The sequence below is a fragment of the Phaseolus vulgaris genome, chromosome 10, assembly GCF_051622355.1.
Source record: "Phaseolus vulgaris cultivar YP4 chromosome 10, ASM5162235v1, whole genome shotgun sequence".
NCBI classification, from domain to species: Eukaryota; Viridiplantae; Streptophyta; class Magnoliopsida; order Fabales; family Fabaceae; genus Phaseolus; species Phaseolus vulgaris.
In genome coordinates, this window is record NC_143507.1 from 2,293,627 (window position 1) to 2,355,749 (window position 62,123).

The window sequence follows — 62,123 nt, forward strand, 5'->3', positions numbered from 1 at the left end:
CAGGTCAGACGGATGAGTAATCGCCCACGAAAAAGATCAAACAGTTTGACACACAAGCGAACCTTCCTTTCAGCCGTGGCCGTGATGAATAAAAAATTTATTGCCGATCTTGTGGGACGAATCTGGGGCTCAAATCTAATCCAAAACTCAGTAGACACAGTGACGAACGTCTGGTAAGAATTGCAGACCAGAATGCCCAGGGAGTAAGGCGTAGTAAGTCCAAGACCGAGAGTGAACAAAACTGGTTTTCAGAAAACAAAACGTCCTGGCTTTTCTCCCCCATATCTTCTTTTTGTGATTTGTTTATGGACGTGTCTCCTTACCTGGGTGCAAACAACACATGAAAGTACTCGTGTGAATATTTTCAGCGCAATACGGACCCAAAATACAATTTCGGAGAGTAGGGCGAAATTTCACAAGTTTTGGTAGAGGATAGCCTTGGTTTGCACAAAATTTCTGAAAAATTCTCCCGAAATGGTTTGTTCCTGAAATTCCACGTAAGAATCTCCACTGAATTTGGGACAAAACGCGACAAATTTCAGGTCAAACGGATGAGTATTCGCCCACGAAAAAGATCATACAGTTTCACACACAAGCGAACCTTCCTTTCAGCCGTGGCAGTGATGAATAAAAAATTTATTGCCGCTCTTGTGGGACGAATCTGGGGCTCAAATATCAGCCAAAACTCAGTAGACACAGTGACGAACGTCTGGTAAAAATTTCAGACCAGAATTCCCAGGGAGTAAGGCGTAGTAAGTCCAAGACCGAGAGTGAACAAAACTGGTTTTCCGAAAACAAAACGTCCTGGCTTTTCTCTCCGTATCTTCTTTTTGTGATTTTTTTATGGACGTGCCTCCTTCCCTTGGTGCAAGCAACACATGAAAGTACTCGTGTGAATATTTTCAGCGCAATACGGACCCAGAATACAATTTCGGAGAGTGGGGCGAAATTTCACAAGTTTTGGTAGAGGATAGCCTTGGTTTGCACAAAATTTCTGAAAAATTCTCCCGAAATGGATTTTTCCTGAAATTTCACGTAAGAATCTCCACTGAATTTGGGACAAAACGCGACAAATTTCAGGTCAAACGGATGAGTATTCGCCCACGAAAAAGATCATACAGTTTCACACACAAGCGAACTTTCCTTTCAGCCGTGGCAGTGATGAATAAAAAATTTATTGCCGCTCTTGTGGGACGAATCTGGGGCTCAAATCTCAGCCAAAACTCAGTAGACACAGTGACGAACGTCTGGTAAAAATTTCAGACCAGAATGCCCAGGGAGTAAGGCGTAGTAAGTCCAAGACCGAGAGTGAACAAAACTGGTTTTCCGAAAACAAAACGTCCTGGCTTTTCTCCCCCGTATCTTCTTTTTGTGATTTGTTTATGGACGTGCCTCCTTACCTTGGTGCAAGCAACACATGAAAGTAGTCGTGTGAATATTTTCAGCGCAATACGGACCCAGAATACAATTTCAGAGAGTAGGGCGGAATTTCACAAGTTTTGGTAGAGGATAGCCTTGGTTTGCACAAAATTTCTGAAAAATTTTCCCGAAATGGATTTTTCCTGAAATTCCACGTAAGAATCTCCACTGAATTTGGGACAAAACGCCACAAATTTCAGGTGAAACGGATGAGTATTCGCCCACGAAAAAGATCAAACAGTTTGACACACAAGCGAACCTTCCTTTTAGCCGTGGCAGTGATGAATAAAAAATTTATTGCCAATCTTGTGGGACGAATCTGGGGCTTAAATCTAAGCCAAAACTCAGTAAACACAGTGACGAACGTCTGGTAAAAATTTCAGACCAGAATGCCCAGGGAGTAAGGCGTAGTAAGTCCCAGACCGAGAGTGAACAAAACTGGTTTTCCGAAAACAAAACGTCTTGGCTTTTCTCCTCTGTATCTTCTTTTTGTTATTTGTTTATGGGCGTGCCTCCTTACCTGGGTGCAAACAACACATGAAAGTACTTCTGTGAATATTTTTTGAATTTTTCAATGCAGTATGGACCCAAAATGAAATTGCAAAAAGTAAGGTGAAATTTAACAAATTTTGGTAGAGGATAGCCTTGGTTTGCACAAATTTTCTGAAAAGTTCTCTCAAAATAATTTTTTGTTGAAATTTCACGTAAGAATCTCGACTGAATTTGGGACAAAACGCGCAAAATTTTAGGTCAAATGGATGAGTATTCACCTACGACAGAAATCAAACATTTTCACACACAAACGAACCTTCCTTTCAGCCCTGACAGTGATGAATAAAACATTTATTGCAAATCTTGTGGTTCGAATTTGGGGCTCAGATCTCAGCCAAAACTCAATACACACAATGAAAAATGACTGGTAAAAATTTTACACCAAAAGACCCAAGGAATAAGGTGTAATAAGTCCCAGACCGAGAGTGAACAAAACTAGGTTTCTAAAAACAACACATCCTGACTTTTCTTCCCTATATCTCCTTTTTGTGATTTTTTTATGGATGTGCCTCCTTAGCTGGGTGCAAACAACATATGAAAATACTTGTGTGAATATTTTTGGAATTTTTCAATGCAGTATGGACCCATAATGAAATTGCAGAAAGTAAGGCAAAATTTCACAAATTTTGGTAGAGAATAGCCTTGGTTTGCACAATTTTTCTAAAAAACTTTCCCGGAATAATTTTTTCCGAAAATTCCACGTAAGAATCTCGATAGAGACAAAACGGATGAGTATTCACCTAGGAAAAAAAACAGTTTCGCACACAAACGAATCTTCCTTTCAACCTTGACAGTGATGAATAAAACATTTATTGCAAATCTTGTGGGACGAATTTGGGTCTCAAATCTTAGCCAAAACTCAATACACACAATGACGAATGTATGGTAAAAATTTCACAACAAAAGACCTAAGTATAAGACATAGTAAGTCCCAAGTATTTATGAAAAGACTCTTAGATATAAATTTGCGTCTAATCGTATAAAAAAAAACGTGTTTATCCCTTTAACATGTCTACCATTAAACTGTGGCTACATCCACATAACTATGGAAAACACACTCAGAAATTGCATAATAGTTTTGTCCATGAGGTTGTGATAACTCTCACATAAGTATAAAATATGTGTTTATAGAGAAAATGTCCTTCTAATTAATAGAAATTTAAGTTTTACCTTGATAAATAATTTATAAGAAAACAAACATTCTTTGATTGATATATGATGGAAATGCTTTACTAATACCTCTTATTTGACACCAAATGTTTTTAAGTAGAATTTCATCTTATTTTACTGAAGTGGAACACTTAAAGGTTTGTAAAACGAGTTGTGATCCCATAAAGAAAAATATCTTTCAATGAAATATGAGTGAGTAAAATGAGATTCACATGTGAATAACACTTCAACACTTCAATTAACAAAGAATAATAAGAGCATAAATTAATGTAGAAGAACAAATATAGTTTAAAGATAATCTCAATGATGGAAATGTTAATATACAAATTCTACAAACTCTCTTTTCTAGGATAAAGGATACTAGCAACCATAAAATAATCATCTTATAAAAAGAGTTGTTATGATTAATATTATTAAAAATAAATAAGAAGGTAACCAAGTGATTGAGCTTTATCTTTTGTATGGTTAACAACTTACTTAAAAGTAATTATATTATCAAATGACTCATTTACAAGTAAATTACCAGTGGCTCCATCAAGGAACTTATTTTTTATCACCAATGATTTTCAAGTGATTAAATCATATAATCTATTTTCAAATTATGACTCAATTATTACTTGAGTGATTGAGTAATACAATTCATTTTGGAGTAGTTGTTAGTCAATTTTTAATAGTTGTGTCATAATTTATTTGAGTTTTTACTCATTTTCGAATAATTATGACTCATTTAATATTGACTGTGTTATATAATTACTTTCTGAGTAAATTTTTTTAATATTTGTACCATATAATTTATTTTCATATTTTAATCCATTAGTAAGTATTTGTCATTCATTTTTATTTTATTTTTATGCAGGTATTTCTTATAATTCATTTTCAAATAATTGCATCAGGTTACTTCTACAAAAGCAGATAACTATGCATTATCATCAAGGTATTATCGTTTATACCCACAAAAATTAAAACTCGCCAAATAAAGATGCTAAAGAAAATTTGCTTTTGGATTAAAAGAAATGTGGTCCCAATCATCACAACATATCTGAAGACTGCAAAATTCATGGACAAAGCAATTCGTATTAACATGAATTCTAAGGAGAATATCCCAATATATACTAAGCAACCGAAACCAATGCAGGTAATTTTCTAGATAAATAATGCTAGAGCAGCACTAGACTAAGACGCTCACAGACTTAACCCATTACAAATTTGACACTAACTTTTCACATGCAGATTCAGCAAATAGCACCAACCTCAAGCTGCAGCAACAGCCTCAGGAGTTGCAACAGGCACAACCTTGGGTGGATTAGAACCTGTACTAGCTCCATCAGCAGGTCCAGTTTTCGGGTCCCTTTTGGTTTCTGAAGATGGTGGAGGTTTGGGCTTCATATGTGGAGGCAGATTATGCTTGAGCTTCAACAATATTTGGCGCATTCTTGAAAGATCAGTTGGCTTCCCTGGTTTTGGACCCTGGATCACAACAATGGAAGGCTTCTTCTCTTTGTCCTTTTTCCCTCTCTTCTCTATTGCAGGCACTTCATGTGGAATTAGTTCACCAATTGCCTTCCAATAGTTTTTGTCAGCTTCACCATGGAAGTTCTCCCGACCCGCCAAAAATAGCTGCGATAATACATGATTAATATATCAGCACACCAGCTTAGATGATCACAAAATAAATTTTCAAATATAGTTATTGCTTTATATAATGGTAAATTGGTATATATTGGTATATTAGGAAAAGAAGGAAAACACCAGATCAGCATGAAAAATGGTACTTAGACTTATCAGGTTTAATACATTATCAACTCTCTGAAATATATGCTTTACTACAAAAGATATTTGCATTTATATTCTCCTTGACTGAAGAACACAATAATATTCCTCATACATGGAACTATCACATATTTCTCATTATTAATAAACATTAAGTTGCTTATGCTATAATTTAACACAATCAATACATGTTTAAGAAAAAATCTTCTTCTTTTGACTTCAAAATCTTTTCCCTTCAGATTGCTCCTAGTTCAGTCTACACAGTCAAATTTCAACTTTCAAATTAATATGGACTAGCTTTGACATTTAATTCTTCCACTTGAATAATCCTTCGTGGCCCATTCTCTTAAATCAAGACTAAAACTTCTTCACTTCCCCTTGTCAAAAGTGTACGTTTTCTAATATTGATAGTGCAGAGCTAGGTGGCCTATTCAATTATCACAGTGGTTGTCCTTGAAATTTTCATAGGACTCAATCACAGAAGTGAACTTCAGCTTGATCGAATTTCCGAAGCAAAAATAAGCACCTATAGAACAAATATGCAGCACAAAATTTACCTTTTCTCTTTCCCTGTTAGAAGCCTTATTGTTCTCAACATTAACCTCACGCTTTCTGTAGAACTCAACTTTGTACTCTCCCGCTTCTTCTATTATCTGCGACCGCATCTCTTTCTCTTTCTTCTCCTTCTCCTCCAATTGAATCGCGTTCTTCCTGCATCATCATCGTCATTATCATAATCACAACCTGAAAAGCAAAGAAGTAAATAGTGAACTCAACGCTCCTACCTTCGCCACTCTCTCAAAGCAAACCCTTCCTCCACCGCCATATCTGTCGGAGGCGGCAAGATCGGGCCATCGGAATTTCCGAAACCTCCGTCAACACCATCTCTGTCAAGCTCCGGCGAGAACGTGACGAATCCCCCGGCAGCAGAGTAGATCGGCGTCGGAGACATAGTATCCGGCGCCGTCTGAGCAGAGAAGTCATCTCCATCGTTGGGTGACGCGCCACCAAAAATCGGAGACGAGCTGCCGTCGAAATTGGAGAACGAGTTGCCGGTGAACGCGCCGTCCTCATCGAGCGTCTGGCCGGAGCTCCCAAAAGATGATGACATGGCAATTTATCGGCGATGTTCTGGTTTCGGTATCCGGCGACGGCGAGGTGGCGTGAGGAATTAGAACACGGTGTTTTAAGTGTGGAGGAACTGAAGAGACGTTTTGACTTTCTGTTGGATGACAGGGTTAATTTGGAGTAAAAATAGTTGGAAAGAAATAAATAAGCGTTCTAGTAGTGACGTGTTGGAAGTATTGTGGAGCTGAAAACATAAAATAATATTTATACCACGTGTCCAAAATTTCAGTGTTTTCTTTGCATTGTATGGTTTTTCGTTCTTTTTCTTTTCAAATTTTGAAATTATTTCAATATTTATGGATGGAGTTTCTCTATAACTACTAAAACAAGAAAAATAAAAGAAATTGTAATTTTGTTCTTCACAAAACCGAAATTACTTTTGTAAGACCTCACACTCTAGAACTTCTACCTCTAAATACATTTTGGCTTTCACTATAATGCTTTTAGCACAATTTTCTTTGGTATGTCTTGAGCCATAATTACGAATGGAGGTGTATGTAAAGACACTCCAACAGTTTAAGTTACTTTTACAATAAATAGGGTTATGAAGACGTAATTAATGAATAGTTTATGTACTGAGATCACCGTATATTTATATTACTTTTATCATATCTTACAAATGTAACATTCTAGGTGAACTCGTATGTATTATAGGTTTTCATAATGATATAATTTCTACTTTCGCTTAATAGGTTTATTTTAGAGGATGATGATAATTAGGTTGTTAAATTGATATTGTTCTTAATAAATTTCATAAAGTGATCTCTCAAGCTTAGATTTTTCTCTTATGAGAAAGATTTCTTTAAGAGAATGAGGAGAAGATTAAAACAAGATGAAAGCATTTAAGTAATGTAATTTTCATTCTTTTAAAAGGTGAGTGTATAAGGGGTCTTATTTATAGATGCCCTGCTCTTCATATCCTAGGGAAGTAGCCCTTAAAAACAAGGAAAAATACAGTTGCAAAAGTAAGAAAATTCATAGCCCTTACATGCCAAACAAGCCCTTGCAAAATTGGCCTAAAATGAACTATTTTAGCGTGATTTGATAGTTTAATGACCTGTGACTAATTTAAATTTATTTACAAACTTTCATCAATATTATATTCAACTTCAATAAATATTAATGGTGGAATTCTTGCAGATTAATAAAAAAACTGTGTGGAGAGAATCTTAATCCAAAATTTACTCATCCCTGACACTGCTTCCAAACATGTCACAATATACACCTAAAGTTATGACTCCCTCTGTCGTACGCTGCCAACTTCACACAAATCACGACACACTATTTAAATTTACAAAGCACTTTTTATTTGTTTTGTATTGTCTATTCCCTTTTTATAGTCTTATTATAATTTCTTTACTAAAATCGCATTAAAATTAAGTTCAAATTATGATAAATGCATTGGTAAACTATTTCCACCAGTAATTAATTAATCAGATCTAAAAAACCTTCATATTTGATTTTAGTAATACTCCTACTAGCTAGTACTACACAGATCACAGAAGTGGCCAAAATTGAAAGAATACTACAATCTAAAGTGTATATGACAGCATTGTATACACACAACAATCATCATCACATGAACAATCATCATCACATCACATGACATCATGAGTCCCCATCCATCTTTGACCCTCCAAGGAATCCTAGTTCTGCTAGAAACTTCTTTACCCTTTCTTTGCCCCATTTTATGTGATTTTGCAAGGGAGTGCCATCATCGGCTTCATACTTTGGCCTCTCTTCTCTATCTGTATCTGGGGACAAATCGTGTTCATCTAGCTCTGGCACATCAGTTTCTTGCTCCATACTCAACTGAACAATTACAGTTTAAGCATATGAAATGTAAGATTAAAGCGAACTGAACAATTGGAAACTTGTATTATAATATTGTGAATATAATCATAATCTTATGGAAATGCTAGAGGATATGCTTGATTAGTCTAGATCTAACCGGTTCAAGAATTCCATAGTCTGAATAAATTTGGTTATTATGGCTTTCTCTTTATTCAAACATCCAAAAACTCTTTCAAAGAGAATAGCTTGGCTCTTCCATTTTTACCATATATTGTGAGAACACTCTGTCAATTGTTAAGATTGCTTTAATTAATGATGATAATTAAATGGAAAACATTATTTGGCCATAAATGCATTCATTGTGTATATGAGAAAGAAGAAAGAAGCTGATGCCCCATGGTGAAGGATAGAATTCACTTTATTGATAAAAGATTGATGATGATACAAAAAGAATAGGACAATTCCGTTTATTATCTAATCACATATCCACAAGGACTACAATTCCCAAGCTCCAAACTACTTGTTCTTCAAAAGAAACAGAATCATGCAATCCTCTGCCAAAGGTAGTTGTGGACAACTAAAGTACGGAAAAGTTTAAGGTAATCACACTCATCAAGCATTTACCTCGGGAGGATTCTGATCCTCATCACTTTCAGAAGCTTCAACTGAAATGTCCATGCTAGTCTTTTCTTCAACTTCACCTTGGCTTGCCTCGTTAGTTGGCTCAGTTGGTGGTTGCATTAAGCCAGGTACAAGAACAAGACCATTTTGAAAATCAAGTAAGCTGCTTTCCTGATTCTTGAGTGATTCAGCACTTCCATTGTTTCCAAGATCATGTACTGTACTGTTAGCTGATTCTTCACTCCCTTGACGAATCTTCTTTTCATTCCATTTTCTTCTTATATGCCTTATGACATCCTCGGAGGAAATTATATTCTCTGCAACAATAACCAAAGGACCATTCCAGGAAGAACTACTATTATTAGTGACTGGTTCAGCAAATGGTGTCTCTTGACTTTGGGTAGCTTTAACAGCCTTTATTTCAGATGCATTGGAATCCACTTCTGAGTCAATTTGGGGTTCCTTATCTGGTTCAGCAAGGGGAGCATCCTCTGATATTTTCTGAAGATCTGCATTCTCCCAATCTTCAGAAACAGTTATTCTCTCCATAGTTTCACAAATGTGGATGAATCTATCTGGTCCTGGCTGCCAAAAATTATCACCTTCTTTTCCTTTCAATATGAACTTGTACTGGATTGAGTTTCCAACAGGTATATCCTGATTACACAAGGGAAAGCATAAACAACATTTCTTGAGTTCTCTTTCAGAAAATATTTTCAAATTTTGATCAGATTTTACTCACCATCTCAACACTCCATACATCTCCTTCAGACCATGTCATCGGTAATGCTTCTAAAGGATTCCATGAACCAAACATAGGATCACCTCCAACTAAAAGAAACTGTTCTCCGAAGTCACAATTCTTTTGAAACTTAAATGTTACATGAACAAACTTCGATTCATCTGCAAGCAAAACAAATTACAATGTTTGGATTTTGAATTCCACAGGATATAGTACACAAATGTAAAAGGCCATTAGAACGTACTTGTTTGTTCAGTTTTTTCAGCTTCAGGTTCTGCATTTTCCGAGTCCACCTGCAACATTTCATCCAGGTCAAGACAGTCTAATAAAATATGTTCTCAATTTATTTAATGTATGTCCAACAACCAGACAACATTTCTTAACAAATTTCCCCACATAAAGAAGCCTAAAGTTTGGAAACAAAATTAGATGCAGTTCTTTTGATATTATTAGTATTGTTCTCTAATTGGAATTGTAGTTTTGGCTTGGTAATCTTATGGTAATTTTTAACGGAAACGTTTATTACCCTTCAAATCGGATAGGAAATTGTACTAAAAGTACCTAAGAAACTACTTGTTCTTAGTTTGGCTCATATGCTCTTTGAATTACATTCATTCACGGGAAAAAAAAAATCTACACACAGTAAAGAGGCTTCACCAGTAACAACAGAGAAATAGAGAAAACTTTAAACGGGAACTAATCAGAAAAGAATCTTCATTCATGCACAGGTACAAAGACAGTGAATCTTTAAAAACTAAATGCAATTAAAGCAAAAGGTGGGTTAGGTGGGAAATGGTAAAGAAAATAGGAAACAAAAACAGAATCGATGTTGAAGCGTCAAACATTGCAATAAACAATCATTCCTAAAAAAAAGGCACAAAAAAAAAAGTGACAATGGAAGCAGAACCAAGAAGTATAGAAGTAAAAAAGAAATGGTCAGCAGCAAGTTTTGGATCTGCACATACTCATAGAAAAGGAAGAATACTTAAAGATTATAAAAAGAAACCAAAAGGTGGGATAAAACTAGACAAACTCAACCTTTTAGTTTGTGAACTACATGTTAAAGAATATTCAAGAAAAGAAAACAGCAAGAAAAGAAAAAGAAGCAAGAAAGGAGAAAGAAGCAAGAAAAGAAAAAGAAGCATATTTTGGGGAACCCAATAGAATCTCCCCCACCCCAAAGGAACCATGTTCCCAAAAAACAAGAGCCATGAACACGATAACTCAAAGAAAGAAAACCAAAGCTGCAAAGGAATCACAGAAGGAAAAAAGACCTGGTCTTTCGATGGCACTGCATGAACTGGAAAAATAGCCTTGACCGGAACAAGTTTGAGGAGGCATGCGTTGCAACCCTTGTTGCCGTTCCTCGAACGCGGAGAGAAGAAGAATTCGGGTCTATCAGAAACCCGAATGGCAACTCTGGGAGAGAAAGATCCTAGAGAGTGGAGGATGGACTCAGAACAAGAACTGGTGAGAGACTTCATCATGACTTGAAGAGTAGTGAACTTTGGTGTGCCACGCAACACAAGAGAACGAGTTCTTTGATCGCTTTTGGTGGAAAGAGGCTGAAAATCCAGAATCTATCTAATGCTGGCGGTGAGTGTGAGTTCGTGAGAGAGGGGTGGGGTCCTTTTATACAGTGGTGGGGTTCAAAACTAACTTTCATTTCTCTTTAGTTTGTTATTTTTATTTTACAGTGCTTCTGAATCATGCATGCAAGAAAACAAAAAGAAAATGGATCCACGTGTACGCCTCAGGTGCAAAGGAAGTACCCTCCCTGGTAATTTTCCTTCACGTTTTTTTTTACAGTTTATTAGTTCTGTTTAAAAAAAAAGTAATGTGATCTTTTTTCTTCTTTTAAAAGATAAAAGATAAGTACCAGAATGAAAATGAAAAATAAGTTTAAATATGCTTTATCTTTTTAATTTCGGATAAGATTGACGTTCTTTTCTCTTTAAATCTAAAATTAATTATTTTAATGGCTGTGATTTAAATAAAATTGTGTAGTCTCTATGTTTAATGGTCTTTTACTTTGAGGGAAGAATAAAGATAGTGTAACTACCTGCAAGAAATATGAAGACACGCAATATAAAATCAAATCAAATTAAATTAAGTATATCACAATATAATTTAGATATTTATATAATAATAAATGATGAAATTATATATTTCACAATCAAATATATTTTTTATTTATTTTGAATATTTATTGAGTACCTCAGTTTAAATTAAAAAAAAATTATATGAATATATATCAATTAAAAATAGAGTACTCATTTATATATTTATAATTTTCTATATAACCGAGTTGAGCATCTTGTCATCTGTGACGAACTTGATAATCTCCTATTTAACATAATTTAATTAAAAAGATGAACTATATAATTTAAATATTTATATAATAATAATTGATGAAATCATATATTTCATAATCAAATGTATTTTTGATTTATTTTAAATAAATCTCACTGTAAATCAAAATAGTTGTATGAATATATCAATCAAACATGGAATACTTAATTATATTCTTATAACTTATATACTTTTACTGACTTGAACATCTTGTCGTCTTTGGCAAATTTGACAATCTTATATTGGAGTCATAACTTGGTTTGCAAGACAGACCACCTTCATCCACGTTGAGATGATAATATTTTTTTTTGCTAAGAACATTTAATGTAAGTCATGGATTGGGTAAAACTTTTCCTAGAGCACTAGTTGTATAGTATTAACTAAAAGCAAAATTGTCACCTCTTCATCAACTATCCTTGAGAATAATCCACTAGCGAACACAACCTTGACGCTACAGATTGAGGTTCTTCTTCCAAAAAATGAGGAAAAACTTCAGAATGTTATAGATGGAATGCAGAGCAAGTTTGATAAGCACTTGGAGTTTTTGAAGGAGCAACATCGGGTCGAACTAAGTCCACATCGGAACGAGTTATAGGTTATACATGAGAAACTCACCATGCAAGAACAAGATCGAAAAATTCATTGATTCGAACAGAATGCACAAGATTGAGTCTAATAGGTTGCAGAGTCTCAACTGATCCCTACCTCTTAGGATGCACACCTTAGGACTCTTGACACCCTCCACACACCTATAGAGGCACGAACACAATTGCAGCTCAGATAGACGATGCCAACCTAATGATTCTATGTAGAGGCCCTCTTTAAATGGGAATTGGAGGATATGATCAATAATAAATTTTCAAGGAGATTCCAACTCCTTTGTTCAATGAGGCGATGAAAGCAAATCTTGCAAGCCTCCATCTCTTCACACCAGAGAGTATCTTCTTGACGCCTTTCTCCTTTACGGTTTCCTTCCTTTGGTTCCTCCTAATGATCTCAATCATCTAGGGTTATGCCTCATGCCTTGTATTTAACCTTATTGGGCTTGGGCTAAGTGACATCTTTATTCATAATATATTTATATGTTTTATCTCTTCTTAAATTCCTGAAATTAACATAAAGATGGGAATAAATCATTCTTATTCATCCCATAATCCAAAAATATATAAAAAGGTTAAAATTCCTAAATTAGAGGTTGAATTATAATTATTTTATCACTTAAAGTCTATAAATGCCTATCTTTTTTTTATGAAATATTACTGAATTATGGCACTTATTGTGAACCTGGAGAGGTCATAATGCTTCTCTTCCCTCTAACAACTTCATTTCAAGCCTAAGAACTTTGTGCTTGAAGGGTTTAGGGTTTGAGCCCTAAGAACTCTGTGCTTGAAAGGTCTTCAAGTGCTCATAGTAGTTTTCCTACACATTCATTAAGAGATTGATATTTTAGGAAATTACATTAAAAATATAAATAAATTTTAAAAAATTTAGAGCAATAACTTACATAAGTTTCATGAACATGAGTATCAACCCAAGCACCCTTCTTGTGTGTGAGTGGCCATAAAGAGTTCATCAAATTTAGGAGGACAACGATATTTACACTCCTAATAATGATGTACAATTAGAGACACTATATATTGTAAAAGTAAAATGAATTACATGTAAGAAAGTGACGAGTACTTACCAGGGTCACTGCAATATTTGAATGTGATTTCCAACCTATGTAGAAGACTTGAAGAACCTGTTGCTATGTTTGTGTGTGTCGTTTAGTAGTTTTTTACTTGTTAATTCACACCTCATATTGATCCAAACTCACTTACCTCTTTATCTCTTTTAAAATAAATGTTTTCTAAAAAGCTGAGAAATTTTATTATGTTGTTTTCCAAATCAACCCGTTGAAAAAGTTGTTACTCAAAGGTAATGTGGCTAAAGCAAGGTTTTCAACATATTGAATTGTTGAAACAACTAGTTTTTTTACACTTACTGGTTTTCAAAAGGTTTTGAAAAAGCTTTTCTTTATTTTGTCGTTTCTGTCAAACTGAAACAACCAGTTATTTTGATAAAACAACAAGTTGTTTTATTTGAAATCCTTAAGAGAAAAATAATTTCAATCAGTTGTTTTGTGAAACAATCTGTTGTTTTTCTAACATAATTTTGTTAAGAGTTCCAAACTGTTTTTAAATGTTTCCAACTGATTTTGATTTACAATCTAACAGTTTTTACCACTTCATTGAATCTATATAAAGACTATTTTATGATCTTTTTAAGAACCTAAGAAAGAAAGTTTGCTAAAAACATTTTCAAGAGAATCAAAAGCTTTTGGATCATCACTTGTGTGTGAAATATGAAGTGGGTTGTTTATACTTACGTACTACTTCTTTGTAAAGCCCAGGTGTATTCAATTTCCTTCTTTTGAATACTGTAAATCTATGTAAATCAGTTTCAGAAAGGGTTTATGGAAACTAAGGTGTTGCCAAGGAGTGTTGTGTGTTCTTGAGGGGTTTAAGATCAACATTTTTGGTGTGGTTTTGGCTAAGAAGTGTTGTGTGTTCTTGAGGGTTTCAAGATCAACATTCTTAGTGTGTTTTATAATCTAGTTTTGATTGCATAGTGAATTATCAGTGTGGTTAGTTGAGGACTGGATGCAACTCTTGGTTAAGAGTGAACCAGTATAAATATCTTTGTGTGAATCTCTATTATCTTATACACTGATTTAATATTTGTTCTTTGTTTGCTAGTATAAACAACATGTTGTTTCGAGAAAACAACTGATTGATTTTTTATAAAGAACTACAAAACTGAAATTTTATCCAGTTGAACAGAAAACCAATTGGTTGATTTTTCAGAACTTTTCACTCTACTTCCAATCTTTGCGAAAATTTTGTGAAAACAATTCACCTCTCTCTTGTTTTGGCCACACATTCTAACACAAAGCACTACAAAACATCATGTAAATGGTGACAATTATTGTCAAAATTGGAGGCCTTAAACAAAAAGGGGGTGAATTGTTTTTGAAAGACTTTCGCTAGCATTGAATGTAGAGTGAAAAGCTATGAATAATCAATCAATTTAAAAAACTTTTCAACCAATAGAAAAATGTTTTAAGTTTGATTCCAGAAAATAAATCAGTTGTTTTCACGAAACAACTGATTGTTTATACCAGTAGATTTGAAAAACAATGTTAAAACAGTTTAATGAGTGTAGAGATAGAGAGATTCACACAAGATGTTTATACTGGTTCACTCTTAACCAAGAGCTAAATCTAGTCCTCAACTAACCACTGAAAATTCACTATGTAATCAAACCTAGATTACAAAACACACATCAAAAGTGATGATCTTGAACCCCTTAAGAACACACACCAATTTTGGAAAACCATATAGTTCCCAGAAACTCTTTCTGAAACTACACCACACCATAACACACAAAAATACAATGTTCAAGGAAGAAGGGAATATAATACACTTGGATAAATCAAAGTTTAAAGTTAAGAAGTACAAAACCCAATCCTTTTCTACACTTGAGAAGATCTAAAAGCTCTTTGAAATCTTGAAAACTATTTTTGATTAATCTCTCTTTCTTAGTTTGTCATAGGAGCGTAAAACAACCTTTTTATACTTCAATCAAATGGATAAAGCAGTTAAATCAAAAACCAGAAGTTGTTGGAAACATTTAAAACAGATTGGAACCACTTAACAAAATTCTGTTAAGGTTTTCAGAAAAAACAACCAGTTGATTTTTTGAAACAACCAGTTGAATCTGTTTGACAACAAATCCAAAACAAAGCTAGGCTTTTCCAAGCCATTTTAAAAACCACTAAGTGTCAAACAACCAGTTGATTCGACAATTCAACAGGTTAAAGTTTCACACCCTTTTAGAAAAAACATCTTTTAAAAAAGATTAAGATTTAATTAACCTTGGATCATCTTAAAGAGTGAATTAACATTTCAAAGACTACTAGACAACACACACACAACCAACAGCAAGTTCTTCAAGCTTTCCACTTGGATTTGGAGACATTAAAGCACTTTGGTCAACAATCTCCCCCTATTGACAAATCACTAGTTTGCTTGTGTTGTAGTGTTTAATTTGATAGATCCTACAAAACTGAATTTGTGCATATACAAATCATACATAGCAGCAGGATAAACCAAATTTAAAAAAACATACACAAATATGCACATGTGTATGCAGAAAACCAGAAAAACAATGCCAAAACCAGTGAGTGGCAATAGAACTAGGCAGCAAAATCAATGGTGTATCAAAGCATGATAACAGTAGTTCTAAACAAATTTAAACACACCATATGGAGTAGCAGAATCACAACACATAAACTGTTAGAATTAGAGGCCTTAAACAAGAGGGAGGTGAATTGTTTTTGAAATATTTTCGCAAGTATTGAAGGTATAGTGGAAAGCTATGAAGAATTAATCAATTGAAAATCTGTTTAGCCAAATAGAAAACTGCTTTTAGTTTGATTCCAGAAAATTAACCAATTGTTTTCACGAAACAACCGGTTATTTATACCAGTAGATTTAATGAGTGTAGGGATAGAGAGATTCACACAAGATGTTTATACTGGTCCAATCTTAACTAAGAGCTACATCTAGTCCTCAGCTAACCACTAAGAATTCACTATGTAATCAAACCTAGATTACAAACCACAAATCAAAAGTGATGATCTTGAACCCTTCAAGAATACACACCACTTTTAGCAAACCACACAGTTTAGAAACACCTTCTGAAACTGCACCACACCAGAACACACAGAAATACAATGTTAAAGGAAGAAGGGAATAGAATACACATGGGTAAATCAAAGCTTAAAGTTCATAATTACAAGACCCAATCCTAGACTATTTCACACTTGAGATGATCCAAAAGCTCTTTGAAATATTGAAAACTGTTTTTTGATTAATCTCACTTTCTTAGTTAATGCATAGGAGCGTAAAACAACCTTTTTATACTCCAATCAAGTGATTAAATTTTTGGAAATAAGCATCCACGTCCAGTCAAAAGATTATCATATGGAGCTTGACATACCCTTCCTTTCAAGAAATCTACAACAAAGTGAAGCGGTATGAATCATGCTTCCTCTAGTGGGACTTCACCTGTTGAAGCGAAGATGAAGCAGATGGCAATTGAGCTTACAACTGCAAGGTGCTAAATGCATACTCTTCTAGCCAACATTGCTTATAGACCAGACATGCTGGAACATTTTTGGTACAGGCATATATTAACGAGGTATAAATTAGTATACTTATAATTTTATTATAATATTATTTTCATTTATTTTTAAAAAAATTAAAATTAACTTTAAATATATTTTTATTTATTTCAGGCACATGATGTTGAAAGTGGTGTTTCATCACCAAACCAAAATATTATAGGATATAGAGGAGGCAACAAAACAAATTAGAACGTGTCTTATAATGTGTACATATGGAACAATTGATATTTTGACAATTTAAAATTATCATTTTGATTCACTTATAGTTTCAAATACTTTAACATAATATATCAACTTTGATCACTCAATGAATTAATGAAGCCATCTTTTAATTACAAATTTGTGTTTATATTATTCAATTATTAGTATTTATCAAGTTAAATTATATTATGAAATTAATTTTTGTTATGAAGTTTAATTATGTTATGAATATGAAGTTTTAATTATAATATGAAGTTTAATTATATTATAAAATCAAAATTCCATAAAATATTAAATATTACTAAATTAAAATAAAATATTTAATATTCGAATTACGACAGTTGTAACTAATATAAAATCATTCATCATTTAATATATAAGCATATACATTGGCACTTATAACCATCATTATTTAGGCTGAAATTATTTTATCCTATTAAAAAATTACGACATTTATAATTTAGATAAATTACACACTTAAAATTATCACTTTATACAAGGTATTATATGACGTGTGCTATAATGGTTCGCAATAGACTGTCACATTATACTTTGTGGTGGTCAGATCCGTGACGGTAGGTGGAACCATCGCACACGTATAAACTTTATACAAAAGTAATCGTCACTGGGTTGGTCTTTAATAGTGTCCACATTTTTCGTCACTAATTTTAGTTCACTATTCAATAGTTTCCTAATCATGTTTCTTATTTCTAAATACACCCATTACATTTTTACATTAAAAACAGTCCATTTGCAAAATTACATTTTTTTTTCAATTCTATACATACCCAAAATATTTTGTATTTCATTTTAATAATATTATAAATTTTGTCAAATTTTCTTTCTTCACTCATTTCTACTTACTTTTAAATGCATATTATTTTCTTCACTCAATTATTATTTTCCTATTTTTTTCATTTCTTTCTTAACATTTTCAAGTATTTCCTTTAAATAATTTTAATATTAAAATTTCTTATTTAACTATATTATAAATTAATGCTACCTCAATTCACTTTTAACACTTTAACTACCTAAATAAGTTACATTTGATTAACTTAACTTTATCAACAATAAAAAATTAAATTTCATCTTCTAAACAAATTATTTAAAAAAATAATAATTTAATATTATAAATTCAAAAAATTTAAAACAATTTAAAAAGTAGATATAAATATATCTAGGACACACAAAAAAAAAACATTTAGGTACATTTGCAAAATAATTCTTAGTGAGTAATAGTGAGACAAAAGTGTATTGAAATAACTAGCCAAATATGTGTCGAAATATAACCTTAATGTTTGGTCTGTTACCTTGAATAAAATAGCATAAATATACTGGATGGGCATTACATTTGCTCATTCTGTTGACAACTCACATTTTTACTCATATTTCTAATACAACCACTTTATATTCTCTAATATTATTATTTTAATATTTTTTTTCATATCATTTAATTATAAATTTATCTTTTATTATATATATTTATATTTAAACCCATTAGATAACTCTGAAATTTGTCAAAGCATCATTTTGCTTCTTTATTTTCAACTTCAAGTTTCGATTTCATTGACCTAACTAATTATAGTTACATTACAACACAGCTGAAGGGTTCAATGAAGGTTTGTCCTCAACTTCTGGTGTGACAATGACCACCTTGTAATGGTAGCGTTTAACACAGAAGAAGATGTAGAGAAGATTCATTGCAGCAAATCCTGCTATGAGGAAGTAATAGTAGTCCAATCTCCCAGCGTTGATGTCATCGTTGAGCCAATCAATTCCACCATGCTTTCGAGTCACTTGGTGCACCACGTTCACCACCAACGTGCCAACGTAAATTGAAAATGCCAGCACAAGATACTGCAACGAATTTCCAATGCTTTTCATTTTCTCTGGTGACTGGGTGCTGTAGAACTGAATGTGTCCAACAAGGGTAAACATCTCGCACAATCCCAACAACACAAACTGTGGTACCAGCCACATTGCATTCATGGGGGCCACCCCATCACCTGCACCATGTGAGTTTGCCACACCCTTTCTTCGCCCCTCCACCAACCCAGCACTCACCATTGTGAGAACTGAGAATATATCACCGATCACTATCTTCTGAAGGCTCGTGAGACCCTCCTCTTTTTTGGTTACTTTTGCCAATGCTGGCTGCAGAAAGAGCTCGAAGCATGGGAGGAAGATGCAAATGGTGATTAGGGACACCGCGCTGTAGGATGCAGGTGGAAGTTTGAAGTGTGCTCCAATGTGACGGTCCATTTTCAAGGCCTGCGATACTGGAAAGGTGCCTTGTTGCACTATGGGAATAAAGCAAAGAATACCAGAAGCCCAGATTGGAAGCATTTTTATCAAACACTTCACTTCTTCCACTTGCTGAATGCTGCAAAGCCTCCATGGATTTTTCACACTACCTCCTTCGTTAAGTTCATCGTCTCGTATTAGGGCTGCTTTGTTTAAACACCTGAGCATAAATCAAACAGCTTCTTCTTTACAGATAGTTTATGTGTACAGTTTACATTCAACTAATAACAGATTTTTTTTATTTTTTTTTATAAAAATTTTCAGATTAAACATTACTATTCAACTTTACATTTCACTTATAGAATTAACAATAGTCTGCAATCACATAAAAAATATATTATTAGAAAAATACAAAAAATATGGAAAATTAAACCAAAACTCATGTTAACAAAAATGATATATAAGTAAATTATTCCTAAATTTTTTTTAAAACAGAGTAAATAGAAACCTATTATACCAATGAAATGATTGTATATGAATAAATATTAAATTAGACAACTTATCAGAAAGTGTTAACCGTGTACTCATCCTTAATTTTTGTGTTTTGTTTCTCTATTATAAAAGGAAGGATTTGATTCCAATGAATGAGCAGTTGAGTTTAAAAGATAAAGTAAGAAATTTGATGAGAAAATCAATGTTTAAGATGAGATGCAATAAATTGTAAAAATTCAAGGATACCAGAAAAACATTGTTCTTACCTAAGTTGATTGGTCAAGGGCATCTTGAGTGGTGTTTTTTCATCCGCTGGGGGATCATAGTAAAGACCATCCTCTTCTTTTAGTGGAATTTTGAGGTGATGCTTCTTATAAGCTGCAACAAACACCTGTGCAATACCAGAAAACAAGCTTCCTTCTGCTGGAATGTAGACATAAACACTAGCTCCAACAAAAAATATGATAATTGAAAATGACATGAGAAGACTCAGTAGTCCATAACCCAAGATCCAGCTTTTGTTGAGGAGGTAAACTATTGCTGTGAGACCGATCAACTGCACCACTGTCAGTGAAGTGTAGTACCAATTGAAGAAGCTGTTCACTCCTTTCCTTCCTTCAGAGCAAGTTGTGTCAAACTGATCCATGGCAAAGGGAATAGTGCATGGTCCAATCCCCCCTGTGCCCAGAGCCAGCCACCCAAGGCCTAAAAACAAGAACCCAAGTTGGGAACTTGTTGGAGGAACACAGTGCTCATGAGTTGAACTGCAACTTGGAGGATGAAGTTTTGGCACCCAAGCTGTTAGTGTTAGCATCACCATTCCCTACCAATCACCACCAAAGCCAACACAGAGAATCATACAAGGTAAAAAAAAAAATACTAACAAACATAAAAACGTGTGTTCTTTACTCCAATAGTTAAGCTTTTTTTAAAATTTCTACATAGAGTGAGTGTGTTTGAATCTGTATTATGTATAAAGATTGAGTGACTATTGAAATGGTTTTGGTTATTATGTATATTGCTGATAAGAAAAACACGTTATTGTTGTTTATCTAAACACTTTTAACGTGTTTTATGTCAATTACCTTAGGATAAGAACTAGTCTATATTTGAAATTTGTTGGATTTCATTCTTGATTAAAGTCAAAAGGAAGTTTATAATTAGAGACAAAATTTATTTACTACATTTAGAAAATAAGGCGACTGAAAGCATTTTTTAGAAAATATAAGGATTAAATTTAATTTTGAATGAATCTTGAATGATTTCAAATTCACTTTATCCGAACAACTATGGTGAAATCCCCTGTGATCTGCATCACTTTGTTCTACTTTGATTTCGCTACAGTGTTAATGTCAATAGAAAATTTCTGATTTATGTTTGTACCAACAAGTTTATACCTAATATGCATCCAATGAAGAGATTAAAATTAAATTGACATAAGGTTAAGGTTATTATGTGTTACCAGAAGTGTTCCAAATGATGAAATAGCAATGGTTTTGAATTTTCCAAGATAGGCATCAGCAACACAGCCCCCAATAATTGGTATTAAATTGCTAGCTCCTGCCCATGCACCAAGAACATTTGCAGCAGCAACCTGACCCAAGTTGAAGAATTGCATCAAATACACCATGAAATTTGCCATCATTCCTACTGTTGCAATTTTCTCAACTATTTGAGTCCCTGCAAATCACACCATAAAAAAGCTTGTTAGCCCAATTTCATCATAGCAAAATGGCAAATTTCAATGGCATGCATGCACATTTTTTGACCTAAGATGTAAGAAATGGCCCTCCACCCTGGTTTGGTTTCCATTGCTCTTGAATTTGAGGAATCTGAACGTCTTCTGTGAGTGAGTTTGTTCTTGATTTCTCCACTTCCTCAAGCAACTGGACCACAATCTTATTCTCTCTATCTTCATTAATTTCTACTTAAATATGCTTTGTCTGTGTATCAATAAATGTTTTTTTAATTATGGACAACCCATCAAAATTCTTTATGAAAATATATTTAATGTTTTTATGGACAATCAATCAAAATTTAGTTTTGAATTTATTGTTGAAGTGATTACTAAATAAGTAAAATCTTCTTAAAATGTAAGTGATTCAATGGCAGAAGGTATACTTTTATTATTATTATTATTATTATTATTATTAGTAGTGTATTTTGATTCAATTTAAAGAATTTTCAACTTTGGTTATAATATTTCTCCAAATATAATAATGATGTCCCTAAGATTAGGGTTTCCCAAAAGTGTTCAGGCAGAACTTCAGCAAAGAAAAGACTCCAAACACTGAAAAGAGCATTATAGGGAAAGACGCACGTTAAAGTCCACACTCACATAATTAAAGGGGATGGGTTAATTCACTTTAAAAACAATTTTAAAATAGTTGTTTTTTTATTTAATTTTATTAATTTTCCACTATTTATTTTCCATTTTTTGTATGGACATTGTTATGATGAATTTCCAAACACACTCTTGATGTTTCTCTGGTTTTGGTGATCTATCTAGTGCTCCTTAAAGTTATTAATATCCGTTGGATCTAAAGGACAACACTGGAAATATAGTCTTTTAATTTTAAAAAAGAAAAAAAGAAGGGAAAATGTATTTTCACATAATAATCCTAAATGATTTGAGTTGATACACTAATGATAAATTTGATTTATTTGATTTATGTTTATCTCCTATATGGAACATTTATTATTAGAACTACAAATTAAATAACAACACAAAAAAATAATTAATCATTATATTAATTTAAAAACTAAAAAAAAAAATATATCTAAAGTTATTTTTATTATTAATAAAAAAATTATAAAATGATTTTTAAATTGGTATCTAAATTAACTATAAAGATTTTAACTACTAATATTTTATATTTTAAATTAATCTTTAAATGATTAATAGAGACTAATTTATAATATAAAGTAGTTGGTAGTTAAAACCTTAGTAATGGTTAAAAGTAGAAACTAATTTTAGATAATAAATTTTTTTAATTTATAACATGGTCTTTAATTTAGTTAATATAGTAACTAAATATTTTGATCTCCAACATTAATTTTTATTTAATAATTTTCTTATAGTATAGGCTAAAATAATTATTTTCATACTTATGTCAAGTAAATTAGATCATGAATGAAGTGTAATGTGACTTCTTACCTAATAATAGATATACTTGATCCAATATTTTTAATTAGAAGTTTAAAACAAATTGCATCTATAATTCAAGATGATATATATAGTAAAAGATTGTAAAAAAACCTTAATAATACAATAATTTAAATTAATAAGTAAAAAATAATTTATGATTAAATAAATATTAAATTTTAGATTAATTTATTACTAAAAACTCATTAAATAGAAATCAATTTTAGAAATATAAAATAATTAGTTCTTATATTGACTAAATTAGATATTATATAGAGATTAAAAAAATTATTGATATCTAAATTAGTTTCTATTATTGATAAATAGTTTCTAAATTGGTATTTAATTAGTTACGCAAGGTTTTAGCTATCAATTATTTAAATTTTAAAACTTGATAGTTAAAACCTTGGTAGCTAATTAGATACTAATTTAGAAACTATTTATCAATATACATATCAATTTAGATACCAATTATTTTTTGTCTAAATTGATTTTTATTTAATTATTTTCTCCTAGTGATTAGTTTAGATAAAATGAATTATTCAAAAAAAACATGTAAATTTTTCTAAAAAATAAATAGAAATATTTATATTTTTAATAAGAATTTATTACATTTTCAAAAAAAATGAAATTATAATTACATAATAATAGTTTTTAAAAGAAATAAACAAATTATATATATAGAAAACTTATATAGTTATGTTATTTTATGCATTTAAATTTATTAAGCACTTTTAAGTTAGTAAAATGGCTTATAATCTTAGAATTTAGAGCATTACACCATTTCATAGATAGTAACATTTTCACAATTACACTTATTTAAAATGTCATAATATATAAATTTTAATTACTATTGTAACATTTTATTTACATAAATGTCAGTATAAACAAAATAAACAAATTTTAATTATTGTAGTAACAATTTTTACGTAAATCTCACTATAAACTAAATAAACAGTAATATTTTTAAAATAAATGTTACAATAAATAAATTTAAACTAATGTCATCTTTTAAATATTATCTAAATATAACGTTGTTAAAATTATTTTGTTTTGAAAAATTATTTTTACCCTTCCAAAATGAGTCATAGAAGTCATCATTATGAGTATGTTTGAGAGATGTTTTCTTAAAAAGTTGTGATTCAACCTTGATGGCTACGTGAACCAATTTTTCTAAAAGATGTATACTCATAAAGTCCTACAACATTTTGAATTTCTCTTAATCCACTCACAAATCTAGCAATATTTGACTCTTCAGTTTCATGCATATTAATCTTTGTCAAAGTTACTTCTAAATCTTTGAAGTATTCATCTACACTCCTAGGTCCTTGTTGAAGTTGTTGGAACTTCAACAAAAGTTCATTCCTATAGTGAGGAGGAACAAACCGCACGTGCATGCATTCTTTTAAATCATACCAAGAGACTATGATTGACTTCTTATTCAAACCAATGTCCATTGCAACTTGATGTCACCACTACATGACATAATCTACAAATTCTAGGGAAGTTAAACTTAACTTTTTGGTCCTCTTCGACCTCATACACATTAAATATTTATTCTACTTTAACTTCCCAACCTAAATATACATTTCGATCACTATCCCACTAAAACTATGTAACTTTACAATAGGAAAAAAAAGGCTTTAGTGGTGGGTGTTGATGGCACCTTTCTTCAAAGTTATGCACTCTCCAACTTGGGGGGCATGATACATTCCAAGTAGCCAAGAAGATGACTAAGGACTCAAGAGACAATTCACACTATGAGCACTCATCTCAACAATCAAGTCAAGACCCCAACAAAGATCAGACGGACCTCACCAGAAGAAGAACTAGGCATAGACCAGAACACCAAATGCTCTTTCTTCTAGTCTTTTTAAAAGACAAAAACATGGTTGTAAATAAATTAGGCTCACTTTAGGGGTCCAAATAGCAAAATAGGTTAGAGTAGGTTCACATAGCATAAAAGAGAATGTACTTAGCGAAATGGGCTTGTACCAAGCCCACTTTTTCAAGACAAGGCACCTAGAATTAGGGTTTTTTAACCTACCTTCTAGAAGTTATGCCTAAAGGTGCGGTTTTGACCATGGTCCACACCCTAGGCAGCCCCTCTCCCTTGCAATTTCTACCCTTCACCCATCTTGGGTGAAGGATAATATCTCAAGTGGCGGCTTTTGCATCACTCATCTTAAAGTCCCTCTACTCCAAGTGTTGTGACTTCCTTTCTTACCATAAGATCTCTTCATCCCTTCCTTTTGTTATTTTTATTTACGTCTTCCTTCCATTCCATATACATCCTTTTCCACTCTTTAATTTGTTCTTTACTTTGTTCTTCTTCTTTACTTGTTCCTTGTCTCTAAGTTTGCACCATTGCATCATTTGTCACCTTATAATTGCCTTTTCTCTTTGCCTTTCTGAAGTGAACCTTCACACTTACTTAACCACTTAGTTAAGTTCGTGACCAGTGGGAATCTTCTTAAAGTTCTCATCATAATTGCTAAATTAAAAATCTTAAGCAAAGAGCAATCAATAAAATGTGCAATACTAAAATCAACTCACATCACTTTTTGTGTGGCATTCTTTTCGAATTGAAAGGAACAATTTTGATGTAGAACTATCACTTTTTCTTTTCTTTTCTTCTATGTTTTGTTGTATACCAAATAAGGAAAATATTATTTTGCATGGGTGTATTGTTTCCATTGTTTTTCTTTCTCCTCTTTCATATACATCAAATGATGTTGTTAAAAGGGGAAATTTTGTAGCAAACACTGCGGGATTTTGGAAGGTACAAGGTTATTGTTCCTCTCATGACTTCCAAAGCAAATAAATTGTTTAAGGTCTACACTCCAACACACCCCTCCTTCGTTTAGCTCTATATTCGAGATTCTTACAAGCCACTCTATAGGGCATATTATCGTATATGATACTAGATAACCATGTTTCTGAGTATCGTTTTATATAATCTTTGACTTTGTAATCATAAGAGTTTTATAAGATTATACCTACCATATAAGAAAAAAACGTAGAAATCAATAATTCCAACTCCTATCAGGCAAGAACATCATTAGGATGTTTGTTCATCAGGTGCTTAAACATGCCAAGCCATCAGTCTTTTCATTAATCACTTCCTCTGCCATAGTTTTTCTCATATATGCAGATGGTGTTATCTACCAGGATTCCCTACACTCTGTAGCTAACACAGAAGGCTCCAGAGAAGTTGGAACTTCACAATAACAGAACAACAAAAACAATAAGATCAACACTTGTTGACATAAATTTTCGTTCCATTCAAGAAAAGAAGGATGAAGCTGAGAGGCCAAACAACTATACTCTAGTTGCCCCATTCAATGCCACGGAAGAAGAATTAAAAGCTTGGTTTCGAGAACAGCTGCATCACTTCAAGATCCTCAAGTCAAACAACTTGACCCAACAGTTTCATGCTCGAGTTTTGGGATTTCTCAGCCGCGACTGCAAGACTCAGTTTTTCATGACATGGATTTCACCTGCAGGTTTGTTTGGAGGGAGAGAATTGGTGTCAGTGGAAACCATTTTCAAGAGCCATCCCAACGCATGCCTGGTAATTCTATCAAGAACTTTGGACACCGGACATGGCTACAGGATCCTGAAGCCGCTGCATGATCGTGGGTTCAAAGTGAAAGCAATGGCCACAGACTTGTCATTTTTGGTCAAGAGGACTCCAGCAGAATCTTGGTTTCATGAGCTAAAGAAGGGTAAAAAGGATCCTGGTGTGATTCCCTTATCTCAGAATCTATCTAATCTGATAAGACTTGCAGTTATGGTGGTATCTACATAGATACAGATTTTATAATTATTAAACCCTTAACAAGGTTAAGGAATAATATTGGTGCACAGAGCACGAGTTTGGGTTCTAAGCACTGGACCAGATTAAATAATGCAGTTCTTATTTTTGATATGAGACATCCACTTCTGCATACATTCATCCGTGAATTTGCACTGACTTTTGATGGAAACAAATGGGGGCATAACGGCCCCTGCCTGGTTTCAAGAGTAATTAAGAGGCTGAGGAAAAGACACGATTTCAACTTTACAATCTTGCCTCCTAAGGCCTTTTATCCAGTAGAATGGAACAAGATAACTGGGTTCTTTACAAAACTAAAAACTCAGAGCGAATCAAGATGGGTAAAAGCCAAACTGCTTCAGCTCAGTGGGAATAACACTTTCAGGATTCATTTATGGACCAAACGTAGTAGCAGATTGACAATTGAAGAAGGAAGTGTCATTGAAAGACTTGTATCAAATTATTGTGTCATTTGCAACCATCAATAAATACCCTTCTTGGGTAAGTAGTTATTAGCATGAAAAAGGTGGAGATTTTGTCAATAAGGGAAGCCGTATTAACCTGTTAAAGAGCAAGACTATCAAGTGAAGAAATTTTCTTTTGTATAGATACAAACTTTTAATTGTATACGCTGAGAAAGATCAAAGGAAGCAACTCAAATTAACAAGGAAGAAGACATATACAAGTACCTTCTGGTGCTTTATGTCCTGCGTGATCCATTCCTTTGATCTTCAGAAGCTAAAACCAGTGTATTTAATATGACATGTCCAAAAGTATAAAGCAAATAAAACTGAAAGGTTCCTTTTTAACCTTTTATTTTTAAGAATATCTAGCACAAGGGACAAAAGTAAGAAGAGCAACACCATTAGAAACGAATGAAAATGACTGCGCTTTCCTTTGAGCTAACATACAAAAACACTATCAATCATATGCCCCTAGTTGAACAAAGAAGAATTACAGTATAAGGCACAATGTGCATTCTTGAGGCAAGGCTGCCGAATCTGGTCAATGGACATGCTCATAGTGTTTTCCTTTTCCCATCTCTCATTCTGCTAACATCTAATACTTTTCTTTAACGTTAGCAGAAACCATTGTTTAGAGGATACAAAAAGTCCAGTGAAGCACAAATCCTAAGAAAAAAACACCTTAAAATTACAATTTTTACAACTTTTTCCAATCCCCACGTTCAAAATTCCAAAGCAAGACCATTCATAAATAGTGCAGTAAAACAAGACAAATAAAAGAGTTACCTCAATTAAGGATATAAATTTAAAAAAAAAAAAAAAACTGATGAAAGAACATTACCCAAATCCGAATTGTATATATCTCACAATGGAATGATATATCAACAACTAAACCATGAAAGGCTCAAAAAGTACAATTCAGCAGTAAAATCAGCCAGAAAAGAGAGACTCGTCAATTTCAATCTTCACCACCTCATTATCTTCGAATCTGTTTTTCTTGGAAGGTGCCGGTGGAGCATAAATCCTTGGTGGCCCTCTACCCTTCTTCTTGTCCTTTGGCCTCGCCTAATAATACCTCCCAATTCCATTCACAACATTAGAACCAAGAAAAGCATAACATTAAAACTAAAAAAGAAAAGTGAAAATGGGAGCAGAAGTTTACATTCCCAAACGAATGGGCGAAGCGCTTCCCCTTTGCCGTTTTCCTGTCCCCTCTTCCGCAGTACACTGGGAGATAACAAAATACACAAAATTGGAAAATGGGGTGTCAGAAATCATGCATAATAACGCAAAGTTGTTGAAAAAAAAATGGATTTAGTGTTGCAGAATGTACCAGAAGGAGTTAGGGAGAGATTGGAGGTTGCAGACGCTGAGAGGGAAGGGAAAGGAGTGGAGAGTGACGAGAAGAGAGTTTGGGAGTGAGAGAAGGAAAGGTGAGACATGGAAGTCTGAAATTGAGTGGAGAGTGGAGGAGGGGATGCTAGCAGCAGTGACGCCATGGCTGAGGATAACTGAAGGGATAAAGTTTGAGAAAGAGGAAGAAAAAGTTATTGGAAGTGGTTTAGTTTCAAAAGGAAAGTAGGAATATACTAAAAATGTATAATATATATTTCATATAATTTGAAATTTTTAATTTTTTATTATAATAAAATAACAAGTAAATTTCGAAACAGTGTAATTTTATAATTCAAATGTTATTATAAAAAATCAATAAATATTTAAAATAAAATTCTTAATAACAATCCAAATTTATAATAAAAATTTAATATGACTTGAGTGGAATAGTTAACATTTACCCAATCTTGATTCCATATTTCATAACTATGAAGTCATAAGAAAGGTTTTCAAAGTTGATCAGATATTACGGTATTAGATATTATTATAATTAAGAGTAATATTTGATATTTTAATTTGAGTACATTGTAATTTCTTGCATGGCTCTTAATTACATTGATTTGATAGTGTATGCTTTAGAATTTTAAAAAATATTGAATATAGCATCATCAACTGGTTTAACATCAGTTTTCCTTAAGAACTGGTTGGTTCAAAGACTTGCAAAAAGTTTCTGAGATTTATGAAAAGTTGAATTTACCCTTTTGAACTAAGGCACAATTTCATGTTCCTTATAAATTCTCTACCTGCCCTTTACTTTTCTTGGTAGAAAATGGACAAGTCAAGGAGAAGCAAAATCAGTGAAACTGTGATTGTTAACCAGCAAAAAGCCAAAGCCATTACTCCTAAAACAAAAATCAAGATTGGAATTTATTCGTTTGGTAAAAGCCAATACATGATTCCACTTTTCACTTGATTCCACCAATAGAAAGTTTGCAAAATCTCTATCCTCTTGAACCTTCACATTTACTTATTTACTTAACCACTGATTAAGTTTCTGTCCATTATTTAGTTTCTCACCATAATGGTTACAAAACACTGTTCAGTCTTTTGTGCGGGATGAATAATAGGTCTGCATAATTGTGAGAACAAGGAGTGCAGCCGCTGCTAACACGCCTATGAATTTCCACACTGTGGGGAAATGATCACGTATCAAAATTCTGTACCAGTTTCTGCAGTAGTAAACTATAATCTCATAAACCCTTCTGAATCCATGCCAAGTCACAATAGGAACCTTTTTCAATGCACTTCTGACTTTCCTCCCCCGGTACTTGTTCAATCTATCACAAACATCCTCATAACTCGAATCCATGTACTCAGCTCCCTTAGAAATCGTGTCGAACATATCCAAAAGTTCTTCCTTGCTCTTCCTACTCTTATTCACTATCACCCCTTTCTCCTCTAGCAGCTCAATGTCATGCTTGCAACACACCAGCCCTTGGAAGAACAATGCATACGAAGTGTACTTACATCTGATCCAAATTCTGCTCTGCTCCCACGCAATCAAGTTCCTCCACCTCACTTCGGTTGTTTCCTTCACACACAGCGGTGGAATTCTCAGCACACTGCCACTGAAAGTAATGTCAAAGTTGAACCAATCCACCCACTCATGCCCACCAGTGATGTCTGCAGCCTCGATTGTTATTCCAGCAGCGTGAAGCCTCGTGGCGCATCTCTGAAGCTCCTGCTTCACGCGTTTACCCTCTTGCTGAGTCTGTTCCACTGTGGACAAGTGCATCAAGTGAAGAACGTGCACGCCACCAGAGTTATTCACCTCAGGGTAACCAAAAGCTCTGCGAACAATATTAGCAACACGGTGATCATTGTGGATGTCACTGCGATCGGGAAAAACCTTCCTGAACAACTTCTTGAGTACGATGAAGGGAACTTGGTTCTCAAGCATTGTGATGTCGTTCACAACAGAAACCACCTTCTCATGGTTCTGTAATATAGGGTCATTTGGGTTGCTACAATTGTTACATATAAAATCGCCAAGTCTGATAAGGAGCTCCAACAAAAAACACCCATCAACTATCATTATCTTGGCTAACTCGTGCGGTTCAGATTCGATGTTACCTCCGTAGCTTGCGATGATGAGTTTGTCCAATTTGAGGATGTCGGTGCCGCATTCTCTGAGTCTCTGTTCTGATCTTCTGTTCTGTTCTTCCGTTCCTCTTCTGTCGAGAAACTCGCGCATGTAACGCCACTTTGTCTCTTCCATCAGTTGGAGGTGTCTGGTGATTCCTCTGTGTAAGGGTCCTATGGAGACCTCTTTTGGCTTGAAAGCTGCTTCGTTTGGGCCTCGAAGCTCCTCCGTGACGCTTGAGATGCTGCAGGCTTGGACTTGGCCATGGAAGAGAGAACCCAGCATGACTTCGATGGGAATCATCCAACTGAAATCGGCTTGTGCCATCTTCAATTGAAGTCAGAGAATGGGAAAACTTTCAGCTACAGAGATGGAGAAAGACGCAGAAACTAATGGTATCTGGTTCAGCTTTATGGATGTGATTGCGAAAGCTCTCAGAAAACCATGAAAAAAAAATCGAAGTTTCTCTGCAACTTCATAGCAGAGTTGTGGAAAGTGGAACTCATTTGGTGTTTTCAAGTCAACTAAGTTTAGTTTGTTTAAGACGTACTATTTAAATATTTTTATTATTTTTTAAGACTAAAATAGACTTTTTCAACTCTTACTCGTTTTTTCAAGCCTGAAGAAAATCACTGTATCGTCTTTGACTTCCACCGAGAAAAAGAAGACGACGAATCTCCGATGACGGCTCGCGGCGGAGGGGAGTGAAGTTCTTAATCAATGATTCAGGTTATGTTTTTTTCGTTTTCCTCGTTTATACAGTAAAATACACTCTACATACTAGTAAACTTTTCCATTCCTTTAACCTCAAGTTTATTTATTTTTCATTCTATTTACTATTTTATTATTTCATTACATTTTTTTTAATCGGATCTTTTTACAGATTATGGCAAGAAGCAATGGCTAAGCTATTTGTCTCATGTTCTCACGTAACATCATTAAATAAATCAAAAAGTTCAAGACAGACAACTACATTGTCATTCATGGATAGAATGAAACAAAATTAGGTGATTTTTGTAACATGTTGAATTTATTTTTGTTTTATTTTGAGAAATTCTGTTTATTTTAAGTCAAACTAAAATAATAATAACTTCATAAAAAAATTATTTAGTTTTGTATATCACATGCTTTTTAGGTGGGTTAATGGATGAGAAACCATGATTTGGACTTTCATAATCCAAAATACAGAATCTTTCTTTAGTGTGACAAATAGGAAACCGGCAATTGCGAATAAAATGAGTAAGGAGTTGTAGTCATATTTCAGAGTAGTGCAAATAGTAACTATGAATATAACTTTTTTGTAGCAAAATTAACTTTGTTTGAGTGAAAACTATGAAACTAATGGCCAATTTCTTCCTCCACCTCCATGCTTTCTTCTTGAACACCTCCACATAAGATGTTAAATGACAATTTTTCCATTTTTTTATATTCTTCATTGACACCTAATGCAATCCAAGGTGATGGATTGTGAGAGTGGAATGTAGTGGCAGCGAAATGGAGACGATCTTGCATCGTGAATGAGAGGTTTTGATGAGGATTTGGAATAGTTTGGTGTTTAGGATTACAAAGGGGTTTGACCAACTTTATAGGGATTTCACTAGGCTTTGAAGGCTCTCTAGCAAAGGAAGATTTGGGAGAGAATGAGTCTTAAATTCAGAGTTTTTCATTAAATATTTTCAATCATTAAATATTTTCAAATCTAAATACAATGTGTGAGTTTTACCTATTTATAGATGAAGAGGATGGAGGTAACTCTCTCCTTAAGCTACCATAACCCTAGTTAAACAAGCTTAACCATGGCGAGCTTTAGTAGCTTAAGGAGGTGTCGTGTAGGTCCTCTTAAGATGCTCCAAAGACCCTTGTTTGTATGCCAAGTGAGGGTTTCTAGAGTGTCTTTGATTTAGTTACTGTTGGGTTATGGGCTTGGGCCGACCCTTGGCGATTAAGGAAGGACGCCGATCTAATTATCGCGGGTGTAGCCCAACCTAATGATCGAGTACAACTTTAAGCCAGCAGTAACCTTATTTGTCTATGCATAAGGCTGGGGGCATGTTGGGTTATGGGCCTTGGGCCAGGTAGGAGGCCAATGTAAATTAATAATGTAAAGAAAATAGCATAGAACGGGGATTTGGATTAATTAGCATTAACCAGGCAGTAAAGAGATAATCATAACGACAGACACGGGGTTAAGACTGACTCCATATATACTAGGTAAAACCTCACAGATAGACAAATCTCAATTTAGGTTAAGAGCACACTTGTTCTTGACTACCTTGAATGTTCTGGGTTTAGGTCGCCTATTGGCCTGTCTAGAACATTTTGGCGCTCACCGTGGGGCTAGGTAAAACTTTTCCTACCTCCACAATATATATTTAAAATTTTCCTTATTTTATACGTAAATTAAGTTGAGTATTTCGTTGAAATTTATGTTGATTGAAAATAAGAGTGTTTATTCAATATACTATATATGGAGTACAAGTTTGAAATTGTAGGAGCACGATCAGTCCAATATAAAAATTCCATGTTGATCATGGTGTCAAGCTAGATGTTTGGTCCAAAGAAAATCCATGATGATCATGGTGTCAAGCTAGATGCTTGGTCCAAATAAAATCCTTAATCACGTGAAGAGCCTGATAAGGTACCAAACAATCCTTAATCCAATGAAGAGTCTAATAAGGTACCAAAAAATCCTTAATCAGGTGAAGAGCTTGGTAAGGTACCAAGAAATTATATTTTTTGCAGGTGCAGGAAATGGTGATCTATCAGATGAAGAAAATGCTAACAACGATCGATCCAGTTTAAGAAGGAGATGCCGATTCAAATTATATTTTTTACAGGTGAAGGAAATGGAGATCTATCAGATGAAGAAAATGCCAACAATGATTGGTCCAGTTTAGGAAGGAGATGTCGATTTAAATTATATTTTTTGCAGGTGAAGGAAATGGAGATCTATCAATACGAAGAAAATGTCGACAACGATTAGTCCAATTTAGGAAGGAGATGCCAATCCCACTCCAGTTTGACGACACGTGGGCCTGGGAAGACGAAACAGACGAATGATGAGACGCAGAGCAGAACACATTTAATGAGGGCTTGTCGAAAAGGCACGAGCTCGGAAGTTGATAGTAAAAAAGGATCTATAGTAGCCTTATTTGTCTGCGCATAAGGCTGGGGGCATGTTGGGTTATGGGCTTGGGTCGACCCTTGACGATTAAGGAAGGACGCCGATCTAATTATCGCGGGTGTACCCTACCTGGTGATCAAGTACAACTTTAAGCCAACAGTAGCTTTATTTGTCTACGCATATGGCTGGGGGCATGTTGGGTTATGGGCCTTGGGCCGACCCTTGATCATTTAGGTAGGAGGTCGATGTAAATGAATAATGTAAAGGAAATAACATAGGATAGAGATTTGGATTAGTTAGCATTAACCAGGCAGTAAAGAGAGAATCATAACGACAGACATGGAGTTAAGACTGACTCCATATATACTAGGTAAAACCTCACAGATAGACAAATATCAATTTAGATTAAGAGCACACTTGTTCTTGACTATCTTGAATGTTCTGAGTTTAGGTTGCCTATTGGACTGTCTAGAACATTTACAAACTACTCTTCAATTGGTTCCAAAATACAAATCCTAAACATAACTGTACTGTTCGGATTATGTTGGTTATATGATCTTAATCGGATATAAACCTGATGTGAGGTAATAAGGAAAATGGTTGTTATGTTTTACAGATAAACGAATTTTTTCTTGCGAGTTTTTTCATCCCTTATTTTTCTCTTAAATTTTTGTCAATATATCAGAAATTCTTTATCTCAAAGTTACATGAAGATAGAGAAAAAAATAATAAAATATTGATTAATAAAGATCTTTTATTCAGATGGTTTTTATTTCATATAAAGTCATAAATTGATGCATAAGAGATATGATTGTTATTATTTAAATTTGTGTGTGATATTATTATGAAGATAAAATATAAATGGGAAGAGATAAGCCAAAAAACTATAAATAGATGATGATCTCCAAAAGGTAAAGGAAGTATTATACCCATATATTAAAAAAAAAAACTATACATAACTAATCTATACCTATTAATAAAAAAACTCTAAGAAAATATTATATGAAAGTTTATTATATTAAAAAAATACTCTAATAAAACCTAAATTAACAAGTTTATGAATACATTAAAAATACTTTAACTCTTCTTAGTAAACCCATTCTAACTTTTTATGGCTCAAAGCATAGTGAACTTTAACTTGTTTTTACTCTGCTCAAGTAGTTCCTTTCCTTTGCTGGATAGCATTTCTGCCTGAAGCATCAAAAGGGCACCTCTAAGTGCCATTTGCCCAGCCATCTCAATCTCATTATTAGGTTTTCTCAAAAGTCTGAGAAGATATGCAGCATCAGCTATTTCATTTGCCTCGTTAATTGACAACATTTGGAGTTTCTGAGAAAGATATTTCAACCGTTTCTCTATGTTTTTCACATCAGCTTCCACCTCATTGTATATCTCACCAATTTTTGGTGCCTTCGACAGTTCCTCCGCTGCACGAAGGCTCAATGCTTTCGTCTCAATCTCATTTTCTTCCAATATTTGCTCATCTGCATACATGCATATCTATGTACAATCAATGTTTAGCTACACATAGTAATGAAAGACAAAAGCAAAATTTGTCACAATAATAATACACAGTGTTAACGTTGAATGATGTTGAGATCCCACATCAACTAGAGATAAGGACATTTCATTTTATATAAGTAGGTACAAACCTCAACCTTATGAGCCGGTTTTATGGGATTGAGTTAGGCTTAAAGTCCACTTTATAACAAAATGAAAACCTAAAAGGAATTTAAAGCGGAGTAGCACTCACCTGGTAGCAGAAGCTTGGTTACCTTTGTTTGGTTGCAACTTGCACTTATTTTTTGCGAAGGAATGTGTGGCCTTTCAGTGCTTTTTCTGCGTTGGCATGGACTAGTTCTTCTCTCTTGTGAACGCCTATACCTATAATAACCTAGTGCTTTCTCACTGCCATATCTTCTAGGAGATGCAGTTTTAGCTTTTGGAGATTTGCTACCTTTTCTTTTCGATCTACTTTTACTCCGCGATCTACTTGGACTGTTCAGATCAACATTCAATCATTTTAAAATAAGTTGTTAGAGTGTCATGAAATTATTATGCATAATTTAACTAAACGTCTTATTATTATTTTTTTCTGGAGAAAATCATTAACAGCATGTCTAAATATAGAGGGAAGAGGTTATGCAGTGTGACCCTGAAAGAAAATTGTAAGGAAGAAAAAATATAAGTTGAAAGTTTGAATATAGCTTGACCTGCGGGATGGTGTCTTTGTTCTTTCCTTGTTTCTTGTATCAGTAAGGCTAATACTAGTCTCTATGCAGTGGTCCACAGCGGCACGATAAGACGTAATTTTTCTGCACAGTGATACAGAGCCAGAGGTTTAAGGTTTAGGATTTATACTTAACAAAGGTTTTCACCTTTTATATTTGTTGTCAATGGATTTTAACATAGCCTAAAATGTTAATTAATCTAGAAATAAAACCTTGTTGATTATGAGAATCCAAGTCAAGACAGAACATAAATCCAAAGATTGAAATAATACTCTTGTTTCTTGTGATTCGTTCCACTTCTATTTTGTGATGAACTGCGTCTACTATGTGATGGTCGTTCAGTGCTTTTTCTACGTGGTGATGGACTGTGTCTTCTCTCTTGTGAGCGTCTATACCTACTAGGAGATGGACTCTCACGTCTTCGTGAGACGCTCCTTGCTTTGCTTGAGCGTGAACCACTTTTACTTCGTGATCTATATTCAATAGTTGTAAAATGGAATCAAAGTCTATAAATAGCTCAAAATTGTTGTTACCTTGATTCCAATTATTCTCTATGATTAAAAGGAATAATAAAATATGAAAAAAGATAGAGAAAGATGTTCACACACAGTAGGCTCGGACACTTCTCTTAAATGGGTGTATCCGTGTCGGACACACGTATCGATGTCGACACTCGTAGGACATTTATCGGTAAAGTGTTCAATTCAAAAATTATTTGTTGGATTTTTGAAAATTCTAGCACGGTTTTAATACAATTTTAAAAGGTATAAATATAATAATTTTCTAAAAACTCAAATTTATTGTATAAATTTTTATTATGATTATAAAAATAAGGAACAAATTCTTTTGAACCAATCATGAAAAATATCTTCCTTGCTCCTAAAAGAATCTGAAACATATTTTTGTACACAAATATTTATTTTCAATTTATATAATTCAAAATTATATAATATATAGATTTGTGTCTCCGTGTCCTACATTTTAGAGATTATACTAACTCCGTGTCTGTATCCGTGTCATGTCAGTGTCTTTATCCGTATCTGTCTACATAGATTCAACTCTTAGTAATTAGGTTTATACTTAATCTAATTTCAAGAAAAAGTGACTTGCATATATGAAATCTCAAAACATCCAATAAACTTTGTATATAACTATGTTAATCTCACAAAATTTGATTTATGAAATAAAGTTATATCATACTTTTATATATTCCAATTTAATAATGTAAAAACAATATACCTGGAATTGCCGTGAGACATGTTTCTTTGATGGTGTTGGTTTCACAACTTAGAAAATCAATTATGAGCTTTCTCTTTGTCGTTCTGGTGCAAGAGGCAATGGCAAATTTATAGGGTTTATAAATAAAAGTAAGGGATGAATGCTGAAAATTTAGCTGAAAAATGCACATAATTTCTTTCTGGATACGTTTATGTGAACCATTGTCATTCCAGGCAATTTCCATTGTAATTCTATAATAGAAAGAAACCAAAGGAGCAGCTGTAGGTCAAATTTGTTCAGCTATGAATGAATTGTTAATTTTCCGTACACATTAGTGCCAAATGCAACAAACATGGGAGAGACTTTGACATCGTTAGTCTTCTTTCACGTAGTTTTTAAAGAGAAAAGCTACTTTAATAATCCAGCTTTTTTCTTTTACGTCAATTTCAAAACCTTAAAAATAAAAAAAATATTAAATTTAGTTATTTAACTAAAATATAAATTAAATTATTAAATATACAATTATTTTTTATATATAAAAAATCGATAAACAATTTATATATCTTTTTCTTTTTCAACCCATCAAAATATTTTTTAAAAATAAATTTGTAACAAAACATCATACTTCAAAATAGATAATATTTTTATATATAATTGTGAAAGAATCATTACTTTTAAATAGTAGCTTCTTGGATTTCCTTTATATATATATATATATATATATATATATATATATATATATATATATATATATATATAACTTTTATAATGTTATATTTAAATGAATTATCAAAATAAGAATTAAGAAGTGAGACATGTACTTGTTTAATACGTTATTGGTATACCGCGTGAAGACACCGAGACCCCTCAATTATGAAACTATTATAATTTTCCATTTAAAATATTTGAGCTGCACTTTCTACGAGGGAGATGAATTTTGAGAATTTTTCTTTCAATAATCCTGAAATAAGACAAAAATTCTTTTTTATTAATTATTCAAACAGACGGAAATACTATTCATTTATAATTAAAATCAGTCTCCATAAGTCGGATCTCGAAAAGCAATATTGTAATTTCTTTTGAGTTTCATTGCTTCAGATCGACTTCCGCTGGAAAACAATTTCTATGCTGTTTTTTTTTTCATATGTATTTAAAAATATTTAATAAAATCGAAATAGTAATTTTCAAATAAATATTAAAAATGAAAACTATTCAATCAAGTAATAAAATCTCATTTACGCAATTAATAAAATCTTTAAGATTATTAAAAAAATATAAAGTCTTTTTATAAAAAATATTGATAACTAAATTCAATACATAAACATTCAATAAAAATTTAATTTTAATATAAAATATGAAATTAGTGAATAATAATATTGAAATTATCATGCTAGTTTCTTAACAATTCTAACATAGGTGAGGGTAAGCCTTGAAAACTACAAGAGTTGCATGTGGTAAAAAAGGAAAAAAAAAATTGAAAATGATAAGCACACATACCTATGTTAAGGGGGTGGGAGAGAAAAAGAAATTTTGATCAATACAAACCATACATGGACCCAACACAGTGGGGACTTGTTTTCGAATTCATTTTCCTTTGTCCAATTCACTCTTGGCAACTTCTTCCTCCACCTCTACAAATTTCTTCCTGCACCCCATCATTTTCAGAGAAGACTATTTAGCCCCCTTTAAAAATTGACTTCCGGATTATACTTTCCAAAATATTTCCAGAACATCTTTTCCAGAGCATGTTTTATGTATTCCGGATTAATAAATCTGGAAATGAAAAAAAAAATGTGTTTCAGAAAGGTGTTCTGGAATGATTTTTTTGTCTTTCAGATTTTCTATTCCGGAAATACCTTTTGCTTACGGAACCACTATTTCAGAAACACCTAATATTGTAAAGGATAATTTCGGTATTTTTGAAGAATGTAGGGGTGCAGGAAGAAAAATGTAAAGGTGCTGGAAGAATTTGCCTTCACTCTTCTACACAACATGTTACAACAAAAGTGGCGTATGGCTTGTCTCTTTTTTACTAAGAACGCTCCCTTTTCTAGCCCAAGAACATGTTGATCTACTTCTATAAACTTTTATGACCTATTTTGCTTGCAAACTAGCTTCTAAGATACTTATGTTTTATTTGTCATTTCTTAACTTAAGTACGTCTTAAAAAATATTAAATCATTACTACCCATATTTAAAATGAATATTTTATTAGATTTATTAAGTTTTTCCAAAGCTTTAATTTGAACTTAAAATAAAATTTTAAAAATTTAAAGACAACATGCAAGAACTTAATACATCACTATTAATTTAAACAATGTTTATACATACATCATACTTCAAAAACATTGTGTTACAAGAAGCATGACTAGACAAAAATGCTCTTGCAACAAAAATTAGTTTATTTTTTTTTAATGTGTCTTAAACTTAACATAAGAATATATTTTCTTAGGTGGTGAAAATAATAAGAACATAAATTGGCTTTTTCTAAAAGTGACGAGTGCATGGATAAGGAGGATTAGGGTAGAGTAATATTTTGATTGTATATTTTAGAAATTAGAAATTTATATTGATCTATAAAATAAGTGAAAATAGTCATTTTGTAGTTGGACCTATTAAACCTAATAAGGTCGTGGTCTGAACATTGGAAGACCAAAAAGTAAGGAAGTAATTTGAAGTCATCCAAGCCCAAGGATGAAAAATGTGACTAAAGCTTGGGAGGCTTGAACGAATCTAAGGCAATGATGTAGATTTGAATATTTAATTTTAAAATTTGAATTTCTCTTATTTTCCTAGTTTAAATTTCATTCACACTTAAAGTCTTTACATTCTACATTTACATTTCATGTTAGACAGATTAGAATGTCATTTAGGAGATGGTATTAGATTATAAATGGTTATCTCTTCTCATTATAAATAATTTTTGAATATATGATAATTGTGAGAGATCTTCCACTACAAGAAAATCTGGAATTACATACAGTCAAAATCCATATGTAAGATCATAAATCCGTATGTAAAACATAGTTACATACAGATTACATACTGGCAAAAATTCGTATGTAAAATTGTTATAGGTAAGTGTTACATACGGATTCTGGATTCGTATGTAATTACATACACATTCTGGATTCGTATGTAATTACATACAAATTCTGGATTCGTATGTAATTACATACGGATTAATCCGTATGTAATATCCCTATGTAATTACATACAAATTAATCCGTATGTAATATCCATATGTAATTACATACGGATTATATCAGTATTTAATGACCTTTGGTTTACATACAAAAAAATTTGTATGTAATGTCTATTTACATAATGAATAGATTCTATATGTAAATATTCGTATGTAACATTTAATTTACATACGAATTTTTATCTGTATGTAATAATTGGTATGTAATTCCAGATTTTCTTGTAATGTTCTAGATCTTTTCAGGAGTTATTTGAAAGAAAGAAAAAGTCATTTTTTTAGTCTTATCGATATCTTGGATCTTATGATCAAGTGATGACTCCTTTCAACACTAATCTTGAAGCTCTTATATGTGGTGTTACTTCCTCCACCAATCCATAAGTTTCCTTCTTTCATTATTTTCTTTTGTTTCTTAATTAATACCAAATTGAACTTGTTATTTTCCTTTCATAGTTCATTCCATGTTTAATCTAAGTGTATGTCCATCTTCTTCTCTTAGAAGCAAGTTTTCACACTTGTATAATCACATGGACTAAACTCATGTTTAGTGGTAAGCTTCTAACGATGTTTGTTCTATATTCTTTTTTATGTTGTTGTGTTCTTAATCTTATGTTCATACTCTTATTTTAGTCTTTGATGCAAACTTTCCCAATTATATAATCCCTAATGGATTAAATTCATGTTCAATAGTGAGAATCTTTTATGTTGTTTGTTTCCTAAATTCTAAAATGATAAAAAAATATCAAATTCTTGTCCTAAATTAAGCTAAATTATGAGCAGACTCTTATCAACCCAAATTTATTTCCAAGAGACATCTACAAAAGGGCATGGAGAATGGAAATCAAGCAATGCTTATTGGAGAGCCAATTTGTTAGGAGGATTTTAGGTCAAAGCAAGTGTAGATAAAAAAGGAGCACAATTTCAAAGTGGCAAGGAAATCATGAACCAAGGCATTGAGAGCATGTTTGAAATCTTGCCAAATCAAGAATATTTTCTTTTGATTTTATTTTGAATTTGAAAATCAATATTCTACTCGCATTTAGTTTACAAGTTTGGTACACTTTAGGAAGTATCACAACCATGTAATTTAAGACACATTTGAGTCTTATTTAGTATTAAATTTTTTCCCAAAGATTATAAACAGACTTCATCATTTGTATTTGCTTTTAATTTGGATTTTATACTAAAGTTGAGAGTTTTCGAGACACTTTGTGAGAGTGGTCTTGAGTTTGAGTATTATGTTTTTCTCTTAATAGTCAAGTGAGGATTCTTCATGGAATATATCTTAAAGATGAATAACTCTCCATCTTCAAGTGTTGCTCTCCTTTTTCCATTCTCCCAAGTATCCTTCCCTTTTGAACTTTTCTTTTCATGTTTTTACCATGAATTGTCATTATTCTTTGTTCCCTTATGAATATGTCGATTATGTTATTTTTCTTTTGTTGCTTGTGTTGTTCTTTTTTTATATCATACTTTACTCTTAAAGGAAAAAATTCCACATTATGTAAGTTCTTTGATTAAATTCATGTTTAATAGTGAACATATTTGAGTTTTCCATTGTATTCTAAAACTAAAAATATAAATTAAAACAAGTTCATATACTAAACCAATCCAAAACATAAGAATATCCTTATCACTTCCTACCACTAGTGGTGGTGCAACACTAGATGCATTAGACTACATCTGTTATTGATCATATAAACTTTGGGAAACTTTAATTGATTTATAATTAGAAACTCATTAAATAAATCAAAACTTGGTATTATTTGTTATCATAAAAATCCTTGGTGATATTTTAGGCAAACATTTAGATGTAGACTTGTGTCTAATCTTGTATAAATTATTTATGTTTTAAAACTATGTCATCATACTTACATTCTTGGATTTACAACAATTTGTATGGGCAACTAGCTAGATATTAGCTACTAGTTTATGTTGTTGTTGTATGTGTAGTTAGGTAGATTTTGAGTTGTTAATTTGCACTTAGTTATGATCCAAATTTGTATGATCTGAAATCTCTTTTTGAAAGTTTTCTTTTTCAAATCTATGTTAATTTTAGTTAGTTTTTTTGTGTTTTAAATCAGTTGAACAAGTTTTTGTTCAAGTCTGGTGCACAACAAGTTGATTTATTATGACAACCAATTGAACTACACTTAAGATTTTTAAAAGGATTTAAAAATGATTTGTTTTCTTTTGTCTTTTTTGTACAAAAAAAATCATTCAGTTATTTCGATAAATGAATTGATTTTTTATGTTCAATTTTTAACAGAAAATGAAAACAATCAATTTGTTTTAAAAATCAATTAAGTGATTTTAACATAATTCTATTATGATTTACAAATTGTTTTTAAATGCTTTTAACAAATTTCATTTAATAATCAAACTGCTTTAACCATCTTTTAAAGTCTATTTAAAGACTATTTTTTTATCATTTTAAAAAAAAGGACATAGTTTATTGAAAACGTTTTTCAAGAGAGGAGATCAAAGAGCTTTTAATCATTCTTGAAGTCTTCAATTTTTTGTTATATTGTCCTTCAACTGTATACAACCTAGGTGTATTTTATTTCATTCTTTTAATTATGTATTGTGTGTAAAATAGTTTCAGATTCTGTTTCTGAAAATTATGTTTTTGGTTGAGAGTGTTGTGTTCTTGAGGCATTCAAGATCAACACTTTTGGTTGTGTTGTATTCTATTTTTGACTAATTAGTGAATTCTCAGTGGTGTATTGGGGACTGGGTGTGACTCTTGGTTAAGAGTGAACCAATATAAATTTCTCTATGTGAATCTCTCTTCCCTATTCTGGTAAACTATTTTATATACTCTTTTGTGTGTTCTGCATAAAACAATTTGTTGATTGATAAAACAACATATTTATATTTTTCACATAATTGTTAATCTGTTAACCAGTTCAACACATAAATCAATTGATTGATTTAACTGATCTTTTCAATCTACTTCTAGTCTTTGGGAAAATCTTTCAAAAACAATTTTTGTCCTTTTGTTTCAGCCATACATTCTAACACAATTTGTGTTTCAAGTGTCTTAATGCTAGCTTTGATGCTTTAGTTAAAATGGCAAGATGTTCATGATCATTTTAATCATTAATTCCTTTTATGATGGCTAATTTTAGGAATAAAATAAAATAAAAAATTGTTGAGGTTATAACGGTTAAAAAAGGTACTTAATTTTGAGAAAATGTTGGTGGAAAAGGTGTTGCATATGACTGTCACACATTGGACTGATAAGAGCCTAATTTTGTTGAAAATTGGGCTTAAATTATTACATATGAGGTTGTTGAAAAGTTGACTCTTTCTTCCCGCACCTCCATATGTTTTTCTCTCACCTCCATAAATTTTCATATTTTCAAAAATATTTCTTTGTAATATTCTGGATTACGTAATCCGAAAGTATTTTTTCAAATTCGTAATTAGCTTCTGGATTATATAATCTGGAAGCCTTTTTTCATATGCATGATTAGTTTTCGAATTACATAATCCCTAAGTCTTTTTTAGCTTCCGGATTATGTAATCCAAAAGTCTTTTTTCAAATGTGTGTCCGGATTACATAATCTGAAAGCTACTCTATGGGAGTGACACAAGAAGGATAAAAATGTATTTTCACGTTTTGTATGAAGATGGAAAAAGAACATATTGAGGTGCAGGAAGATTTGTCAAATTAGGGTGGTACTTGTTGGTGGACAAATTAACTACTTGATTTTTGGCAACATGTGGTATCTCCATTTTTTTGTTGATTAGAAACAAAAACTTGTGGTATCTCCATATGTGAGTAGTCCATGCCTTGAAAATGTGAACATTCATGTGTAGCATGATTAGATGAAGTACATATTCCACAAGAAACACGAGAAAATTGGAATTTTGTCGTTGTTAGTGATTTCAATGAAGTACATGTTGTGGTTGTATCATTTGCTCCACCATTTATTTTGTAGTTGCTGGTGCACCAAATTCAAGTTAGTTTCTTACCGTTGTATTTCTGTCATGGTGAACTTTTTTGATTTTGTTGCCATGGTTTCAATCAAACTCCTTCTCATGGTTGGAGTTTTGTTCACAAAAGTCTCTCCACTTAGTGTATCTATCATACTCTTATATATAATAGTCACATCCTCATACAAATGTTGGATAGGAGTTGCTCACCAATTTGATGGTGAAAAAAAAAAGAGAATGTATTCATGGGATATTGCACTAAAATAAAAATATCATATATTACTATAAAAATTAGTCATTTGCATTGGATATGTCTTGTTTTAATTAACAAAATGACTTGTATATTACAAGGCTATACTAATAATATGCATAAACATTGAGGGTTCTAACAAATAAACTCATAATATTCTGTTAGTGCAATATATAATATTATACGAATAACGCTTAATTCTTAAAAAGATATACTCAGAAAATTAACTCTAAGCGATTAAATTCTTTTTATCGGTATGTGATAGTTTTTTTAAGTATTTACGACCATTATTTTATTAAAAAATAACTTTAAACTTACTTAATTTTATAATAATAATTTATAAAATGTTGCATTCACGTATATACATTATAAATTATTTTTATTTTATATGTTACGAACTTGTACATTATAAATTATTCTTATTTTACATGTTACGAATTATGTTCTTGCTAGGGAGATGGGACCTAGAGAACTATTGAAGTTTTTTTGTTTCTTCCTTCGGTCGGTCAAATTGCTGGGTGATGAACTGGGGTTCCTCTCGTCCTCCTGCTTCTCCTTCGGCACTCGGTCTCGGGTGAACACCGGATGGTGGGGTACCTGCGAAGGCACTTCGACGCTCAAGTCAGTAAAGTGGGTGGTCAGCTCTCAGGTAGGTGAACAGTAATAAATGGCATACCTTACTCCTTGGGATGTGTGCTATTTATATTATTCTAATGGGCCTACCTTGTTGGGCCCGTTTATCGGAGTGGACCCTGCTTAGAGTTGCATTACTTAATTCTTAATGACGAATTAGTTTCACTGACCTTGATTTGAGCATTAGCGGTAATATGGGTCGGCCGTCGGCCAAGTTTCCCTGGTCTCGGTCGTCTCGGCCAAGTTTTCTAAGGTCTAGGCCAGGTAAACTGTCGGCCTCGTCGTCTCGACCAAGTCTCTCAGGTCTCTGCCAAGTTCCCCTAGTCTCGGTCAGGTAGACCAGGTCTCGGACAGTCAGGTAGGTCTCGGTCAGGAGACTAGGGGTTGGCCTCGCCCATACCGGTACAAATTATTTTTATTTTTACTCAATGTGATATACTACATGTTGGACGTATATAGAACTTGTAATGGCAATTTTCTTGAAGTAACTAAGAGTGAGGTTGCAACTTTGGGTAGGGCATAATGAAATAGAGGCGAAGCTACGTTTCATAGGCACAGAAAGCAACAAAAAGAGCAAGAAGAAGAAAGGCTGTTAGCAAAACGGGAAAAGAAAATAAAAGTAACAGGAAATGAAGGGTAAAGCCTAGAAGGTTGTTATTTGTCAAGTGTTAAAAAGAGCTAACGAAAACTTTCACTATCCCCTTTGTTACTTTTCAGAAACGTAGACCACAATGAAATCACTATTTTCTGAGGGAGCAATACTATCTCCACAGCAATCACATATATTTTTTTTTTTTTATCAGCAAATAGCAATGAAATTAAATAAGACCACTTCAGGGGTGGTCCAACCCTTATACAACAAAACAGATTTTCTCAAAGAGCCTTTCCATCTACATATCAACCAAAAGACCTCCTACTCTCTTTCCCATCTCAATCAATAATAAAAGAAACCCAAGAAACAACCTTTTACATAAAAACTAAACAGAATACAACTGAAATATAAAATGACACATGAAGAGTTGCACTCAAACTCTCGTTGGAATACAACAATGACGCAGCAACACTATTATTCTTGGGATTATAATGTCAAAATGTTGATGTCATGAAGCAAGAGAAATAAAGACAGAAGATGAGTCAATTATTTGTTGATTGGAAAGAAGAAGTGACATTTGTTTGGAATAATCGATGGGGCTGATGACATTTACAGTTAATCAAAATCTTGACTTGTAATGAAACTGTGGAAGAGATGATCCAAGTCACAGGCACCATGGGCAGTAGAAAATGCAAGATGCATGATATAGAAAGCAAAAGGGAGTTGGAAGTTGTCAAGTTAAAAGCTTCGAACAAGAGTATGATTGATGTAGGTAAGATGAGCTTGGTATGGAGAAAGGTCCTACAAAGATCGAAATTGATGCAAAGAAGGTGTGAAAAGTGAGAACAAGGTCATGTGAGAGTGTGAGGAAGTGCATGCAGGAAAGGAAGGGATGAGGAAGGGAGTGGGTATGTGTGTGTGAAGAAGACGGTGGTTTGTTGGGCACCTGTCTTTTGTCTTATAAATGGTGGCACGTGATGCTCACGGGTCCCCCACGAATGTCTGTCTTCGATCCCTCCAAACTTTTAATCAATCAACAACCATCTTATAGCCTCTCTCATTCATATCTTCTATTACTATCACCACTTACTCCCTTAGCCTACATCAATGCATCAAAAAAACTTTCTTAAATTCTAAACTATAAAACTGCTTCTGCTGCCTAACATTAAATGCACAACCATAGGTGGATGGAACCATACCACTCGGAATTATGCAATTATCTTTAGGACTATCTAATGCTTTTGGTAAACACTAATTGGCAATGGTTGCTGTGTTTTTATTTTTATCAACAAAAAACCATATACAGGTATGAACCACTTTAGAGTGATCTAACTCATATACAAAAGACTAAAACAGTCATACAACACAGTACTTTTCAATCAATTACTGAGTTGACCCCATCCAACAAACAAACTAAATCGAAAAAAGGCAAGTTAGATGATCAAAACACTAATCAGAATAAGAAAAACAAACAAAAAGAAATTTAGAAGTAATCCAATACCAAACATTCAACTGAGCCAAAACATTTTACTTTTAAAAATAATCTTATTCGTGTAACACAAAATCTCACTAATCACCTTTAAAAATAATCTTATTCGTGTAACACAAAATCTCACTAATCACCGCAATCTGAATATTTTCCAAACCTAAGTTGATAATGGGTCCATTGCTAGTGTTATGGAGATTGGAGGGGAAGTGTTATGATCCTATCCATTCATACCACAGCTAAGCTTGATAGGACCCAACTATAGGTTGGGAGTGAGTGAAGATGAATTGTTAGAAGAAGTGGCAAGGCATTAACTCCAAAATTGCCCTTATCTTTCATATCTTAGTGGTACCCACTTTGTATTATACTTCCTAAAATGGGTCCCCATAGTCTACCCCACCATCCATTAGGCCACAGTTTGACAAAGGCCTCACTTTGACTACAGAAAATTCTGATTGGGCTTTTCTCAATCAAAATAATTACAATACACTCTTATTCCTTAAGGTAATGGACCTTTAACAACCTAATGTACCCTCAATAGTTTGAAAGGGAAAATTGAATGGGTAGTGATGGCCACATAAATTGAAGTAAAATTTCAAAATGTTCTCATCAACCACCATGACTAATCAAGGTGATGTTATAGCAGGTTGTGGCATTGAATGGACTGATGGGAAATGAAATTTGGGTATTACTGTTATCCCATTATGCCTTTAAATTCCTTAGCTAGTAGTTTGTAGTCACCAGTTGTTTCATTTAGGCGCAATAAATTCTCTCTACAAGGACCAGACCCCATTGCTGCACCAATTTTGCACGGAACCAAGTGGGAAGAGGATAAGAGGCACTATTTACTGAAAGGTTCTCGAATTAAATTCACACCTTTTGGCTCAAGGACCATCCTAAGGTGCTATGTAAGACTTGCAACACCATAACCATCATAGGGACCAAAAACAACTTCATTATCTAATCCCTTCCCATTCTAATTCTTCAGTCACATTTTGTAATAAATTTTCAGTGCTTTTATGAACTCCTTCCATTTCATATCTATAATAGTTTCTCCTTAAAATTTCAAATTAGGAATATGACACAGGTTTAGTGGAATTTTTCTGCAGATTTTTGTTGTTTGTGCACTTCTTAGTCTTCCGACCTGAATTCTTTTTTGAGATAATCATTGTTAGGGTTAATTACCGTATTCGAAGTGTTGTTCATTTTGGAGGTCGGTATTTCGTCACGTTTTGTTTTTAAAAACGTTTCTCGGTGAGTTAAAGAAGAAAAATGTATTTAAACTGTTATTGACCTCAACTTCTAAACGATGTGAGATTATATTGACGATATCAAAATATTTAGAAATGAAGTTCAACCAACCAAGCAACTGGTCATTTCTAAGCATGATTTTGTGAGGAGGCAGAGCTACCAGTGCCCATAAACAGTACACAAGTTAAGGGACCTCCACAGTATTATAAACAATTTCCAAATAGACACGCCACATGGCTAACAACCTAGCCTGTATGATTTCAAGCCTTGGAATATGTATGTATTAGGAAACCATAATTGCTACTTCTGCAACATAGTTTTATGAATCAAATATGGAGATTCACGTGTAGAGGTATATGGCAATTACACTACCAACTCTTGTATAATTAGTATCTTTGAATATGTTAAACGCACCTTTATTGGTGATGATTGTTCAAATTCTAAGTGCTTAGGAGGTTCTTATATTGAATTTGAAACTTTTGAACGCAACCGAATCAGATTTGGCAGAATCCTATATATTATATTTGTGTGTTGTCTGTGTAGTCTGCCAGCGCAAGAAACGCAAGCTACAAAACATTTTAAATTGGAAAATCAATCAAGGTCTGAAATCCAATGCAAGTTGGTGAAGTTTTTTATACGGAAAAGGATGAAACCATAGTAATATTTGGTTGTAATACGACACAACAATGAGGATTATAGAGAATGGACCACGTGCTTCTTCAAGAGGATATATTCCATCTCTGACTCCCACCTGTCCCTAGCTGTTCACTGCACATTGTGACCGTTTTCTGTTAGCACTCAAGGACGTAATATGATTTTTTGGTGTCAGATCCGTAACCATGTGCACACAAAATGTTTGATTCCTTCTAACCAGAGACACACAGAGATTGTAGTCAACGTTAAACACAATTATTATTACTAATATATACTTATAGGAACTGTTAAGTGGGTTGATGTACAAAGCATAATCACTACGTGTTCACATGACGTGAACACTGTTCGTGTAACTTTTATAGAAATCGTCATGCAATTAGAAACTTGTTTTCAATCTTTACTATGTGCAGAATTTTATCGTACTAACTACGTAGTAGCATAAGGAAAAGTAGTTTCTTTCTTAACTTAAAGTAACTGGTATATGTTCATTGATGTAGGGTAAAACCATGGAAGAAATAATAATCATTAGTTTATAAGATGTACTTGTAAGGGGTTAAGAATAGTAGTTGTTAGTGATTAGACAAATGATTCATCTTCTTTGATAGTGTTTTTTTTTTTTCTTCTTCTTACATTTAGGCTTGGATTTTTGGTTGGGAGTGTAGTTACAAGAGAATTTTTCGATGCTAAAGTAAGTATTCAATATTTGAATGTTATTAATATTATACTACAAGAAAATTATGAAATAAAAATTAATTTTAGTGATCAGAAATAATTAGTTGTTATAGTCACTAAATTAGAGGCAATTTAAGAGACTAATTTTTTTTGTTTCTAAATCATTTTTTATTGTTGTTAAATGATTTCTAAACTGATATCTAATTAGCTACCAATGTTTTTGCTACTAAATTTAGAATCTAAATAATTGGTAGTCAAAACTTTGGTAGTTAATTAGATACCAATTTAGAAACTATTTAACAATAATAGAAACTAATTTAAAAATCAAAAAAATTTAATTTCTAAAATGATCTCTAATTTAGTCCGTATAACAACTAATATTTTTTTGTCTCTAAAATTGATTTCTATCTCATGATGATTTTCTTGTAGTGTTATAATAAAATCTCTAATGTGTTTATTTATATTATTTAAATTAAATTTTATCATTAATGTATCATATTTAATATGTATAATCATACAAATAAAGTTACATGTATTTTTTTTTACCTTAATATATTTACACTAATAAGTCCGACAATATTCGATATCCAGTATTATAGATAAAGGAGAATAAACAATTTCTATGAAAGAAAAAAAAGAACAGATTTTGATTGTGATCTAACTCAAACAAGAACCATGGTAGGAAGAGGACAAGTTTGACACGCATACACAACATTTTTGCATGTTAATAGGCATTCACATAGAAAGCTGAAGTAAAGAGGAAGCAAGTGGGCTAGGAGGAGCCACATGGCAGCCAACACTGAAGCTGAATTCTGAGAAACCTCTGACCCAAAACCCGAATATGATTTTTCATAGTGCTGTGAATCAGTGTAACAAACCATGTCGTAACATCATGTGGCAGCTCCATTTTCGGCGTTTACCGAGGAATGCCCCTATTGTTTCCTTCAAATCACCATGCATTACCCTTTGGTCTCTCTTCACTCACTCTCACGAACAAACACTAAAATATGTTTTCATTATTGTTATTATTATTGGATATATATTGTAACTACAATTATGTGCAAAACCCATGCCACAAGGTCCTAGACCATGACTCACCTCACATGCTAGTGTACGCCTAAAGTTAAGAAACTGCAAATTTTCCTTAACCCGACATGTCTTTGTTAAAAGTTTCTTTCATATAAAAATTTAGTAACTGTGAAGTTTATTGGGCCTAGGAATGTGAATGTGGATGTGAAGTGCCGTTGTCAGTGCATAAAGCCACTGACAATTGCTTTATTAAATTATTCACCCAGCTCAACATAACGAGGAATGATTTAAAGTCAACCTCTTCTTGCACGTCACCTATGGAAATTTTTGCATAAGTTGATTATTTTGGATTGAACAGTTTGGATAGTAGTGAAATTAGCAACCACTTAAAATAATTATGTGAAAATCTGTTTATGTTTGCACATGTTAGTGCACACTTTGCTTGAAATTTTGTAAGCTTATAACGGATTAAAAGTGAAATCAGCTTATATTTCCCCACTAGTTCGGGAAGAAAATGCACTCAAGTAGTCATATTTGACTCAACGAGTGATAGAATGATCGATCAATCACAAATAAGTTCTATTTATTCTTCTAGTCACATGTTTCAATCACAATTTTATAAGATCAAGACCAAATTAATGTTTCACAAATCGAAATGCAGATAGAATTTGTTTAATCATTCTCCTCTCTCTAGTCACAAACTTCAATTACAATTTCATAAGGCAAATGTCAGATTGGTGTTTTGGAAAGATTAATCAAAACATACAAAGAGAAAGAGAAATGAGAATGAAGCTATGTTTTTAATGAAAGAGGGAACGAAAGAGAAAAGAAGGTGGGAAGTACGGTACATTATTTAAAAAATGTTGTGAGAAAGTGGTGTGAAGAGAGGATTGAGGTTTATGTGTAGTAGAGAGAATCAGATCCAATAAGGGATATATTAAATGGAAAAAATTTGTGTACACCAAAATTACGGTTACCAAATAGTTTAAAGAGGAATCATCTTTATATATAGATATAAATATTATTAATACTTACATTATTGTTAACAACCTAGAGAATGTTCTTAAGTATATATTTTATCCGAACTATGAAATATATATCAACTTAATCTATTCTCCCTAATCATTATATAGATGTATGTCACCTTAAGTTGGACTTTAAATAAATCAACATCAAATTATGAAATAGTTGTAATTAATAAAAATTATATTAAAATAGTTATAACCAACCAACATATTTATAGATGATAAAATTGCCTTTTTTTTAATTATTAGCTAATGATAATTATACTGGTCGGACATGTTTGGGGTCTAGCCCGCACTTTTGCATGTTATTGACTCGATTAACTTAAGAAGGAAAATACTTAGTTCGACCCATAACAATAATGGGCTAACGATGCGTTAAGAAGTCAGTCCCAAAAGCTGGCAAAATATATTAAAAAGGCAGCCACAAAAATAAAAATCACTGAATATGTAACTGAATTAGTTAGGTATAAACATTTATCCGACGAAAATAAACAGTTAGAGATAATGTTCTATCCACAGTCCTAAAATAAAGAGATATATTAACAAAGTATCTTTAAGATCGTTTAACTCCTAAAGGGAGGATATATGAGTATTATAAAAGGGCCTCAAGACCCTTAACAAAGGTAAGTGTATTTCATACACTACACTCATACTCATATTTATATGTTCTCAATGACTTGATTGATAACATCTCAAAGCAGCAACAAAAAGAAAAGCCCAAAATCCACCTTCAGGACCAATCCAGATAATAATAATAATAATAAATTAATAATAATTATCTGAACATGTGAAATATAATATATATATATATGATATGTGATATTAAATTAGATATTCTCTTTTTATTTAAAATATTTATTTTACTTTAAAAAATATCATTAAATAGAAATTAATTTTATAAATCACAAATAAGTAGTATTATATTGATTAGATTAAATATTATTTTTAAGACTAAACATATTAGTATCTAAAATATTTTTTATTAAAAATAAATTTTATAAACTAATTTTTAAATTAATATCTAATTAGTTATTAATTATTTTAGATTATTAATTGTTTTTGTCAAACATTTTTGTTTAATCGAATCAGTTCATAAGCTTCCAGTTTGCAAGTTTGAACAGTCCTATGAAGTTACCTTTTGCTAACACACTGATTTTTTTTTCTGAAAGACGAATACAAGTTACAAAATTATGCAAGTGTGTTCGTACAACAGTATATTTAATTTTTAACCATATGTTTTTTTATCAGCAATAGGTGTGGGAGAAGATACAGATTAATGAAATATAAGGAATGTTCATAGAAGCATCAACAAATAACAAATATAAAAGAGTTGCTGCGTTTGAAAACTTCAATAAGCATTTCTAAAGTCCTCTTTTCTCACTTAAAATGTTGTGTTGCACTTAATTCTTTACATTGTTAGATATAAATGAATAAACAAATATGCATGTGATTTGTCACCAAGAGGTCATGTTTTGAAATGCTTCATTTTTTAGGTGATTCTCAAATGGTCAATTGTTCTCACCTGATCTCATTAATTAGCATATACAAAAATTAATGCTGCAATCTTTGACTAATATTAACTAAAAGATATTCTTTTTCCAAAGAGCAATGATACCACATATTAGCATGCATGAAAGATATGGATATGCTGTGTCAGTGAATAGGAACTTGAAGGAAGGGATTGAAGGAAACCTACAAACCTAAAGTTCAGATGATGATAACCTGGGTTGGTCCAAGTTTTGGGACAAAATTTTGCATTAGAAATAATCAACAACCAACAAAGGGAAATGAAGTAATATATTTTAATCAACAATTGGTTATATTTTAATCAAGTGATATATTTTAATTAATAAAGATATTGTTATGGGAATAAAAGAACTATTATCTTTCTTCTTAGTCGATTGGTCTATTTCTGTCTCTTTTCTTCTCGGAACAGCTTCACAACTCTTCCTTCTCTCTTCTCCTCCTTGTCCTTGTAAACTTCAAACTCGGATGGTACCTACAAAAGATACTCTGACACTCAAGTGAGATCTCGACATTCAGTGTTCGATGCAATTAATGCGTGATGATGACGTACCTTTTTCTCTTGAAATGTGTAACTATTTTATATAATTATCATAGGTCCTGTTATTGGACCGAATTAAGGCTTTTGATCATAATTAAGAGTGTATTACCTAACGTTTAATCGTAATTTGGTCTGGTTGATTGATCTTTTGTTAGAATTAATCATTTTGGTCGTGTTAGTCGGCTCTAGAAGAATACTGAGACCTCTATAGATCGTTCGGACCCGGCCGGTACAGTATGATGACCAATTCTCACTAAAAACTTTATATTATATTATATTATATATATATATAATTAATTAATGAAAGAATCTTCTTCATAAAATAAACTTAACTTAAATATAAATTGAAAATAAAAATTTATTCACATAATTATTTTTTGCACAATTTAATTCAAATAAAGTAATTTTAATTTCTTTAACTAATTTTCTTTCCTATAAGTAATTCACCTACAAACTCGTCTAAAAGGAAAGTTCTAGGAATGCAAATCTTTCTAGTGTTTACACCTAGAAGGTTGATCCAAATTTAAAAAATAATGCTGAAATCTTGCCGTTGCAGCTGGTTTTCAATTCAAAAGACAGAAGTTTAGATAGATAGCTCTAGAAAATAAATATTTTTGTATCTCTTTCTAATTTTTCACATTTAATTAAATCACATGCAAAACTTATAATGTCTCTTTAGTTGTTGATTTTTCCTTTTCTTACTAACATTGAGAAAGAATTTAAGTCGGTTTAATGTTGACTAAACCAACAATATTTTTGTAATTAGTGTCAACTTAACTAATACATTTTCATATAATATAAAATTAAATTTATATTTTTTAACTTTTAAAAAAATAACCTTTTACGTCAAATTTTAAATCGCTGTAATATGATTCTTTATAGTGTTACTTTAGTGAAGGAGCTTCTCCAATCACTTAGAAAATTGAAAATTGGAAACATGGATCCCACAAAAGTTTTGATCAAACTATTTAGGGTTCTATCAACTATGATTTTCTTGAACAGTTAACAAGTACACAGAATTAATTCCGTATATGGTAGTGGGTAAAGTATGATTTTCAAGTTGGGTCCCATCTTCTTTGCAATTATAATACTACACTGTTAATGGATACCTGCAAATCGCATAGAGCCACACATCTCTGAAAACCATAGTGCATCTAATTCAGATAATAGAACTCAGAATATTAGGGACTGAGTTATCTCCCACTTGCTTATTTCCAGCTATTCTGCTTTTATTCAAACACATTTTTTATCCTAATATCATATATTAAGTATTTTTCTTTTCATATATTCTTAATTTTAATTTCAAATATTGTTATTACAATTTATCTTAATATTCCCGAATTGTTCCTGTCTCTTCACTCCAGTCACACTGTTTGTTTTGGTGTCCGATAGAGTGAGATACTCGAAAAGATGTTTCGACACTCAAGTTAGTTGTGATTGTTTTTTAGTAATTTAGTTTACAAATTTAGATAACATCACCTTTCACCTTTACGAACCCCTTATATTTGTATGGTTCTTATATGCTGAGAGGATTACATAGGCTCAATTGTCGCTTAACCACACTTTACAATCCCTAATAAAGATTAACGCGCTTATCCTCATTTATGACGTGGACATCACTTTGCTTTTACACCCGTTCGGATATATGACAATTTGGACGACTACCAGTCTTATTATAAAATGGTCTTTAACCTATTTGAGAGATTGCTTTATTATTATCCAATTTATAAATCAAGCGTTTTACTTTCACCAATTCCAAATATAACAAATATAATTCAGTTTAAAAGTTATATCAAAAACTTATTTTCTTTAGCAATCTCATATCACTCTTTTTCTTTTTATTCACTACAAAAATCTGGTGATCTAGGAATAGCCAAAAGTCAACACTAAATAACAAAAGTCCACACAATAACTACTTTAGTGTGAGTTTAACTATGAAAGAAAAGAAAGAAAATGGTTCTACATTTAGGCCAACACTATACAGTGCCGTCTAAGAAAAAAGAATGTTTTTAAGGTTAACTTTTTGACATCAACAGTTTCATTCACTTACTAATTCAATGTCAATAGCACGGCTTTTGTAGCCACTGTTCAGGAATGATGGTAAACAATTATAAATATCTCATCCTATTAAGCATGAATTACACATGAATATGTAAGGTTATTTTCAAAATTAAATTGATATAAAAAAATAAAAGAACAAATAATCGATCGATTTAATTCAATAAGTATTGAAATAATAGTTTTTAGTACAATAAAAGAATATTAGTATAAGAATTTTAATTTGATATATCAATATTTATTGTATGATACATGTATTTACCCCAAAAAAAAACCTTCATCCCACAAAACACAAATCAGTTAAAACTTTTTTTCTACTAAGCAAAAACACTTCCTTGACCTCTTTACATTAATCCTTTTTGAAAATAATAAAAAAGGGGAGAAGATAAAATAAATAAAGTAACTTATACATAAAAGATAAAAACATCAAGGAGGTATAACTTGGGAAGAAGTTAATAGCAAGAACTTTGAGGAGATAGAAAAATTATCCCAAGAATCGACTAATAATAATAAACTATAAAAATATTATAAAGAGTTTTGATGATAACAAATACTATAAGATGTGTTGTGATGTATAACCAAACTCACTCATGTACAAAATTATTAGAAACTATACATCAGATGATATATATGATAGACAATGCAATGGATGCATGTGGTAAAATATAAAATAATTATACATCAGAGGAAAAAAATGATGTTACACTGATCAGGATACATTAATAGGAATGGACATAGTATCAGCTGGAAATATCGGACGATATCAAATTGTGAAAGATCTATGTAAGGTCTCATTAAAATGGTAGACGATGTCTACAAAAGAACTTAATGGACCAAGCTTGCTATGAAGAAAGCTAACTCAGTTAACCGACGATGAGAGCATCAATAAAGCATCAGACGATGTTCAAGTCATACACATGACTAAAAATAATGCGCGTTGGACGATTGTCAAAGGGAAGTGTCTATACTTATCATTTTCATCCTATATATTGTTCAAATGATTGTTCTATGTCACAAATTAATTGAGAATGTTTTAAATCAAAATGAATAGCTAAAACTAAGAATGGAAAGTATTTGCAAAAATGGTAAAAAAGAAAAATTATGTTCTTGAATATATTGTGCTTAATATATATATATGAGTGTTTTCAAATTGATTTTGTATACAACTTTACACCTATTGATTAAATCAAATTCTGTTTAGGAAAGTTTTTGAAAAACAGAGTATGATATTGATGATATAATTTTCTAAATATATTCACAAAAATATAAAATCATATTAAATCTAATTGTGCTCAAACGTTTTAATTTAAGTTTAATTTGGAAAGTGTTATAATATTTATGAATTAATATATGAGAATAGAAAGACTTGATAATTCATAAATAATCTAAGATATTGTTTTCAATAATAACCATGATTTAATATATACAAGATATTGATTATTGAGAATAAAAAAAGTATATTCTAAATGTGTTTTAGGAACATCAAGATGCACACGAGTCAATATTTAGAGTTTACATAGTGAACATCTCACTATGAGAAGCCATGAAGCTGATGAGCGAGAAGAGTACAATCAAGCATCATTCAGCCATTGCATGGAGAAAGCGCATGAAAATGATTAAATCCAAAGAGTAATCATAAGGCAAATAAGTATCCAGAGCTTGTATAATAACATTCCTAATTCTACGTCTGATATAGTGAAGATACAATGAAGTTTCAATATAATTTTCTTATTCAGTTAATTAAGGAAACTATTCAAACGAACGAGTACGAGATGAAGTAGTGGAGAACATGATCTAAGAACTGTCAATTATATCTATAAACGTTCACACAACAAATATAGAAAGAAATGTAAAGATAAAATACACACATAAATCAACAAAGATAAAGTTTCTTTATCAAGTTTATATTGCATTCATGAGTATCCAATGTGACAGAGATACAAATGAAGAATTAACTCACAAAGCATTAAAGGATTAACAAGGATCTTAGAATAATTTCTCCTTAAAGCTTGTATCATTTTATAGGTTTTTCTTCTCCAAGGATCTTGGAATTATTTTTCCTTTCAAATATTGTTTATAGTTTCTCAGTTTCCAACTTTCTAGATTTCTTGGATTTTTGTTTCCAATTTTATCGCGAACTCTGTTTTTTCATATTTTGGTAGAAGATTTGCTTATGTTTATGAGATCATGCACATTTTATTCTCTAATTCTTTAACTCAGATTGTGTTTCCTATTTTGATTCAGAGGAGCAAATTGATATCTCTCGTGTTTCAACCAATTCGCAAATGGTAGACACTTCCCCCAGAATGTCTGGTAGACACTTCTATTACACTGTCTACTCTGTGTAACCACTAGATTGTCTAGTTAGACTATCTACTTTGCCTAAAAGCACAAAATTAGTAGAAATATTAGTTAAGGCCAAAATAAACCTATTTAGATTAATTTTATTTACAACAAAGGATTCCTACATGATTTTAGTCCAACATATCCATGATTAAGCTATTAAGTTTGAGCAAAACTATGTCACTTCATCTTTTCATTTGACCTAGCTTCTTATTTGATCAATCCTAATGAATTCCATTCACATCTTTCTTGATTCCTTACTTTCTTGAAGAATGTTTTTGCTAAAAATCTATGATTTTCTAAATATCAAATTTGTAGTGAAGAATTCTTGCTAAAATCCCTTTTTGATTATGTAAAAAAAGGGGGAGAAATGAGTTTAATAAGTAGTGTCTTTGTGCTTACCATTGGTATCTGATTGATATTTTGCTATTAGTGTCAAGTGTCATTTTCTATGAGCTTATTGTTGGTGTCTTATTGATATATTTCATTATTTAAATAAGTGTTTTGTCATCATAAAAAAGGTGAAGTTTGTTGAGTCCTTGACATCTAATGATCAAGCCATTAGACAATCTCATGACCAAGCCCCTAGACGGTCTCATGACCAAGCCCCTAAACGGTCTCATGACCAAACCCTTAGACAGTCTCATGACTGTTTGATAAGCCCCTAGATGGGTCTCATGACCAACTAGACGGTCTCTTGAGACACTACACGGTCTATGAACCATTAGACGGTTTGATGACCATGATGTTATATGTGATGTTTATGTTCTTATGTTTTAATGATAACAAAAACTGACTAAATGACTTACTTGTATATTGAAAGAACTAAGAAATGTTTCTACAACTACAATAGTCATTAGACGATCTGATAGACGATCGAAGTGTTTACAACATAAGTTCATGATAAACATATGATAACATTTTTTAAGTGCATAACATAATCTAGATTGAATGTGTTACTTGCTTCTAACAATGATTTGTACAACTATAGTATAGAGTAGACCCTTTAAGCATATATAGTTTTGTTCATGTTAAACGGTCTTACTAACACTATTAGAAAATCATTAAATATAAACCAATTTTAGAGACAAAAAATAATTAGTTGATATATTGACTAAATTAGATACTATTTTGAAGACTAAAAAAAATTATTGATATCTAAATTAGTTTCTATTATTAAGAAATATTTTTTAAATTGGTATCTAATTAGCTACCTATGTTTTAGTTACCAATTATTTGAATTCTAAAGTTGGTAATTAAAACCTTAGTAGCTAATTAGATACCAATTTAAAAATTATTTATTAATAATAGAAACTAATTTAATTTGTATTACTGTATTTTTTAACGTAAGTGTGAATAACCTAATTTTTTTCTTAATTCCCTTGGATCAAGATAACTAGATACGATGGTAGAATTAATAAAGAGAAATATAGTATTATTTAAGGATGAGTGAGATTCCATTGTTTGTTTTGTTTTGAAACCAAGAAAACATCTATCAAAATCAAACACATAAATTTATTTTTAAATTTTAATTAATATATATTTTAATTGGTTTGAATTAGGTTTTAACACCAACTTGTATCTCATTTATTAAGAAGATGTATCCACTTATAAACGTTTGCATCCCAACTTCAATTTGGTCCAAATTATATATGTATATATAGAATAGTTAATTATACTATTCTATCATGAACTCGTAGAAGTTAAAACATTCCTTGTTCGTCATATAACCATCACTAACAATCAGTCACTTTCGAAGAAAGATTTACCATTGTTTGAAGTATGTATGAAGATCATGAAGAATATAGAATTTCAGTTCCTAGCCTATGAAGAATAAGTAGGGTTAGGGGAATAATATTAATTTTCTCATACTCATATATTGACGCTTTAGACTTTGGTTAATGCAAATTATGCAAATTTGACCTTGGAACTGAATAATTTAATGACAAGTCTTTATCAGATGAATATCATATTTTCGAAAAAACAAAGAAAGAACAATCATGGGAGCTTATAAAAATAAAAATATTTTTTTTGAAAATAAACTAAACCAAAAACATTTATTATAAATGATTTTTTAAAATAACTCAATTTATTATTTTAATTACCAAGATACCATTTGCCTTATTTCATGTTACTCTTTCAATTTTTATACTTTTGTATTTTTTCAGGTTAAAGATGAGACTTTTGGAAATCAAAATTGTCAATAAATGCTTTTGAAAATAGGAAATAAAAAAAAACAGAACGAGTATTTTTATAAATTAAAATTAACTTATTTATAAGATGAATTTATAAATATTCTCCCCTGTAAATTTTCTAAATTTGGTTTACCTTATACATAAAATAATTTTAACTAATAAATATATTTAAATTTAGTTTTTATTATTATTTTTTCTTTTAAAAGTATTATTTGTGGAAGTCCTTTTTCTAACATTCATAATCTTTCACTTCAGGATGTTTGTAGCACACTTGTGGTTCCCATAAATAAACTCATTATAATGAAGCCACATGATTCAGAAATCTAGACTCTAAAGTAGAGAATAATTTGCTTCTCAGTAGTGTCTCTATTTGTTTCCTGGCTAAAACGAGTGTCTCATGTTTATCACTATGATTCATTAAAAAATTAAACAGATTCAGATTTTTATTATAATTGAATTCAATCCAATTAATATCGATTTGAACACTTTTGTATTTATATATCAAAGAAATTAAAAAATAAATGTAATTTTTTTAATTAACTATTATACATAAAATTTGATAATATAAGGATATGATTTTATCTGATCTTTATTTAATTTATAAAATTCAATTGCTACAAAAATTATCACTCATACATTTTGGTTAAAAAAGTATATTTAAATTTTTGGGTGAAATATATTTTTAACTTCAATTTTGCACATTTACATAATAGGAGATCCAATTAACTTTAAGAAATCAACAATTAATCCGATCCGTTTGTTCAGGTTGTGCAAATAGTTGAAAATTTTAAACCAATAAAAATTAATCAATTCATAATTTATTTCCTCTCTTATCTAAAATAAATTCATCTATATACACCCTAAATTACGACACTGGTCAATATTTATGTTTAATTATGTAATTGAAACGAAACATTTTTTTTTAATTTTATTGATAATTATTTTTTACGTGAAAACTTAAGTAACTAAAATTGAAGAGGTCACTTTCAAGTATCTTTTTCTTTCATTCATTAAGCTTTGCCTTTTTTTATATCATTTTCTTTCAAGAGAATACGAGATAAGGAATGAACCCACGACTTTAAATCATTAGTGGAAACTATAATTCAAAAGTTAATCTACTAAATATATAAGCATAGAAAATTTAAACAAAGTATTATTGTTATATATTTTAAACAAAACTAAATACAAATACTTAAGATTATAAATGTCAAACATTGATTTGTGATTTTATAAGTTTCGATATGGTTCTTGTTAAGAGTGGGCTTTTCGATAAAGTCGAGATAGTGTAAAAAATATGTGAGTTAAATAACCTAATCAAACTATGAAATTAGTAAAAAAAAAATCATAAGAATAATAATAGAAATGGAATAGGAGTTGAATTTCGTAATACAGATTTAAAGCCTCTTGAACAAAATTTACTTTATCTTAGTACACAGCAATAGGGTGATATTGCTCCAAAAGTAGTCTATTGTGTCATGTATGTATATATTAGTGGATAAATTTTACAATGTGTATTTAATGAATTTTTTTGAAA

The 62,123-nt window shown here is 31.9% G+C and overlaps 6 protein-coding genes and 1 pseudogene across 8 annotated transcripts; 1 reads left to right on the top strand and 6 right to left on the bottom strand.

Moving 5' to 3' along the window:
* Window positions 1-4,121: 4,121 nt before the first annotated feature.
* LOC137818220 (clathrin light chain 2) lies at window positions 4,122-6,509 on the bottom strand. The gene is made up of 3 exons (XM_068621510.1): window positions 5,697-6,509; window positions 5,469-5,622; window positions 4,122-4,758 (listed from the first exon to the last, which is right to left on the bottom strand). The coding sequence occupies exons 1-3, from the start codon at window positions 6,020-6,022 to the stop codon at window positions 4,393-4,395; spliced, it is 846 nt and encodes a 281-aa protein (XP_068477611.1). The 5' UTR covers window positions 6,023-6,509; the 3' UTR covers window positions 4,122-4,392.
* Window positions 6,510-7,464: 955 nt separating this feature from the next.
* On the bottom strand, window positions 7,465-10,806 carry LOC137818963 (uncharacterized). Its single transcript, XM_068622632.2, has 5 exons — window positions 10,471-10,806; window positions 9,441-9,489; window positions 9,197-9,357; window positions 8,458-9,111; window positions 7,465-7,851 (listed from the first exon to the last, which is right to left on the bottom strand). Exons 1-5 carry the CDS (start codon window positions 10,681-10,683, stop codon window positions 7,648-7,650), a joined length of 1,281 nt encoding a protein of 426 aa, XP_068478733.2. The 5' UTR covers window positions 10,684-10,806; the 3' UTR covers window positions 7,465-7,647.
* Window positions 10,807-18,454: 7,648 nt separating this feature from the next.
* LOC137819533 (protein NRT1/ PTR FAMILY 2.13) lies at window positions 18,455-21,620 on the bottom strand. Its single transcript, XM_068623411.2, has 4 exons — window positions 21,485-21,620; window positions 21,178-21,395; window positions 19,982-20,538; window positions 18,455-19,443 (listed from the first exon to the last, which is right to left on the bottom strand). Exons 1-4 carry the CDS (start codon window positions 21,525-21,527, stop codon window positions 18,570-18,572), a joined length of 1,692 nt encoding a protein of 563 aa, XP_068479512.1. The 5' UTR covers window positions 21,528-21,620; the 3' UTR covers window positions 18,455-18,569.
* Window positions 21,621-25,926: 4,306 nt separating this feature from the next.
* Window positions 25,927-27,230, top strand: LOC137819068 (uncharacterized; annotated as a pseudogene).
* A 578-nt stretch (window positions 27,231-27,808) lies between these two features.
* On the bottom strand, window positions 27,809-29,156 carry LOC137818472 (small ribosomal subunit protein bTHXc). Its single transcript, XM_068621924.2, has 3 exons — window positions 28,475-29,156; window positions 28,304-28,368; window positions 27,809-28,206 (listed from the first exon to the last, which is right to left on the bottom strand). The coding sequence occupies exons 1-3, from the start codon at window positions 28,638-28,640 to the stop codon at window positions 28,072-28,074; spliced, it is 366 nt and encodes a 121-aa protein (XP_068478025.1). The 5' UTR covers window positions 28,641-29,156; the 3' UTR covers window positions 27,809-28,071.
* A 223-nt stretch (window positions 29,157-29,379) lies between these two features.
* On the bottom strand, window positions 29,380-30,946 carry LOC137818471 (UPF0481 protein At3g47200). The gene has a single exon (XM_068621923.2). It carries the CDS (start codon window positions 30,944-30,946, stop codon window positions 29,576-29,578), a length of 1,371 nt encoding a protein of 456 aa, XP_068478024.1. The 3' UTR covers window positions 29,380-29,575.
* A 3,695-nt stretch (window positions 30,947-34,641) lies between these two features.
* LOC137819642 (uncharacterized) lies at window positions 34,642-37,316 on the bottom strand. Of its 3 annotated transcripts, none has more exons than XM_068623544.2 (5): window positions 37,214-37,316; window positions 36,247-36,447; window positions 35,957-36,058; window positions 35,497-35,741; window positions 34,642-35,227 (listed from the first exon to the last, which is right to left on the bottom strand). In XM_068623544.2, exons 1-5 carry the CDS (start codon window positions 37,231-37,233, stop codon window positions 34,860-34,862), a joined length of 936 nt encoding a protein of 311 aa, XP_068479645.1. In that variant the 5' UTR covers window positions 37,234-37,316; the 3' UTR covers window positions 34,642-34,859. The 3 variants fall into 3 exon arrangements, with proteins under 3 accessions (XP_068479645.1, XP_068479646.1, XP_090152216.1); XM_090296090.1 differs by having other exon boundaries at window positions 35,038-35,227; window positions 35,519-35,741; window positions 37,214-37,300; XM_068623545.2 differs by lacking the exon at window positions 36,247-36,447 and having other exon boundaries at window positions 37,214-37,300.
* Window positions 37,317-62,123: the final 24,807 nt, after the last annotated feature.

Bases quoted from the DNA above. Each gene is read 5' to 3' on its own strand.
- LOC137818471 (XM_068621923.2), bottom strand. From the start codon at position 30,946: ATGGCACAAGCCGATTTCAGTTGGATGATTCCCATCGAAGTCATGCTG.
- LOC137819642 (XM_068623544.2), bottom strand. From the start codon at position 37,233: ATGTCTCACGGCAATTCCAG. The intron at 36,448-37,213 runs GTATATTGTTTT...TATTGAATATAG, and splicing joins ATGTCTCACGGCAATTCCAG to ATCACGAAGTAAAAGTGGTT. The intron at 35,742-35,956 runs GTCAAGCTATAT...TGATCTGAACAG, and splicing joins ACAAAGACACCATCCCGCAG to TCCAAGTAGATCGCGGAGTA.
- LOC137819533 (XM_068623411.2), bottom strand. From the start codon at position 21,527: ATGGAAACCAAACCAGGGTGGAGGGCCATTTCTTACATCTTAG. The intron at 20,539-21,177 runs GTAACACATAAT...GGTGATTGGTAG, and splicing joins CATCATTTGGAACACTTCTG to GGAATGGTGATGCTAACACT. The intron at 19,444-19,981 runs GTAAGAACAATG...ATTTATGCTCAG, and splicing joins CCCTTGACCAATCAACTTAG to GTGTTTAAACAAAGCAGCCC.
- LOC137818220 (XM_068621510.1), bottom strand. From the start codon at position 6,022: ATGTCATCATCTTTTGGGAGCTCCGGCCAGACGCTCGATGAGGACGGC. The intron at 5,623-5,696 runs GTAGGAGCGTTG...ATGATGATGCAG, and splicing joins GCTTTGAGAGAGTGGCGAAG to GAAGAACGCGATTCAATTGG. The intron at 4,759-5,468 runs GTAAATTTTGTG...GTATTATCGCAG, and splicing joins CTAACAGGGAAAGAGAAAAG to CTATTTTTGGCGGGTCGGGA.
- LOC137818472 (XM_068621924.2), bottom strand. From the start codon at position 28,640: ATGGCGTCACTGCTGCTAGCATCCCCTCCTCCACTCTCCACTCAATTT. The intron at 28,369-28,474 runs GTACATTCTGCA...GTTATCTCCCAG, and splicing joins TCTCTCCCTAACTCCTTCTG to TGTACTGCGGAAGAGGGGAC. The intron at 28,207-28,303 runs GTAAACTTCTGC...AGGTATTATTAG, and splicing joins TCGCCCATTCGTTTGGGAAT to GCGAGGCCAAAGGACAAGAA.
- LOC137818963 (XM_068622632.2), bottom strand. From the start codon at position 10,683: ATGATGAAGTCTCTCACCAGTTCTTGTTCTGAGTCCATCCTCCACTCT. The intron at 9,490-10,470 runs GTCTTTTTTCCT...GAAATGTTGCAG, and splicing joins CAGTGCCATCGAAAGACCAG to GTGGACTCGGAAAATGCAGA. The intron at 7,852-8,457 runs GTAAATGCTTGA...GTAATTGTTCAG, and splicing joins AGGATCAGAATCCTCCCGAG to TTGAGTATGGAGCAAGAAAC.